We start from the raw sequence: 72,089 nt of genomic DNA on the forward strand, positions 1-72,089 counted from the left end.
TCCTCTATCGACCCTTTCTTCTCCTGCCTTCAATTTTGTCAGGCATTGGGGTCTTTTCCAATGTGTCAACTCTTCACAACAGGTGGCCAAATTATTAGAGTTTCAGGTTCAGCATCAGTCCTTCCAACGAATATTCAGGACTGATTTCCTTTAGGATGGACTGGTTGGATCTCTTTGCTATCCAAGGAACTCTCAGGAATCTTCTCCAACCCACAGTTCAAAAGCATCAGTTCTTTGGCGCTCAGCTTTCTTTATAGTTCAACTCTCACATTCATACATAACTACTGGAAAAACCATAGCCTTGACTACACAGACCTTTGTTGGCAGAGTAATGTCTCTGCTTTTTAATGTGCTGTCTAGGTTGCTCAGAGCTTGTCTTTTAAGGAACAAGCATCTTTTAATTTCAAGGCTGCAGTTACCATCTGCAGTGATTTTGGAGCCCAGAAAAATAAGACTGTTACTGTTTCCATTGTTTCCCCATCCATTCGCCATGAAGTGATGGGACCAGATGCCATGATCTTCATTTTCTGAATGTTGAGCTTTAAGCCAACTTTTTCACCCTCATCTTTCACTTTCATCAAGAGCCTCTTTAGTTCTTCTTCGCTTTCTGCCATAAAGGTGGTGTAGTCTGCATATCTGAGGTTATTGATATTTCTCCCAGCAATCTTATTCTAGTGTGTGCTTCATCCAGCCTGGCATTTCTCATGATGTACTCTGCATATAAGTTAAATAAACAGGGTGACAATATACAGCCTTGAAATACTTCTTTCCTGATTTCGAACCAATTTTTGTTCCATGTCCAGTTCTAACTGTTCCTTCTTGACCTGCATAGAGATTTCTCAGGAGGCAGGTCAGGTGGTCTGGTATTCCCACCTCTTAAAGAATTTTACCACAGTTTTTTGTGATCCACACAGTCAAAGGCTTTGGTTGTCAATAAAGCAAAAATAGATGTTTTCTGGAACTCTTGCCTTTTCGATGATCCGTCGGATGTTGTCAGTTTGATCTCTGGTTCCTCTGGCTTTTCTAAATCCAGCTTGAACATCTGGAGGTTCATGGTTCATGTACTGTTGAATCCTGGCTTGGAGAATTTTGAGCATTACTTTACTAGCGTGTGCGATGAGTGCAGCTGTGTTGCAGCTTGAACATTCTTTGGCATTGTTTCTTTGGGATTGGAATGAAACATGAAAATGAAAACTGAAAAATGAAATCTTTTCCAGTCCTGTATCCACTGCTGAGTTTTCCAAATTTGCTGGCATATTGAGTGCAGCACTTTCACAGCATCATCTTTCAGGATTTGAAAAGCTCCACTGGAATTCTATCACCTCCGCTAGCTTTGTTTGTAGTGATGCTTTCTGAGGCCCACTTGACTTCGCATTCCAGGATGTCTGCTCTAGGTGAGTGATCACACCATCGTGATTATCTGGGTCATGAAGATCTTTTTTGTATAGTTCTTCCATGTATTGTTGCCACCTCTTCTTAATATCTTCTGCTTCTGTTAGGTCTGTACCATTTCTGTCCTTTATTGAGCCCATCTTTGTATGAAATGTTCCCTTTGGTATCTCTAACTTTCTTGAAGAGATCTTTAGTCTTTCCCATTCTATTCTTCTTTGCCTTTAGCTTCTCTTCTTTTCTTGGCTATTTGTAAGGACTCCTCAGACAACCATTTTGCCTTTTTGCATTTCTTTTTCTTGGGGATCATCTTGATCATTGCCCCCACTAAAAGATCATGAACCTCCATCCATAGTTCTTCAGGCACGCTATCTATCAGACCCACCATTATGTGGCTTAATTGAATAGTTTACACACAGTATATGTTAAAAGTGTAAGGAAAAATATAACCTTATGAAAACAATGGCAGTGTTTTATTAAAATAAGTACTAAGTTATTTATTAAAAAATAACTTGCTTCATCTAGATTTTTTTTTCCTTAATTCCAGTTAATCTCCACCTTCTAAAAGATTATATTATTTTCTTTCTGAAGGGTTAAGATAACAATTGTGAACAGGTCACTTAATAAAAATGGTTTTATCAATTCAATAAAAAGAAAAATAGAAAAAGAGGAAAGATGAAAGTAGGTAACAATATATGTGACAGGTATAGCTATGATTTCATTAAATTATGATATAAAATTTCAAATTATATAACTTCTTAAAATACTTTAAAACTTTAAAAATCAGTAAAATCCCTGTATTATTGCAGCAAAATATTTAATGGGCATAAACTGTGTGAAAAATAAAGAAATACAGATGTAAAGAAGAGATGATCATCTACCCAGAGCAAAAAGATAATCATTTAGCCAAGTGTGAGAAAGTTGCTGAATTCAAGAACTACAGATCTGTAAAGTTTCCGGCTCACCATTACAATCAATAGAAAATGTAATTTAAAATATCCTACAGTAGTCATAAAAATATATAGTACATAGTTATAAAGTAGAGAGTAAATATTCAAACTAAATGGGAAAATACAGATATAAGTATAAAACCCAAATAAAATGTAGAAATATAGCATGTTCATGCATGGAGATAGTCAATATTACAAGTAATTATCCTCAAATTAATTTCTGCTATCAATGTGTCTCTATCAAATCTTAATTTTTATTTTACAGATGATGACAAAGGGAAGCTAAAATTCATACAGGAAAGTGTATGCAAAAATAGCAAACATTTTTTGACAGAGAAAAATCATAGAAAAAAATGTAGTGTGAAATGTTAATAATTGAAATGCCGTGGTATTTATGTATAAATGGATGATATATGCATACATAGGCTTTCCAGGAAGCACAGTGGTAAAGAATCCGCCTGCCAATACAGAAGACTCAGGAGATAAGGGTTGATCCCTGGGTTGGGAAGAACCCCTGGAGGAGAAAACAGCAAGCCGCTCCAGTATTCTTGCCTGGGAAATCCCATGGATAGAGGAGCCTGGTGGGCTACAATCCCTGGGGTCTCCAATATTCGGACCTGCCTTAGAGACTAGGCACACATACACGTGCATATGCAGAAATGTATTACCTTAGACATCTCTGCTTAGAAAGAATAGATATTCCATGATTTTTAAATGATTGTATTCATTTACTTTGGCTCTGCTGGATCTTTGTTGCTACATGGACTTTTTCTCCAGTTCGGCGAGCAAGGGCTACTCTCACTGCTGTGTGCGGGCTTCTCAATGCAGTGGCTTTTCTACTTGTGGAGCACAGGCTCTAGCGTGCGCAGCACAGGGGCCCATTAGTTGCAGCTCCCGAGCTGTCAGCAGTTGTGGTGCATGGGCTTAGCTGCTCTGCAGCATGTGGGATCTTCCTGGAAGAGGAATCGAACTCATCTCCTGTATTGGCAGGCAATTTTTTTTTTTTTCTTACCACTGAGCCCCTCATTTTGCTATGTATTTGTCAGGTAAGTTCATATTCTGAATACAAAGAGCAATACTATAAAGTATTAGCGGAAAATATAATATCTATTAGACATAGGGTAGGAGGATTTTTTTTTTAAGTAAGATTTAAAAAGCAAAACTTTTAACAATTTAGCTACATTAAAATTTCAAACAAATACTGTATATGAAAAAGCACCATAACCAAAGTTAAAAGTTTAGCTAATATACATAGGAGAAAACAAACTTGAATACAAAATTTATTTATAGCTAAGTTAAAGACAAGCAAACAAAAATATTTAAGGAATAAAACCAAAACAAGTTGCTTATAAAAGTTGCAAATATATGTACGAAAAAGTTGCTCAATCCAACTAAGGCAACAATGAGCATGCAAATTAAAATATCTATTAAATAATATCTCTAACCCATTATGTTGGCAAAAATCAAAAAGCTTAAGTATATAAACTATAGATAAATATATAAAGATACAGCCATACACTGCTAGTGGCTGTAACACTTTAAGCAGTCACTTTGAATGGAAATCTAACAATATTTAAACATTTTATATATGCATACTATATGATAATTCCTTTTAATTTTTCCTACTCCAGAGAAACATTCACATATATACCAACTGAAACATTTACAGGATATTAATTTTAGACAATCCAAATTACTACTAGAAGAGAAAAGTTTAATTAAAGTGTGTTTTATACAATGGAATAATACATAGCAGTTAAGAGCAAAAGGTAGATACATGTACCTCAGGTGGCACAGTGGTAAAGAACCTGCTTGGTGATGCAAGAGACCCAGAGACACAGGTTCGATCCCTGGGTTGGGAAGATTCCCTGGAGGAGGAAATGGCAGCCTACTCCAGTATTCTTCCCTGGAAATTCCATGGACAGCTTGGTGGGCTACAGTCCACGGGATGGCAAAGAGTCAGACGTGACAGAACAACCGAGCACAGATACAAACATAAATAAAACTTCAAGATATTGCTGCAAATAAAAGGCAGGTTGAGAATAATTCATAAAAAATAACACTTCTGAAAAATACAAACACCCCCAAACAATCTTATGTTTTATGTGTATCTGTATATGTGTATGTGTGTATATGTGCATGTATTAAAAAGTAGGTAATAAAAATAATAGTCGAGGTTAGTGATCTGAAGTCATATGTGCTTTATCTGTAGTACTTTATTTTTACAGCAGTAGTTATTCACATGTTACTCATATATGAAAAACAGAAAGAGATAGTATACAAACATAGAAATATGCATATTTTTACCAAATGTATATATGCTTGTCACAGATACTTGAAAAATGCAAATTATGTCAATCGCACCTGTTTTATAATATCTATTTCTCATAAAGATTACAAACATTAACTATATGTTGGTAAAAGTTCTGTCAATAGGTACTTTCAAACTGTCTTGGTATGAGTATATCTTGCTGCATCTTCTTTGGAAGACAGCCCTCAGGGTTACTTACTCTTCACTGTATACCCACAGTTATAGTTTTAGAGTTTTTGGTTTCTCCTTTTTACTATGTGCATGTGTCAATGTTAACAGAAAATATAAGAATTAGAAATCAACAGTTAAGTGATTGACAAAAATTTGAATAAAGCAAGAGTAAACATATATTGCATAGGGAGGGATAATACCTTTAATCTGAAGATGATATAACTAAATCTTTAAAACCCGAAGAATCTATTAGTATTGTGAATGATTAAGGATATCTCTAGAGTGACATGGTGACAAAAATACTTTGCTTGAATCAAGCTGTAGTCAAGCTCCTGATCCTCCTCCTGGTGCCCATCTGTGCACTTCATTATAAAATCCAATCTTAGCAAGAACTCTGCTAATTTAGTTTAAGCAGAATTCTTGCCCTGGATACCTGATCACCAGTAATATCTGATCAACTTCTTCATTCTCTACCACTCCCTAGGTGATGTCTGGGAGGTAGGTTTAGCTAGAATCTCTCATTACCCCTCAGGTTTCCTCTTAGTAGTTATGGAAAATGCATCTGAAATACCATTTCAGACTTCAGAACTTTCAGAGGTCAACTAGAGGGATCTGAAAGAAGACCTGCAGACCTTGGAGATACTGAGATAGTAAGTTTCAGACTGAACTATTTGTGTGACCTCATTCTTAGCCACAAGGTCTGGGGTATACTTTATTTCTATAAGTCTCTGTATATTGATGCTATTATTAATGATGACAACTTACTTCATGAATTGCTAAGAAGTAAAAGATAGATGATATGAAAGCTAAACAAAGGTGGCAACTTTAATATCCTGCAATTCTCTGAATAGTGAACAAAGTCTACATCAACTCAAATTGTACAGAGAAAAGTTAATCACCATAAAATTAACGTCAAGCCTACTCATTTGCTCTGTTTTAGCCAGCGCTCCAGACTTTTTGCCAGTGCTGCACAAGTGTCAACAATATGGCAATGAGGAGATGTAACAATCAATACAAAAAGTAAACAAGTAAGTCTGAATGGAATTAAAGTGAATCATAAACTATCTTTTCTGGTCAACAGTACATCAATGAGACAGTGAGGTGGTGTGTGTGAGTGGATGTGTGTGTATGCACCTGTATGCACAAACACCCATGTGTTCGTGTACATGCATATATGTAAGTGTAGAATAGGCTGGTGAAAATCCAAACATTAAGAATAGTTAAATAACAGTTATTGCCAATTGTCAAGACTTATTTTTGAAGGTTGCATAAGCTCTATTAGATATAGGGCATTTTTCTTTCTTCATTTGGTCCTGTATTTGGTATTTTCTTCCTTAATTATGTGTTATTTCTAAAATAAAAATTACAATATGAATCTGTTAGGTGCTATTTCTTAAAGAATTAAAATTATGAAAATTAAGCCAATCAGAGTTCCAGGCAATGTTCCTGCCCTCATGGACCTTAGTAGTGTATTCAGAGCCTCAAAGAAAGAATGACCTCTGTGCACACAGATCCACACATCCATATCCACACACACTGTGGCTTTGTGGTTATGTAAACAAAACACATTTTTTCAAGATGAATTAAAATAATGAGAAACTCTTTTGAGATTAAGAACACATCAACAAAAATAGCAATGAAACACATATGCTCTTCCTTACAAAGTAGGAAAGACGTGTGTTATAGTTCTCATTAGTGTAAATTTAAATGAAATAATTTTAAAAAACACTATTTACATTAAATAAACATCTTCAAGTAAATGTGAATATATACAGTTTTCCACTTTGTGTGTGTTTGTATGTGTGCAAAATAAGGGGTAAGAAAAGACAGGAACCAACAAAACATTGTGCAGTGCCCCTATTCCAAGCACAGTAGGTGTGTTTAGAACAGTTCTGTATAATAACACGCATTACCTGCATTTTACAGATGAAGGAACACTTACATTGTAAAGACACTGTCAGTTTTACATTCCTAAAAATTTAATTTGAAAATATATTAAGTATTTCTTGTTAGCGTATAAAATCTGTTAATTGCAATACTGAAGTTGAAGAGTGATTTGAATTTGAAAGAAAATTACACATTTCTGCCTGATTTCACTCAGTGCTCTATTAAAACTTTCACAAGTAGAAGAGATCTGAGAAGCCAAACTGAGTGCTAGGAGGAATAATTATTGGAAGGATTAGTGAAAGTAGTGTCCCAACTTTAAAAAAAATCTATGTCCTAGCAAAACGTTCATATCTAGAATACATTGGTAGTTATCTCAAGGTTTTACCTAGCCAAAATCATGAACCTGGAAGTTTTCAAGTACTTTAGTGTGATCACTCAAAAAGTTCTAAAAGAATATGCTTTTTGATTGACCTACCAGATCCAACTACTTATGTGAAGTCAGTATCAAACTAAGACATTATGAGCACTTGGATTTTTACCCTTTTCCATGTTCACCCAATAGAAAGGATTGGCTTTAAGAAAAGGGTCACTGGTTTTGACCATGGATGGAGATGCAAAAATGTTGTCTCCTTAGAGTGTTATCCTGGCACCAGCTGAGGATAATGGCAACAAATAAACAATATGACAATGCAGAAAATAAGAGAGATAAACAAAGCAAAGTAGAAATAAGAGGCCACAACAAATAGTTCTCTGTAGCACAGGCTTCAAAAGGAGAAAGGTCAGAGAAAGTTGTGCTAATACTGAATGTGACATAAAAATTGTAAGTGGAGGCTGATTATGGTAAAAACAAAAAAGTTTTTTAATGGTATCTTGGAGGAAAAATTAATTGGATTAAAAAGTAAATAAATAAATGAGTGTTAAAATATTTGCCTTTACTGTAAATGAAGTATCTGGAATTAAATAAACCAGATCTTTGGGAGAATGTCTTAGAGGGCATAAAAATGACTTATAAACATTTAAAGTTAATGTCCTTATTTTAAAATAGAGATATAGGGAACAGTTTCCAATTAACATATGGTTGCCTTTGTAAGAAAGTGGGTGAGTGCAAATTATCTGATGGTGATTGAAAAGCTCCATCTATGAAGTAGTTTAAGAAAGCCCCTTACCAAGCTGTATTTGCTGTTAATTTGTTTACTAAATTTTTCTTTATTTGGCCAAAAGTTTGTTGGGATTTTTCTATAAAATGTTACAGAAAAACCCAAACAAAATTTTTGGCCAACCCAATAGCTACTCTAAAGAAAATGCTATGTAACCACTTTCAAAATTATAAAATAACAATGATTGAAATATAAATTAATGAGCTTTCATTTGTGACTCAGAATACAAAACTACTTAACTTCTAGAATAAGAAGATAATTTAATAAATATAGTAAAACTCTGGGTATTCTGCTGAGTGAGCTATGCTAAAAGACATTGCCATCACTTAAAAATGACAACAATTTTCTAAACACCTGTGCAATAAACATTTTAAAGATTTCTAGCTTATATTATTAGGTGAGAGAAAAACGAAGAAATAATCAGGAAGGACATAGAACTGCACAGGAGAATGGAAAATAATGTGCTTTGAAAACAAACAGATCTGTGGAAATTTGGATTTAAAACTTTTGTCTCTGCCACATGTGACTTGAAGGTGCATGGCATCTGAACTTCATTTCCCCATCTTGTATTCAGGCATAGCCACTCCAGTTCAAGGCATCGCTTCCTTAAAACAGTACTCTAAATGAATTAATACCATTTCACTGTGCCTGTATCTCATAACTTGGAGTTATGAGTAGTAGTATGGAGAAAAGATCTTCTATTATAATGCATTTTATTTATTTACTCATTTACTTTTTAAAAATTTTTATTCTTGAAATGACTCTTTGCAATCTCTTATCAAGACATATTTCATTTTTTCTAATGATGCATTTTAGAGACAACATTGGGACTCTATAGAAAACCCTTCAAGAAAAGAAGAAAGCCTATTTTGACAATGGATATAGCAAGAGAAATTTAAGTAGATGGATTCAAATCATCTTTTGATGCTAAACTGATAACTTTCTTTATGAAGTTTTCTCAGATCTTATTGGTTTGGTTTATTTGATTCAAAGTAAATAATGTTTGCTAAGCTGAGTTGAATCGACATTTGAAATTGTTGCACTGACACTTGAAAATTTTCTGTCCACTGAAACGCAAGTCTAGGTCCAATTTGGGAATTCTCATTCCCCCACTCTGATTTTCTCCAAACTTTACTGTTGCATATTTGTCACTGATGTCCCAGAAGGTATATGTAGGCATATCTTCCTGTGTATCAGTGGGACTTCAGTGGCCCATGTGCCCTGTTCTGATGTAATTTTCAAAATTTAAATAAAGGCTTGTGAGAAAGAGCATGGACGTCCCTAGAAAGATGAGCATCACTGAACTGCAGTTCTATTTCACTCCTGAGGGGGAGAACTATTAATTACTGTTATGGAACAGATTTTCCAGATTATAAACCCTTGTCTGCTTCCGTTAGAGGTTTATTTACTGTGAAGTTAATAAAGCTTAAGCTTCAGGGCTCCTCAGTTAGCATGGTGTCTTCTAAGGCCCTGCACTTAATTTTGTTTTTTTGTGATTTTTACTTAAAAAAAATAAAATAAAATAAAACAGATTGTAAAAGATTGTAGTTTTATAACACATGGATCTTCCTGAAATACCAAATAAATGGTGCTTTTTCTGCAAAAGATTTCAGAAGCTGCTATGGCTAAAAATAACAATGCTAACTATTTATAACTATAATTTTATTATCATTTCTCTATCTATTACTAAGGCCCTTTCTTTTTGCTAACCACTATGTAGATATTTTATAAACATTATGCCTAATTCTCAGAGTAATTGTGCTGTGTATGAAACTAAAGAAGATAGACAAAGACTGACAGACTGGCCGTGATTCAATCCATGGTCTGCCTTACTTTAAAATATTTTCTAGGCATTCACACCACATCATTCATAGGTGTGGTAAAAATGGCTACTTAAAAAAAAAATCACTTTCATGTCACTAGGCACTAACTAAAAATCAACAAAATAGCACAGTGAGTTGACATATAGCTTTTAAACTGTTTATTTAATTATAGGTCGTGTTATGTCAAATCACTTCTGACTTTAAAACACCAAAAAATCCATTTACAAGTTGGGTAATAGTCTGTCAAGTCTACATGCTGGGAACATTAGTGGAAGATGAATTAGCCAATCAACAAGGTAGTTATACGCTAGTAGCATAAGATCTTAAAGGGTGAGTGTTAATTCAAATAATGTTAAATGGTATTCATGGGATAAGTGAACTAAGCCTAACACTATAAAAATAACCCAAGTATGGAATGGTTCAAAAATGCTTCCTCAAGGATATTTATGGAGACACTACAGTTTTATTTCTCAGTTGAGGTGTTTTTTCATTAAAGACATTGCATTGAATGTGTATTGGAACATTTTGTGAATCTGGCCAATAGGAATGATTTTCCACCCATTTTTGACAGATAAAAGCCCCTGAGTGTAAACTGATCTCATTCTTTCAGACTCAGAGAGCTCAGTAGGCTGTTAGACTACTCTGAGTAGTCCCATATATCTGGAATAAATGCACATTTTTTAAGCTGAAGACATATATAAAACTAGCATGCAAATTAATTATGTTGCAATGGACATCTAAATGCCAAAATGGCTCTTGCAAACTCATATCCTTTGAGTAGCCCTTTTTTTCCCAGTAGGAAGCTCCGTAAAATCTGAATTATGAATAAAGAGTGAACTAAACATGGTATCAGAAAATGAGCAGCATTAGATGATTCTAAAACCTAGACATAAATTTTCTGGTACTTGATGGTTCATAAATCTTTTTGTTGAATTAGTGAAAGAATGAAAGACATTAAGATAACTTTTCCCTGCTATTTGTTTTTAATTGTTTTGTTTTCTTAATATAGATTCCCCCCAAATCAGGTTATGAACAGATAATAAGACTCCTTTCCCTGAATGGTAATTGCAAGGTCTTTGTCCACACATGCTTCTCTGATTCTTTTCTTGTACCTTTAAGATTCACTGACCCCCTTTTATGACCACTGCATCCCTTCTTTCTGTGGGCTTCCCAGGTGACTCAGTGGTAAAGAATCTGCCTACCAGTGCAGGAGACACAAGAGAAGTGCGTTCTGTCCCTGGGTCAGATGCTTGGAGGAGAAAATGGCAACCCACTCCAGTATTCTTGCTTGGAGTATCCCATTGACAGAGAAGCCTGGCAGGTCACAAAGAGCAGGACATAATTGAGATATGACTAAGCACATGCTTTCTATACACATCTCCCAAATCAGTTCCTCCTTTGACCCAAGGCTGGTCCTGGTACATATTCTATTTCTCAGTGAATGGAAGCTCTGTTCACGTTCAATTGCAAACCTGAGACTCAGGTTTGCTCTTTCTCTGTCATCTTCTAAATTAATTCATTCCAAGGTTGTCTATTGTTGCCTCATAAATATTTCAAGTATATTCATTCCTTTCCATCTCTACCATCATCCAAATCAAGCTATTGTCTTATCTAAATTACTATACTGGCCTGCTAATTAAAGCCCCTTATATACTCTGCCTTTCTCTATTGACTTCCTCAGAGTCACTAGAGGGTCTTACTTTATCCCAAAGAAATAGTAAAGCCTGACATCTACTTTCCCAAACTCTGATGGCTTCAGTTGCTTTAGGAGACATACATTCAGCATAGCCTCTGATGTTTTGTATGGGTTGGTTCCTACTTGACTCTCTCATTGCAGGTTATGCTTCACTCCTCCTTTCTGTCAATATCTCACTTCTCCTCTTCCTTCAGCTGCCCTCCCTTGTCATAGGGTCATTACATTCTGTAGTAGTCACCCTGCCACTCACACACTTGTAACTAATTACTTATTAAAAAGGCATTCCTGGGTTGTAAAATGGGCAAAATAGTTTAAAATAGGTTTACATTACAGAGGTACAGAGAAAAAAATTACAATTATAGATTTTTCAAAGTGGATAAGAAAAGAGAGGCCAGTGACTTAGAGGCAGGAATAATTCTGTCTAAAGTTTTGTCAAGTTGAGGAAAATGTTAAGGCTGTTTGGTCAATGAATTATTCACCTGATCAGATTGCCCCAAAAGCTTCTCATTATTCTTTCTTTCCTGGGTAATTTACTTATTTTCTTTTAAAATTGTATTTATAATGTTGTGTAGTTTCAGATATATATACACACACACACACAGATATATAATGTCTTACTCATGACATAAGTGAAATAGGTTATTTTTTCATTCAAAAGCATGATGCATTTATCAACACACTTTATTATCATAACTTCCTTTTATAAATAGATTGCACCTATTACAGATTTGATGGAGAAGGAAATGGCAACCCACTCCAATGTTCTTGCCTAGAAAATCCCAGGGACGGGGGAGCCTGGTGGGCTGCCGTTTATGGGGTCTCACAGAGTCGGACACGACTGAAGTGACTTAGTAGCAGCAGCAGCATTACAGATTTGAAGTGAGAAACCTTAGGTGAGAATAAGCACTTAAATAATTTGAGTTTGATTATTAACCCAGTCCTCCACTCTTCAATATGTCAGCATATCTGGAAGACCCAGAAGTGGCCACAGGACTAGAAAAGGTCAATCCCTATCCCAGTTCCCAAGAAGGGTAGCACTAAAGAATGTGCTAACCATCGGACAATTGCACTCATCTCCCATACTAGTAAGGTCATGCTAACAATCTTGCATGCTAGGCTTCACCATTATACGAGCCAAGAACTTCCAGATGTCCAAGCTGGGTTTAGAAAAAGAAACAGAACCAGAGATCAAATTGCCAGCATTCACTGGATCATAGAGAAAGCTAGGGAATTCCAGGAAACCATCTATGTCTGAATTCATTGACTTTGCAATGCCTTTGACTGTGTGGATCATAATAAACTATGGCAAGCTCATAAAGAGATGGGAATACCAGACTATTTTACCTGTCTCCTGAGAAACCTGTATGCAAGTCAAGAAGCAACAGTTAGAACCCTGTATGGAACAATTGATTGGTTTCAAGATTTAGAAAGGAGTATGACAGGGCTGTCTGCTGTCACCCTGTTTGTTTAAACTATATGCTGCTGAGCATGTCATGAGAAATGCCGAGCTGGATGAGTTACGAGCTGGATGAGTTACAACCTGGAAGCAAAATAGGAAAGAGAAATATCAACAGTCTCAGATATGGGGATAATACCTTTCTAAAGACAGAAAGTGAAGAAAACTAAAAAGCCTCTTGATGAGGGTGACGGAGAAGAGTGAAAGAGCCAGCTTAAGACTAAATATTTAAAAAGCTAAGATCATGGCATCCAGCCCCATTACTTCATGTCAAATAAAGGGGCAAAAGGTGGAAGTAGTGAGAGATTTCCTCTTCTTGGGCTCTAAAATCACAGCAAATGGTGACTACAGCCATGAAATCAGAAGATGATTGGTTTTTCACAGGAAAGCTATTACAAACTTAGACTGTGTTGAAAAGCAGAGACATTACTCTGCCAACAAAGGTCCATATAGTCAGACCTATGGTCTTCCCAGTGGTCATGTACAGTTTTGAGAGCTGGACTGTAAAGAAGGTAGAATGCTGAAGAATTGATGCCTTTGAACTGTGGTGCTGGAGAAGACTCCTTGGACAGCAAGGAGATCAAACCAATCAGTCTTAAAAGAAATCAACCCTGAATATTCAGAAGAACTGATGCTGAAGCTAAAGCTCAAGTATTTTGATCATCTGATTCAAACAGCTGACTCATTGGAAAAGTCCCTGATGCTGGGAAAGATTGAGGGCAGAAAGAGAAGTTGTCAGAGGATGAGATGTCTGGATGGCATCACAGATGCAATGGACATGAACTTAGGCAAACTTCGGGATATGGGAAGGGACAGGAAGGTCTGGTATGCTGCAGTCCATGGGGTCGCAGAGTAGGACATAACTGGGCGACTGAATAGCAACAACGTTATCCCAGCAAACAAAAAGTTAATTTAATGTATGGAATACCAATTGTTCTTACTTCTTTCCAGATATTATACCAAAGGTTACAGGCTGTCAATTGCTCAAAGGCCTATCGCTCCACTGGTCATCTTTGGAGTGAATTGATATCAACAGCAAGTAGAACCATGCAGGCTGATCACTAAGCATGTTTAGTCTCTGCTGTGGCTTTGATGTTAATTACCTAGAAAAGCCTTTTCTATAGAAAACTATTGTCCAATATTGAAAGGTCCAGGTCAACTTAGTTGTCACCTAATACAATTAAATATAATTAATATGTAATATTAATGTTCTTGACATTTCCCAGATTACTCAAAGAGGAAGAAAAGAGAGTGTGATCATTATTTGAAATGGTGCTTAGATGATCTAGCTAAAAAAAAAATAACAGACACATCACTGTCTCTCTGGCTTTTTGTTTTAACCTTGCTGCTGCTGTTGCTAAGTCACTTCAGTTGTGTCCGACTCTGTGCGACCCCATAGACGGCAGCCCGCCAGGCTCCCCTGTCCCTGGGATTCTCCAGGCAAGAACACTGGAGTTTTAACCTTAGATAACCCCTTTAAATACCATGAAATAAAAGAAAGCAAAACTTTACCTCATTCTGCTTCTAAGAGAGTTCAAGGATTGATTGATAGATTGTGTGTGTGTGTGTCTGTGTGTGTCTGTGTGTGTCTGTGCTTGAATGCCTGTGCTCAGTTGTGTCTGACTCTTTGCAACTCCATGGACTGTAGCCCTCCAGTGTCCCCTGTTGGGGAAGTTCCCAGGCAAGAATACAGGGGTGGGTTTTCTACTTCCTTCTCCAGGGGTCTTTCTGATCCAGGGATCAAACCCACATCTCTTGCATCTCCTGCACTGGCAGGTGGATTCTTTACCACTGTGAAAAGTGAAGTCGCTCAGTCGTGTCCGACTCTTTGCAACCCCAGGGATGGTAGCCTACCAGGCTCCGCTGTCCGTGGGATTTTCCAGGCAAGAATAGTGGAGCGGGCTGCTATTTCCTTCTCCAGCGGACCTTCCCATCCCAGGGATCGAACCCGGGTCTCCTGCATTGCAGACAGATGCTTTACCACCTGAGCCACCAGGAAAACCTATTTTCCACTGTACCACCTGAGAAATCCAGGATTGATTGTACTTTTCACTTTATGAAAGCTTTTCCTAAAAAGAAGATATGGATTCTATTTAAGGCTCTGCAAGATGAAGAACTTGAAGGAAATATGGTCATATGACCTACTTACCTTGAGTGCATCAAAAAAGTAAGATGAATTTGTAGATGGGCTGAGAGACTACTAGATGGCTAGATATATGATAAAGCAACTATAGTAAATTTCAGTTGTAGAATCTATATGGTGGCTATGTACCTGTTCATCATAAAAGTTTCTTCAAAGTTTCTGTATGTTTTAAATTTTTCATAATAAAATGTTGAAAAAGCCAAAATGACAATATAGTTACCCTTAAAGAAATCAACAACTAGAAGGGGCACAAAGGAGTTTGGGAGATCTCAGAGTATTCTATTTCTTGATTTGGGTGCTGGTTAGTGGACTGTGTACCTTTTAACAACCTAAATAACTGAATACTAGTGATATTTGTTTCTGTGTATAGCCTGTAGTGAAAAGTGAATGTGTTAGTCTCTCAGTCATGTTTGACTCTTTGTGATCCCATGGACTGTAGCCCACCAGGCTCTTCTGTCCATGGGATTCTCCAGGCAAGAATACTGGAGTGGGTAGCAATTCCCTTCCCCAAGGAATCTTCCTAACTCAAGGGATTGAACCCGGGTATCCTGCATTGCAGGTGAATTCTTAACTGTCTGAGCCACCAGAGAAGCCCAGATATTTCAATTAAAAGTTTAGAAATAAAGAATCACAGCTAGTATCATTCTGAGCCCATTGATAGCAAGTGACAGAAATCCAATCCTAAATAGCTCAAAAAAGTACTCATGTGATTTAGGATACCTAGGTACAGCTTGGTTTAGTCAAATCTGAATCATATGGAAGTGTCCAGGCTCTGTATCTCCAAGCTTTTTGATCTCTGTTTACTGGATCCGGAGCCTCAAATGTCACCGGGGCTCCTGCTCTCCCTCTCTCTCTCTCTTGCTTTCACTCTTGATCTGCAGTTCTTAGACAGTAGTCTTTTTTCTCTTTGCAGTCCAGATGGCTGTCAGTGGTCTCATATTTATATCACATAAATTTAAATATTTTGGGCTAAAGACATTGTCTACTCTGATATGTAACTAATAAGTCACAGCAAAGACCCTGATGAAATAAACTGGTTGATATATCCTCACTGAAATAATTGGTAAGGATGATGAAGTTCTTTTATTCATTCATCAGTGATCATATGCTTGCATTTGCAGGCAAGGACCTGGAGATAGGCCTGGCAAAATGACATCACAATGGGCTTACCATAAGAAAGAATCAAATCAATATCAGAGAAGAACAGGAGCACAGACAGATTTGTAATAATACTCATCAATCACTGTGATCCTGAATAAAAATCTGTAAGCAGTAGTAAGCTAAGGCAGGTGCATTAGAGAGAACAAACATATGTTTGTTGTTCAGTCTCTAAGTCGGGTCCAACTCTTTGCAACCCCATGGACTGCAGCACATCAGGCTTCCCTGTCCATCACTATCTCCCTCTTGAGTTTGCTCAAACTCATGTCCATTAAGTCAGTGATGCCATTCAACCATCTCATTCTCTGACACTCTCTTCTCTTTTTGCCGTCAATCTTTCCCAGCCTCAGGATCTTTTCCAATAAGTCAGTTCTTCTCATGGGGTGGCCAAAGTATTGGAACTTCAGCTTAAGCACCAGTCCTTCCAATGAATATTCAGAACTGATTTCCTTTAGGATTGATGGTTTGATCTTCTTGAGGTCCAAGTGACTCTCTAGAGTCTTCTCCAGCACCACAACTTGAAAACATCAATTCTTCAGTGCTCAGCTTTCTTTATGGTCCAACTTTCACATCCATATATTACTGCTGAAAAAATCATAGCTTTAATCATATGGAAATTTGTTGGCAAATTGATGTCTCTGCTTTTTAGTACACTGTTTAGATTTTTCAGCTTTTCTTCCAAGGAGCAATTGTCTGTTACGTAGCTGCAGTCACCATGTGCAGTGATTTCTGAATGCAAGAAAATGGAATCCAACACTGTTCCCACTTTTTCCTCATCTATTTGTCATGAAGTCATGTGAATGGATGTCATGATATTTGTTTTTTGAATGTTGCATTTTAAGCCAGCTTTTTCACTCTTCTCTTTTATGTTAATTAAGAGGTTCTTTAGTTCCTCTTCACTTTCTGCCACAAGGGTGATGTCATCAGCACATCTGAGGTTATTGATATTTCTCCTGGCAATCTTGACTCCAGCTTGTGCTTCACCTAGCCTGGCATTTCTCATGATGTACTCTACATATAAGTTAAATAAGCAGGATGACAGTATACAGCTTTGACATACTCCTGTCCCAGTTTTGATCCAGTCTGTTGTTCCATGTCCAGTTCTAACTTTTGGGGAGACTTCAAACCCAGCCTATAATATTATCTCACTATAGTTAGATAAAAACTAAAATGAAACAAAACTGAACTAAATAGAGTGGAGATTGTTCTCTCTCTCTCCATGTGTGCATACATGTATATATATGTGTATATATATATATACACATACATATATATATATATACCCATACATATTTAACATATATACAAATATATACATATGCACTGTGATAACTATATTTATATACATAAATACTAAAATCAAGTATATATATCAGTTCAGTTCAGTCACTCAGTGGTGTCCGACTCTTTGCGACCCCATGAATTGTAGCACACCAGGCTTCCCTGTCCATCACCAACTCTCGGAGTTCACTCAGACTCATGTCCATTGAGTCAGTGATGCCATCCAGCCATCTCATCCTGGGTCGTCCCCTTCTCTTCCTGCCCCCAATCCCTCCCAGCATCAGAGTCTTTTCTAATGAGTCAACTCTTCACATGAGGTGGCTAAGGTATTGGAGTTTCAGCTTTAGCATCAATACTTCCAAAGAACACCCAGGACTGATCTCCTTTAGAATGGACTGGTTGGATCTCCTTGCACTCCAAGGGACTCTCAAGAGTCTTCTCCAACACCACAGTTCAAAAGTATCAATTCTTTGGTGCTCAGCTTTCTTCACAGTCCAACTCTCACATCCATACATGACCACTGGAAAAACCACAGCCTTGACTAGCTGGACCTTTGTGGGTAAAGTAATGTCTCTGCTTTTGAATATGCTATCTAGATTGGTCATAACTTTCCTTCCAAAAAGTAAGCGTCTTTTAATTTCATGGCTGCAATCACCATCTGCAGTGATTTTGGAGCCCCCAAAAATAAAGTCTGACATTGTTTCCACTGTTTCCCCATCTATTTCCCATGACGTGATGGGACCAGATGCCATGATCTTAGTTTATATGTAATATCAAATATACAATAATATTTTACGTGTGTGTTTATATATATATATATATATATATATATGCACTAGTTTTTTACCCTTTATAGTATCAAAAATATTCTGCTTATGTGTGGCTGTGCAGATAATATTGGAACGTGCAGCATGTTAGATTCTCTTTCAGCTGCACATTCTGTGAGTTTTGGTGGAAGGGAGAATAAAGACCCTTGAAACTATATTCAAATCTAGAAAGGAAGTTTAAGCTGCAGAGGATTTATAAACTCCAAAATGAACAATAGATTGAACTTGAAAATACTCTAATTAGCTAGAGAGAAAATGACATAAAATTAATGTCTGTAGAAAATAAATAATGTGACTTCAAAAAGGAAGTAACACATCCTGGGATTCACAAATTAGACAAGTTTCTGCCAGTTGGAGTTAAAGAACAAAAAGTCTCTTGCCAAATCAATCTTATAATGACTCTAATGATTTATTCTTTCACTATACAAAGGAACTCAGATAACATTATCATTCCCAGAAAAAGACACATACAAGCCTGAGAAACTCCTAGTACTCTAGTACATATGATTTTTCCCTTGTTTATGATTTAGTTCTGATCTGTTGTAGATGTGTTTTACAGACATGCACATGTAAGTAATAATGTCATAACATATACATTCTTTAACAACTTCTATTGTTATTCATCTTCTAGCTGTTTCCACTGCTATATGGCATCTCAGTTTGTGGATATTCTATGCTTGAAATGTCCTGTCTGTTCTTTTTCTGTTTATTAATTAAGGTGAGTAAGATTTGTGGTTTTGTTTTTTAAATTTTGATTGGAGTAGAGTTGATTTACAAAGTTGTGTTAGTTTCAAGCATACAGTGAAGTGAATCAGTTATCTGTATTTACACACATCCACTCTTTCTTAAATTTCTTTCACATATTGGTCATTACAGACCATTGAGAAGAGTTCCCTGTGCTATAGAGTAGGGTAATTATTAGTTATCTATTTTATATATAGTTCTGTGTATATGTCAATCCCAATCTCCCAATTTATCCCTCCACTTCCTTTCCTGCTTTCCTCCCTGGTAACCATAAGTTTATTCTTTACATCCGTGACTCTATTTCTATTTTGCAAATAAGTTCATTTGTTCCCTTTTGTAGATTTCACATATAAATTATATCGTATGCTATTTTTCTCTTTCTAACTTAATTGTTATGATAGTCTGCGGGGCCATCCATGTTGGCCTTTGAATTTGTTCAGATTTGTTTGTTGGATTTGTTTCTACAACTTATATTTATGATTTCTATTTTCTCTGATTTCTTTTTTAATTTTGTCCTTTTTCACTTTTTTGTATATTGCTTGAGATTGGTAGAGGTTCTGTTTTCTTTTTTCTTTCTGATTTGGAAAAGATAGACGATTTCTTCAGTCTTCTAGTAGTACAACCTGATGACCGCTTATTAATATGATGTTACCTAAAATGTTCTCCTTCTTTAGAGATGTCTATGGAGGATCTTTCAGTTTGGTAATGTTAACAATAATCTCTCTGAATTTTGATTATCTGAAACTGGTCTATATTTCTATGTCTTCCTTGAATATTTTACCTTGACAGAAAATCATGCATTTTCAGTTATTTCTCTCAGCTCTTTTAGAATATTTCTGTTTTGTTACAGTTCTGCCCTCAGTCTAAGGACATTCTTTGTGATAGCATTCTCATTTTTTATTTTTCTTTTCATTTACCTTCAGTGTTCTGCAGCATCACTGCAATAAGGTATAAGTTCATTTGTTAGAATCAAGTTCAGGATATTGTATGTTTTTTAAATCTGATGCTTTGTTGATTTTATTGTCTAAATGTCTTGTCCTGTGTTGCTCTCTTTAATTTCTGCTGATAATCCCCATAATATTTCCTCATATATATTTGTAATTTTGAGTTGCTTACTAAAGCTTAGTGGACCTACGTATGCCACGGTAATATGATGCATTAATTGAAGGTTAGTTTCTCAATACCAGGTTTAATTGTTTTTCCTGCCAGATAGCACAGGAAAGTTACTATAAGAGATTCAGTTTTTATTATCATTTACCAGTTCAAAGTTTCCACAATAACAGAAGTAGTATAAATGTAGACACACTGTGTGTGACAGCAAGCCTGTGGTTATGATTTTTAAGAGACACTATATTTTTCCATCCAGAACTCAATTTGAGATGGGGGAAAAAAAGAAAAACTTCATATCTCATGTTTGCTTGTTTTATTATTGTTCCTAATCAAGTCTCACTAGAATTAGAGTTATAGATTATTCTTCAAACTGTGGCTCCTCTTACCAACCTGCATTCTATTGTTAACTTTTCAGAGTCTTTAAAAAGTAGCTTTTGTGTTTTGTTCAAAGTTTTAGCTGTAAGCAGAGGAACAGACATGTTGTAAAGGATTTCTTTCTTTCATTCTTTCAGCACAAGGAGTTCCTTAGCTGGCACTGTAAATTCCTGTTCCAAAACCAGATGACCACATATATTGATTACTCAAGTCTAAACAATGCATTTAATCTTAACTTTCAGTGACCAGTGACTGCTCATTTCAGTTCAGTTCAGTTGCTCAGTCGTGTCCGACTCTTCGCGACCCTATGAATCACAGCACACCAGGCCTCCCTGTCCATCACCAACTCCCAGAGTTCACTCAGACTCACGTCCATCAAGTCAGTGATGCCATTCAGCCATCTCATCCTCTGTCGTCCCCTTCTCCTCCTGCCCCCAATCCCTCCCAGCATCAGAGTCTTTTCCAATGAGTCAACTCTTCACATGAGGTGGCCAAAGTACTGGAGTTTCAGCTTGTACTAGTGCAGGCTAGATATACTTAAAGTCAACTGACATCTATGTGATACATCCTTATGCTGGTTTGGATTAACAAACTACTTTGATACCAGACTTTCTGTAATTCTAATGTTCCAAGTATTCACCAGAATTTTTTCACGTAAATATACATGCCTCCTGTTGAATGTCTCAGTTGTTGCAAAAGGGTATTTCACAGCAGCTTGAAAACACAATGGAACTGATTATAAAAGACAGAACCCCTTTTAAACCTTGATGATGAAGACTCTTTATTCACCATTTTTGCTAAACTATGAGGAAATATTTTGAAAAACATAAGTTAACGTTTTCACATTTTGCATTTCTCTCACTTAATTCTATTGAAATTTTACTAAACACATTAATTCCAAGTCACTATCATGCTTAGAGTTCAATACACTTCTCTGTAGCTTGATGAAGAGGATATAAAACTTTCACCTGTTCCATTTATTTTGAGCAACTTAATAAAAAGCTAGAGTTGTCTCCTTTGTGTTGGTTTCCTTGAGGTGTTTTTTTTTTTTTAATGTTCACCCAGTAGATTGTCTCTTTATATCTTTCTAAGAGGTTTATAAATGAGCACAGAATAGAAAGGAGATAGAGATGGCCAGAATACTAACCATGTGTAAGATCCAAAATCCCTGTTTGTCATCTAGGCAGCTTTTCTCCAGAGGTCTCTGCCAAGAATCTGCTGAGTTAGAAGTGACAGAAATAGCATCAATCTAACAAAGTGACAAAAAATAATCACACAGGTGTTACATTTGTTGCCCCACGTGATAAGGTGTGAGTGCTCAGTTGCTCAGCCATGTCTGACTCTTTGACTCTGTTCCTGGAGTTTTCCAGTCAAGAGTCCTGGAGTGGGTTGCCATTTCCTACTCCAACGATCTTTCCAATCCAGGGATCGAACCCACATCTCTTGCGTCTTCTGCATTGACAGGTGGATACTTTACCCCTGAACCACCGGAGAAGCTTCAAGTGATACATTATTGAGAGAAGTAAACAACCAGATCAATCACTTGTCTTCCTTTCACTAAGGTCACTATTATCCTACTCTGAATATTTCATATATGAAGTAGAGGCACAAAATTCCCGTTTTCAATTTATACCCTTCTTCTTAACACCAAAAAAAAAAAAAAAATGAGGGGTGATAGAAGGTTGACCTAATCTAGTTTCTGTGCATGTTTTTACATTTCCTTTATGCTGCTGTGTACTTAGGGTCAGGAAATATTAGTCAAGAGCATAAATGTCATCAATATAAATCCCATGTAAAAATTCACTATCTTTCAAAGGAGTAATTTTTTGGAATTTAAGAATAAATTTTGAGTTTAAGAAACAGACTTCTGGAGTAATCAGAATTGTAAAACATATCTTCTACACTTAGAGATTTGAAATCTCTTTAGGAAGATCCTGTTAAGTTAAAAGTGTAAATAGCAAATAACAAAATGGGAAACTCTTTAAGAGTAGCTATATATTTTTGCATTTCCACCACTAGTGTTTGAGAGTTGCAGTTGTTCTGTGTTCTTGACAAGAATTGGCCTTATTATAGTTTTAACCATTTTTTAAGTTTCAACTTTAATTTTCCCATCCTACTAAGTATGTAGTAGTATCTCTTAGTGGTACTGATTTGAATTTTTTAATGATTAATGATGACAAATATGAAACAAATTTTCATGTATTTATTTTTGATCCAAATAATCTCTTTCATTCTTTTCTATGGCCAAATAATATATACCATATATATTTATAATTATGGATCATGGTTTTCTGTCATGTCTAAGAATTCCTTGCCTATATCCAGGTCTCGCCTATATTTTCTTCTAAAATTTTAATAGTTTATTTTACATTTAGACCTCTGCTCCATTTTGAGTTGTGTGTGTGTTATTTACTCAGTTGTGTCCAATTTTTGCAACCCCATGGACTATAGCCCACCAGGCTCCTCTGTTCATGGGATTCTCTAGGCAAGAATACTGTAGTGGGTTGCCAATTCCTTCTCCAGGGGATCTTCCAGACCCAGGGATCAAACCTAGGTCTCCTGCATTTCAGGCACATTCTTTACCATCTGAACCACCAGGGAAGCCCTCATATAAATTGTAATGTTTAGGTCCCCATGGTTCCCCCTCACCTTTTGTACTGAAATGTAATTGAAAAATAACATTGTATAAGTTTAAGGTATAGAATGTGTTGACTCGATACACTTATATACTGATATATGATTACCGTTGTAGCATTAGCTCACACCTCTGTTATGTCACATAATTGCCATTTCTTTTTTTTTAAGTTTTTACTTTGTATTGCAGTATAGTTGAGAAGGCAATGGCAACCCAGTCCAGTACTCTTGCCTGGAAAATCCCATGGATAGAGGAGCCTGGTAGGCTGCAGTCCATGGGGTCGCTAAGAGTCGGGCACAACTGAGCGACTTCACTTTCACTTTTCACTTTCATGCACTGGAGAAGGCAACGGCAACCCACTCCAGTGCTCTTGCCTGGAGAGTCCCAGGGACAGAGGAGCCTAGTGGGCTACCATCTATGGGGTCGCACAAAGTCGGACACGACTGAAGTGACTTAGCAGCAGCAGTAGCGGCATAGTTGATGTGCAATGTTGTGTCACTTTAAGGTGTAGAGTACAGTGATTTAGATATACATATGCATATGTTCAAACTCATTTCCTATCTGGGTTGTTGCTATTTCTTTTTTGTGCTAGAACATTTAATATCTACTCTCTCATCAAATTTCAAGTGTAGAATACATGATTGTCTATTGTAATTGCCAAGCTGTGCATTAAATTCCTCAGAACCTATGCACTTTATCATTGTAAACTTATATTATCAGTAGTTCAGGTTCTCCCCTTAGACCCCTCCCCATACAGATGCCCAGTAGTTCCAACATCATTTATTGAAAAAAACTATCCTTTCACCTTTTGATTGCTTTTGCACCTTTGCCAAAAAGTGACCATATTTTTATGGTTCTATTTCTGGACTCTGTCTTCTATTTGAATGATCTATGTGTCCATTGCTTTGCCCATACACATTGCCACAATTATTTTATTGTAACTGAAAAGTAAATCTTAAAATCAAACAGGATGCTTCCTCCAAGTTTATTTTTCTTTAATATTACAAATCTACCATTTCCTGTCTAAACTGATCTACAAAGCTAATATTAACTCCCCTTAAATATCATCAGATAATTTTGCTATTGTGGTTATTTGTTTTGTTTCTGTAGATTTTGGGTTGGTGATATGGGTGTTAATGGCAATATAATTTAAAATTATATATATAGAAGTTCTTGTGAAAAATAAACATGGGAAAAGAATGAGCAGCATTTTGACAAAGAAATGAAATAGGTGTAGAATAGAACTACAAGCCATTAAAATGTATAATAAAACAAGAGGGAGGGGATATGTGTATACTTATGGCTGATTGAAACCAACACAACTGAAGAAACCAACACAACATTGTAAAGCAATTATCCTCTAATTTAAAATAAATTTTAAAAAAGTATATTAAAGAAAGTAGTTTGTTGCTGGAGCCGGTACAGGGCTATGACGTAAACACCAAAACAGATGAGAATTTTGAATATATCTCAATCAGTAGGAAACAGAGATGGTTGAACAAATAGACAGCTAGCTCATCATTTGGAAAAACAATAATGCTATATGTGTTGCAGTTCATGGGTTCGCAGAGAATTGGACACAACTTAGCAACTGAACAATAACAGCAACAGCAACCTCAGTAGCATCATCAAAATAAATCCAAGTAGGCAAGTGTTTGTATATAAAATACAAAACCATAAAGTTACTTGAAAACCTTTTACTTGCATATCAACATTGAGTACAACTTTTAAATTATATTGTGGCAAAACCCAAACAAAAGGGGACCCTGGCATCAGAAACAAGTACTAACAGTGACAAAAGTAATGGCACATATTGAGTGGCATGAGACTAGCTCCCTGAATACTTTGTATTAGCGTGTCATTACAATAGCTGTGAAGAGAAGAGAAGTGAAAGGGAAAGGAGAAAAGGAAAGATATACCCATTTGAATGCAGAGTTCCAAAGAATAGCAAGGAGAGATAAGAAAGCCTTCCTCAGTGATCAATGCAAAGAAATAGAGGAAATCAATAGAATGGGAAAGGCTAGAGATCTCTTCAAGAAAAATAGAGATACCAAGGGAACATTTCATGCAAAGATGGGCTCCATCAAGGACAGAAATGGTATGAATGTAACAGAAGCAGAAGATATTAAGAAGAGGTGGCAAAAATACACAGAAGAACTACATAAAAAATATCTTCACGACCCAGATAATCACGATGGTGTGATCACTCACCCAGAGCCAGACATCCTGGAATGTGAAGTCAAGTGGGCCTTAGGAAGCATCACTATGAACAAAGCTGGTGGAAGTGATGGAATTCCAGTGGAGCTATTTCAAATTGTAAAAGATGATGCTGTGAAAATGCTGCGCTCAATATGCCAGCAAATTTGGAAAACTCACCAGTGGGCACAGCACTGGAAAAGGTCAGTTTTCATTCCAATTCCAAAGAAAGGCAATGCCAAAGAATGCTCAAACAATTTCACAATTGCACTCATCTCACATAATAGCAAAGTGATGCTCAAAATTCTCCAAGCCAGGCTATGACACTATGTGAACTGCGAACTTCCAGATCTTCAAGCTGGTTTTAGAAAAGGCAGAGGAACCAGAGATCAAATTACCAATATCTGTTGGATTATCAAAAAAGCAAGAAATCCAGAAAAACCATCTACTTCTGCTTTATTAAAAACCAAAGACTTTAACTGTGTGGATCACAACAAATTGTGGAAAATCCTTCAAGAGATGGTAATAAATACCAGACCACCTGACCTACCTCTTGAGAAATCTATATGCAGGTCAAGAAGCAACAGTTAGAACTGGACATGGAACAACAGACTGGTTCCAAATTGGGAAAGGAGTACATCAAGGCTGTATATTGTTACCATGCTTATTTAACTTATACGCAGAGTACATCATGAGAAATGCTGGACTGGTTGAAGCACAAGCTAGAATCAAGATTGCCAGGAGAAATATCAATACTCTCAAATATGAAGATGACACCACCCTTATGACAGAAAGCGAGGAACTAAAGAGCCTCTTGATAAAAGTGAGAGGAGAGTGAAAAAGTTGGCTTAAAACTCAACATTCCAAAAAATGAAGATCATGGCACCTTGTCCCATTACTTCATGGCAAATAGATGGGGAAACAATGATCACAGTGAGAGACTTTACTTTTGGGGAGCTCCAAAATCAATGCAGATGGTGACTGCTGCCATGAAATTAAGACCCTTGCTCCTTAGAAGAAATGCTATGACCAACCTAGACAGCATATTAAAAAGCAGAGGAGACATTATTTTGCCAACAAAGGTCCATCTAGCCAAAGCTATGGTTTTTCCAATAGTCATGTATGGATGTGGCAGTTGGACCATAAAGAAAGCTGAGCACGAAAGAATTGATGCTTTTGAACTATGGTGTTAGAGAAGACTCTTGAGAGTCCCTTAGACTGCAAGGAGATCCAACCAGTTAATCCTAGAAGAAATCAACCCTGAATATTCATTGGAAGGACTGATGCTGAAGCTGAAACTCCAGTGCTTTGGCCACCTGATGCAAAGAGCTGACTCATTTGAAAAGGCCCTGATTCTGGGAAAGATTGAAGGCAGGAGGAGACGGGGATGACAGAGGATGAGATGATTGGATTGTATCATTGAAACAATAGACATAAACTCCAGGAGTTGGTGATAGACAGGGAGGCCTGGCATGCTGCAGTCTCTGGGGTTGCAAAGAGTTGGACACGACTGATCAATTGAACTGAATCAAGTGTCTCATTGCTGCTGTAAGAGAATACCACATAGTCAGTGGTTTAAGAGAAACAGAAATGATTTATCTTATAAAGACAGAGGCAAACAGAGTGAATAACATGTGATGACAGAGGCAGAAATTGAAACTATCCAGCTGCAAGCCAAGGAATACCTAATATGACCTGGAAAACATTAGATGCTGAGAATAGGCAAGGAAGAATTATACTGCAGATTTCAGGGGAAGAACCTGATTTGGGACATTTAGCCTCCAGAACTGTGAGGTAGACATTTCTGTTCTTTTCAGCTACTCAGTTTGTGGTAGTTTGTTATGGCAGTTCTAGGAAATGAATGCACTCATGTGAGTGTAAAGGGTTTCTTTCTAGGGTCTTTTTCAAATGATTTGAGTGAAAAAATCTATCCATTTGATTTGTAGTATAGTCACATATGGTAAAATGTAGTAAACAAGAGCATACTATTTAAATGTTTTTCAGGAAATTGTCTCTACCATTGAATGTAGTTTTGACATTGAAGCTCATAAACAAGCCCTACAGAGGGATTCTATACTCTCATGTAGAAGCATATGTTAATTATACCAATTGCCATTTATTTGCTGATGTTTACAGGGGAAAAAATAAAACAGAAAAACTCTTAAGCAATTTATTTCCATGACATTTGTTCACATAAATTGGCATTATGACTAGATTAAATTTCTCTGAACCTGTGAGCAGGAATCATTAATTCTAGCCTTTCTATTTCTAGATGAATATTATTGTTCCATTAGCTAAAAAAAAAAATTATGACATCTAGGTATTAAAAAAACTTATTTTACAGCTCTCTCTCTGTAGCTTGTGCTAATCTAAGTTGACTCAGACAGGTAAATATTTAATACAATGTCATGGTCTTACTAATACTAATGATAAATTCTGCATCTTGCAATTAAAGCCTATTTCTTGTTCTGACCTTGATTATAGAGAAAAACATCCAGTCATCCCAGAGCAGGCTTTGTACATAGTAGTCAAACAGTAAACATTCAGTAAATTGAAAAGAGTGCATCCCATATTTGAGTATCATGTATACCTGTTTCAATATGTCAACATAATTTCAAATATTACACATCTTTTTTTAAATAAAATAACACAAAGCAGCATTACAAAGGAAAATTGAAAGATTCATAACTATACCAGTGATTTACATTTTTCATGTCACTTTTACAAAGAAAATGTTACTCCTTAAGCTGATTGTATTCAATTTGGTAACAGATATCTGCTCTCTTCCTTTTTCTTCCCTACTCAGAGTCTAGGTCACTGACCTCTGGCAGCATCACTGGACACATTAGTGACTGATTTGCAATGTGATTTGATCAATGGGAAGCAGTACCGCAGGACATCAGGAGAAGAGGGAGATTAAGAGTAGCATACACTCTGGCTGAGTCCCTTCACCCAAAACTAGCACAACATTATTAATTGTCTATACCCCAATCCAAAATAAAAAGCTTCAAGTATGTGAAGAAAAATAAAAGTAGTACATACTCTGCTTCCTCTTTGCTTTGACACCTTCCTGTGGTATCTGTTGAATTCCTAAATGACTGCTGACTCCCATAAGGATACCCCTCCTCCAGGGTCTTCATGGTAACCATTTCTCATGGCTACTGTTGATTAGAACTGATTGAGACTTTCCATTTCTATAGTCATGCACTCAGTAGTCCCCTCAAGCTTGTTTTATTTGGATACGCTATTAGTCTGGTCCTTACTTTAAGTATTCAGCTCTTATTTCCATAATTCAAACTCTCAAATTCCAGCACATTTAATCAATCTTGATCTATTAAAGACTTAAATATAAGACCCCCAACCATAAAATATTCTAGAAAAATATATAGAATATATGAAAAGATGCTCAATATCACTAGTAATCAGGGAAAGAAAGAAAGTGAAGTTGCTCAGTCGTGTGCAACTCTTTGCGACCTCATGGACTGTAGCCTACCAGGCTTCTCTGTCCATGGGATTCTCCAGGCAAGAGTACTGGAGTGGTTGCTGTTTCCTTCTCCAGGGGATCTTCCCGACCCAGGGATTGAACCCAGGTCTCCCGCCTTGTAGGCAGACGCTTTACCCTCTGAATCACCAAGGAATAATCAGGGAGATGCACATCAAAGCTGCAATGAGATATCACCTCATACCTGTCAGGATCACATCAAAAGATGACAAACAAGTGTTGCAGAGAATGTGAGGAAAGGGAAGCTTTGTACACTGCTGGTGGGAATGTAACTGCTGGTGGTTCAACCACTGTGGAAATCAAATATGGTGGTTCCTCAAAAAATCAAAAGTCTAACTATAGTGAGACCTAGCAATTCCACTTCTGTGTATTGGCAAAAACTAATTTGAAGATGTACGCCCCCCTTTGTCCATTGTACCACTAGTTATAATTACCAAGATGTGGAAGCGACCTAAGTGCCTATCAATAGATAAAGATTGTATTCAATAAAGATATATACAATAGAATATTACCCAGCAACAACAACAAAAAGAATAGACTCATCATTTTTAACAGTGTGAGTGAATCCAGAAGGTAATATGCTAGGTGAAAAAAGTCACCTGGAGGAAGACAAATACTGTCATCATCTAACTTATAAACTACACAGACAGAAACAGACTCATAGATATAGAGAATAATTTGGTGGAGGGTGAAAGGGATTGGTGCACACTTCCAGTTATAACACAAGCCATGTTGATGTAATGACCAGCTTAGGCAACATAGTCAATAATATTGTAATAACTTGATATGCTGACATATAGTTACTAGACTTATCATACTGATCAGTTCAGTTCAGTCGCTCATTCGTGTCTGACTCTGCGACCCCATGAACCCCAGCACGCCAGGCCTCCCTGTCCATCACCAACTCCCGGAGTCCACCCAAATCCATGTCCATTGTGTCGGTGATGCCATCCAACCATCTCATTCTCTGTAGTCCCCTTCTCAGTTTGTGATATTTTATAAATGTGAACCACTGTGTAGAGTACTTAAAACCAATATAATGTATGTTAACAATACTCCAATAAAAAAAAATGAATGAGACACTATTACTGGTTCTAAAGTTCAAAATTTATTTAAGGGAAATACTTTATATTCTTACTATTCAACATTCAGTTAAAAATATATATTGTTCTACTCAATATATACCTTTATCTTCGGTGGAAAGAGTTTACTTGTAGGAGGTTTTATGGGATGAAAGTCATTGTATTAATAGTATAATTATTTTTCATATTACTTTGGAAGAAGCAGTCTTGATTTGATATGTAGGTGGCAAGTATTTCTAATTGAATTAAATGTTTTTTTTCCATTTTCTAATTTAACTCCAGGTATTTCTCCTAACTGAGATATTTTGTCTTTTAATTTAAAGGGCATTTGTTTGGATAATATTTTACAAAAATGGTCTTCACTATAGTTTCTGCTCAACTGTGAGACATATTTTTGAAAAGACACTTCTTAGTTAATCTATGAAAGGGTACGCTATGGAGATTGATTGAAAAAAGGTCATGAGGGAACTTTCTAGAGTGATAAAATGTTCTATATTTTAGTTGAGATGTTAGTTACACAGGTGTATACATTTGTCAACCATCTACATTTGAGATTTGCATACTTTAAGTAATTTTACTGCAATAAAATAGCAAAAATCACTTCTTATTCTCTACAAACTGATAAATATTATATTTTTAAATGAAAATAATACCATTACTATTGCCAATAGTGTGGGCATTGTGGGAGTTATTTTACATAAAATCTCCAATTTAATTATTCCTTATTGTTGGGTTATCCACCCTGCCTTCCTTAATAATATATCTGAGTTAAAAAACAGAATGCTATTATTTGAATACCTATAACCAAGTGGGACATAAGGCAAAATAATGTGTCTTTCCATTGTCATCAGGACTTTTGGCACAATTTCCTGTTTTGATGGCCATTCTCACAATAAATGACCATTAAATATCCCTATTTCTGGTTTACTATTGAATTAAAGTTGTAGCTCAGGTCTTAGCACAGTACTTTTACATAGTATTTATACATTTATACATTATATTTATATATTTTACATAAATGGAATAACAAATGGATGAATTATGTAGTCCTGTGTAATGTTCATGTCAGCCCATTGCACCTTAGGAAGTTAAAAAAAATCAAATAACCATACAAAATACGCCTCTATTAGAGGAATCTGTGTAATATTTATGCAAAAGTGCTTTGTTTTATGAGTCCCAACATTTCATAAATATAAAGGAAAGATATTAAAGTAATATGAATGACATTAAAAAATTATTTCTAGGCCTTTATTTTTAAGATACTCAAATAACTAAATGCATTAATTTCAGAAAACTACTTCAGGTGATTAGATATAATTATTTTTAATGTAAGTTCCTTGAGGGCAATAGTGATTTCTTATTCATTTTACTATTCCCTCTGCATAATATAGTATCTTAAAAAGAGTATGTAGTTGTCAGTTGAAAGAAATAAAATTAAGAATAATTGTCATTTTCAGTATTCATTATTTATAAATAATATTTCAGACTTACTTGCAAAACAGTTTTGCATAGATTATCTCATGATGCATCCATCAATTGATTAATTTAAAAAATAATTATAGAATTGCAATTACAGAGTTAAAACAAGCTTAGAGTGCAGAGTAGAAGACGGACACATAGATTATTATAATACTGTGTGATGTAGTCTGGGACATATGCAAGAAGATAACATCAAGCCTCAGGACAAAGGAAATCCTCCTGAATAAAGAGCCACTTGAACGATGAACAAAGTTAGCTTGGGAAAAAAGGAATAGGAAAGCGGAGGTGAACAAATGAACAAGAAGTGGCATATGCAAGGGCCTTTAACAAGATAAGCCACTCTTGGAATGGCAATAGGTTTTCTAAACTTAAGTGCCTTTATTTATAAAAGGGGCAGAATAATTGTACTTTCTAATTATATTTTTAATTAAATTTAATTAAGTTTAGTTCTATTTTTAATTTTAATCCTCACTATCAAGTGAGGATTAAAAGAGCTTATATATGGACCACAGCTTCCTTTAAGTGTTTGCTAAAATCAGTCAAGCAATCAATCAATGTATGCCTGGATTTTAGGATATGAAAAGAGATAATTACAAGATAATCAGTTGCCAAATAATAATAGAGTGATCTAGTAGAGCTATCATTGGTTAGAACTATGAGTGAGGGGATGGGAGAGAAAGACAACAATACATTTAATAGGCATTCAGGAGACAGAGATGATGAAGTTTGCTAATAGAATGCTTACATAAAGTGAGAGGTAGGGAGAAATGAGAATGACTTGCAAATTTTGACTTGGGCAATGCCAAAGAAAAAGGTAATCCTGAAGCCCTTCATGACCATTTCCCATTCACCTATTCCGATTTTTGTGTGCTAGACTTTCTCTGACTTTTATCATAGCAACTATAATGAAAAACTATAATATAAATTCCTGGAGAAGCTGGAGATTTCCCCCCCTCTTTTAAGCTGTTACATATGTGGTTTCCTCTTCTTCTCTTTTGCTCTTTATTTATTATCTAATCTCAATTTACTTTTCACATCTCAGCCTATTTTTTACTTAAAGAGATGTGCCAGATTCACCTTCTTTCAGTTACAGTCTCTTTTACAGGACTTTGGGTTGCTATTATCATTTATATGAGCTTCCCTGGTAGCTCAGCTGGCAAAGAATCCACCTGCAATCCAGGAGACCAGGACTCAATCCCTGGGTCAGGAAGATCCCCTGGAGAAGGGATAGGCTATCCATTCCAGAATTCTTGGTCTTCTCTGGTGGTTCAGACAGTAATCTGCCTGCCATGCAGGAGACCTAGGTTCAATCTCTGGGTTGGGAAGATCCTCTGGAGATGGGAATGGCTACCCACGCCAGTATTCTGGCCTGGAGAATTCCATGTGCAGAGAAGCCTGGTGAGCTACAAGTCCATGGTGTCACAAAGAGTCAGATGTGACTGAGTGTTTATTACATTGGGAGTCACCATGCTTTCTAGCTTGTAAATTGCATGAAGGCAGGGCACAAGTTGTTGAAACACTATCATCACTACACTGGTGTCTGGCACCTGGCAATAGCATGTGCTAATATGTTTGTGTGTGTGTGTGCACGCATGCTTAATAATATGTTTACTGACTGATTACCTGTGATAGAGAAGATTGCAAGGGGGGGAGTATAGATGGAGGTTGAAAAATTCAGATTAGAAGCCCTTGGGAAAGCTAGTGGAGATAATGGTAGAAAGTTATGTGTTCAAGTCCAGGGCTGTGATAGAGGTGGAGTATATAATTAACATAGGAAATCCTCATTTTGTCTGATACTGTAGTAACTAAAACTCATGAATACAGGAACCATGCCCTTACTTTGCATGGTAACCATGCAAAATGCAGACATGGTTCCAGTCCATACATGTTTCAGTTAATATTATACTGTAAAATTCAAAAATTATCTGTAGTTTATTCTGTAATAAAAGATATGGGTGTGGATAAGATTGTCTGAGGAGGATATAAAAAATTAAAGCTATCTATCTATCTGTTTATCACCTTATTTAATAGGAAGATCGAAGGGGAAGGGGAGGTAGATCAAAGAGAAAAAGGAAGAGGAGAGAGATCAGGAATTTTGTTTTCATGAAAGTAAAGGGTGAAAAAAGGTTTATTGGGTAATCTCAGTTTGGAAAGAATCTGGAAATATATATACATATATGTGAAAATTAGACTTCAGTGTGTGGGTGGGAAGTAAATTGAAGGAAAGCAAATATAGAGTGAGTAAATAAGTACAGAAGCTGGGTTATTAGGAAAAAGAGAAGAAAAGGTGATCTCTGAAGGACAAAGTTTTTGTAAGAATGTGTTGTGTGTTGGGTTGTTTGTGTTAAACATTGATGAGATTTGAAAGTACTTAAATGAGGATTCACTTGCCTAGGAAAGAAGGAGATAGTGAAATTAATAAGATTGTCCTAAAAAGAAATGTTCATTCAGGCCATCAAAAGAAATGGAAGCAACTTAAGTGCATATTACTATGTGAAAGAAGCCAACCTAGAAAGGCTACATACTACAAAATTCCAAATATATGACATTCTGGAAAAGGAAAAATTATAGAGACAGTAAAGAGATTGGTGGTTGCCAGGGATTGAGGGAAGGGAGAGATGAAAAGCATAACATGGAGAATTTTGAGGGCAGAGAAACCATTCTAAATAGTAGTGGGCACATACTATTATACATTTATCAAAGCGTATAAAAGTGCAACACCAAGAGTAAATTGGAATGTAAACTGTGAACTTTGGATGAGAATTATGTCAGTGTTCGTTCATCGATGATGAACTACTGTGGTGCAGGATGTTAACAGTGGGGAGGCTGTCTGGATGTGGGCTCAATGCCACACATCTCAAATCTCAAAACCTAAGAGACGATTTCTGCCATTGGAGAAAAAGAAATGAGGATTGTATGCGCGTGTATGCTAGGTCGCTTCAATTGTGTCTAACTCTGTGCGACCCCATGGACCATAGCCTGTCAAGATTCTCCAGGCAAGAATACTGGAGTGGGTTGCCACCATCCAAAGTAGGATCAGAAGGCATATAGGAAATATAGCTGTACTTTTTGGGCTTCCCAGGTGGCCCAGTGGTAAAAAATCCACCTGCCAAGACAGTAGACATGGGTTTGATCCCTGGGTTGAGAAGATCCCCTGGAGGAGGGACTGGCAGCCTGCTCTAGTATTCTTGCCTGGGAAATCCCACCGTCAGAGAAGCCTGGCGAGCTGCAGTCCATGGGGTCGCAAAAGAGTTGGACAGGACTTGGCAACTACATAACAACAACACCTATACACTTTGTACTTTCAGATCAGTTTTGCTGTGAATATAAAACTAGTTTAAAGCATAAATTCTATTTTTAGAAATGAATAGAATGAAGCTATAAAATAGAAGAGGAAATCTGCAAGCTGAGGTCACTGAAGAATCAGCCAATGAGGTTAAAAGTACACGTAATTTTTGGTAAGAGTAAGGTCATCTTTTCTACTCTGTCAGTTAAAAATGAGGGAAAAGATGAGGTGCGATGTGAGTAATCTTATAGTTTCAAAGCGTCTATGAAGACAAAACACTGGGAATTCCCTGGCTGTCTGGTGGTTGGGAGTGTGTTTCCACTGCAGGGGACAAGAGTCCACTCCTTGGGTGGGAAACTAAGATCCTGAATACCAAAAGGTGCTGCAAAAAAAAGAAAGAAGAAAACCTTGGAAATTTCCACTTTTGTATTAAGGAAGAGACAAAAATGAGGAATGAAGGAGTTGGGTATTTGAGAAAAGTAGAAATATTTTGGAAATACCACTATGAACAATTGTGTATCCAGGAAATAGAGGCCTACCGTACAGTCTTGGAATCCATTTGAAGTTCAAGGCCATGAATTTACAATAGCACCAATATGTGAATGTATATCATTTTTCTCCATTAGGAATCCAGTGCCAGCTAAGGAAGAAAGAAAGGTAATAGCAAATGAATCCACAGCTGGGAATGTAACATTTAGCATGGGCAGTGGATTCGGAAGATAAGGGAACCAAGGGCACTTTGAAAATTTTGAAGAGACAGACCTTAGGAAGATCTAAAGGACAGAATTAAAAGTAAAAACTGATAGAAAGGGAGAGAAGAGAGGATTGTGGAACTATTTGTGTTGCTGCTGTGACATCCCCCCAAATCCATTTCTTTTCCCCTTGCAACAACTCTATGGGATAGGCAGACAAACATATTGCCTGTGGTACTAAGAGAGAAAGTGAAAAACAAAGATATAATTTGCATGGCTGGATGGCATCACTGACTCAATAGACGTGAGTCTGAGTGAACTCCAGGAATTGGTGATGGACAAGGAGGCCTGGCATGCTGCAATTCACGGGGTCGCAAAGAGTCGGACACGACTGAGCGACTGAACTGAACTGAACTGAATACTCAGTATTGGGCCCTAAACATTTCAGGTCCTAGGCCCTAGACTTTCTCCTTTCCCCTGACTGAATCTCTGGCAACAGTTTATGAGCTCACACTCACCCACCATAAGCAGGTATGTTTCTCATTCTTTTCTGGAGCCTTGTAGGTGTTGTTTTCATCTTTCAGATGATGACCTGTGTGCTGATAGTGAAAACTTACTCTTCGCATGGTGTGATGCTGTGCATTCAATTCCAGCAACACTTCCTTCATCCTTTAGGTGCACATGCAGAATGTCACATTTTTCTAAAGCATGAAATTTTCATGAAGAAGAGTTTAAAATGTTATGTAATTAGTTGCATCCTAAATTCCTAATTTCAAGTGTATCTCTATAAAGCCCTTAAATAGAGAACTCAGCATATGTGAAAAATATACTTGAGGACTGACACCAAATGTGCTAGGAAACTATAAGAATAAAAGAAAGGTAGCAGTGGGAGCTGACAAGAGGAAGGAGTGGGGACCAGTAAGGGGTAGATGCTGTCCTTGAAGCTAGATCTGCGCTGTTTGATTAGTGGAGGAAACCAAAAATTTCTAGTTGGTAAAATGGCTCAGTAAGGACTGCAGAATATGTTCCATCACCTTAGGCTGCCCTGGAGATAGAAGAAGGAAGTTCTCATTTTAATGTGGCAAAGTAGGTTAGTCACTGATCTTATTACAGAGTTTAAAAGTACGTGTAAAAGTAGTGTTTTAATTTAAATCATTTATGGCCAGACTTCTTAAACTTTTCTTTAAAAAAATTCATTAGTTGCCCCACGACCTGTAGGATCTTCATTCCTTGACCAGGAATCGAACCTATGTCCCCTGCATTGAGAAGTGATTCTTAACCACTGGGCCACCAGAGAAGTCTCTGACTCCTCAAATTTTAAAATGAATAGTTAATTGCATGTGGAGATTATACTCTTGCTGTAGTTACTTGTATATATTCAGGCCTACAGGCCTTAGCTAATTTTGAGAATAATAATAACCAAAGAGATCAAATTGTCTTACAAGATGGTATTTGCTAAGACTCAGCACAAAAGGCAGAAGTCATCGTGATAGAGATAAAAATTTACACTGAAAAAACTATTTAAAAATATTTTTTAAAGATTATATGTTTCACAATTTGCTTTCATAAAATTGGTGTTAGATAATAGTCCAAAAATAACAAAGGGGCAACTATGATTTTTAATGCCTAGGTTGAGCTAGGTGTAAAGAATCTGCCTGCAAAAGCAGGAGATATAAGAAATGTGGGTTCGATTCCTGGGTCAGGAAGTTCCCCTAGAGGAGGGCATGACAATCCACTGCAATATTCTTGCTTGGAGAATTCCATGGACAAAGAGCCTGGCAGGCTACAGTTCATGGGGTCACGACTGAGCAAATGAGCACAATAATTTGGAAGAACTGAATTGAATGGAATTAAGCAAGATAGTGTACTAAAGGATTGCAAATTCTTTAGTGGTTGAATGTAACTTGTGAATTACCAAGAGAGGAATACATTTTGACAATATGCAATATTTCCCATACTTACTTTCGCATGTAATGCTTTTCCTCAAGGAACATCTCTGGGGACCAAGTCTCTGAGGAATATATTGTGAATAATGCTACCAGCATATTCATTTTTTGCTCTCCTTGATAAAAACATCTTCTGTGTTTCTTGTTCAAATGAAGCTGAATTGGGTGTAATAGGAATATGAGACTGTACAAGACTTTAAAGGCAGCATTATCATAAATTTTGGCCAGTGTGCAGAGAGTCAGCAGCAGCAGCAGAAATTCAGGTCCCAAGATGATCTTTCCCAATATTCTAGTCAAGTCCTGTTCCTGCCATCACTGAACTGAGGAGTCCACGCTTGGTTGTTTTAGCATGTTGCTGTCTCTTAATTCCTTTCTTCAGACTCCATTGAAAAATTTTCACCTCTTTTCCATTCCAGTTTCATGTCCCACAATTCTTCCTAACTTCCTTACATTCTAAAAGCATTGTTGGTGGGAGTGATTAGAGATAGTGAAGTGAAGTGAAGTGGCTCTGTCATGTCCGACTCTTTGCAACTCCATGGACTGTAGCCTACCAGGCTCCTCTGTCCATGGGATCTCCCAGGCAATAGTACTGGAGTGCATTGCCATTTCCTTCTCCAGGGGATCTTCCCAAACCAGGGATTGAACTCGGGTCTCCCGCATTGTAGACAGAAACTTTACTCTCTGAGCCACCAGGGAAGTCCTGATTAGAGGTTCAGTTCAGCTCAGACACTAAGTCGTGTCCAACTCTTTGCGACCCCATGAATTGCAGCATGCCAGGCCTCCCTGTCCATCACTAACTCCTGGAGTTCATTCAGAGTCACATCCATCAAGTCCATGATGCCATCGAGCCATCTCATCCTCTGTCGTCCCCTTCTCCTCCTGCCCCCAATCTCTCCTAGCATCAGGGTCTTTTCCAATGAGTCAACTCTTTGCATGAGGTGGCCAAAGTACTGAGGTTTCAGCTTTAGCATCATTCCTTCCAAAGAAATCCCAGGGCTGATCTCCTTCAGAATGGACTGGTTTTATCTCCTTGCAGTCCAACGGACTCTGAAGAGTCTTCTCCAACACCACAGTTCAAAAGCATCAATTCTTTGGTGCTCAGCCTTCTTCACAGTCCAACTCTCACATCCATGCATGACCACTGGAAAAACCATAGCCTTGACTAGACGGACCTTAGTTGGCAAAGTAATGTCTCTGCTTTTGAATATACTGTCTAGGTTTGTCATAACTTTTCTTCCAAGGAGTAAGCGTCCTTTAATTTAATGGCTGCAATCACCATCTGCAGTGATTTTGGAGCCCCCCCCAAATAAAGTTTGACACTGTTTCCACTCTTTCCCCATCTATTTCCCATGAGGTGATGAGACCGGATGCCATGCTCTTCATTTTCTGAATGTTGAGCTTTAAGCCAACATTTTCACTCTCCGCTTTCACTTTCATCAAGAGGCTTTTTAGTTCCTCTTCACATTCTGCCATAAGGGTGGTGTCATCTGCATATCTCAGGTTATTGATATCTCTCCCGGCAATCTTGATTCCAGCTTGTGTTTCTTCCAGTCCAGCATTTCTCATGATGTACTCTGCATAGAAGTTAAATAAGGAGGGTGACAATATACAGCCTTGACATACTCGTTTTCCTATTTGGAATCAGTCTGTTGTTCCATGTCCAGTTCTAATTGCTGCTTCCTGACCTGCATACAGATTTCTCAAGAGGCAGGTCAGGTGGTCTGGTATTCCCATCTCTCTCAGAACTTTCCACAGTTTATTGTGATCCACACAGTCAAAGGCTTTGGCATAGTCAATAAAGCAGAAATAGACTTTTTTCTGGAACTCTCTTGCTTTTTCCATGTTGGCAACAGATGTTGGCAATTTGATCTCTGGTTCCTCTGCCTTTTCTGAAACCAGCTTTAACATCAGGAAGTTCACGGTTCACCTATTGCTGAAGCCTGGCTTGGAGAATTTTGACCATTACATTACTAGCATGTGAGATGAGTGCAATTGTGTGGTAGTTTGAGCATTCTTTGGCATTGCCTTTCTTTGGAATTGGAATGAAAACTAACCTTTTCCAGTCCTATGGCCACCGCTGAGTTTTCCAAGTTTGCTAGCATATTGAGTGCAGCACTTTCACAGCATCATCTTCCAGGATTTGAAACAGCTCCATTGGAATTCCATCACCTTCACTAGCTTTGTTTGTAGCGATGCTTTCCAAGGCCCACTTGACTTCACATTCCAGGATGTCTGGCTCTAGATGAGTGATCACATCATCATGATTATCTGGGTTGTGAAGCTCTTTTTTGTACAGTTCTTCTGTGTGTTTTTGCCACCTCTTCTAAATATCTTCTGCTTCTGTTAGGTCCAGACCATTTCTGTCCTTTATAGAGCCCATCTTTGCATGAAATGTTCCCTTCGTATCTCTAATTTTCTTGAAGAGATCTCTAGTCTTTTCCATTCTGTCCTTTTCCTCTATTTCTTTGCATTGATCGCTGAAGAAGGCTTTCTTATCTCTTCTTGCTATTCTCTGGAACTCTGCATTCAGATGCTTATATCTTTCCTTTTCTCCTTTGCTTTTCACCTCTCTTCTTTTCACAGCTATTTGTAAGGCCTCCCCAGACAGCCATTTTGCTTTTTTGCATTTCTTTTCCACGGGAATGGTCTTGATCCTTGTCTCCTGTACAATGTCACGAACCTCATTCCATAGTTCATCAGGCACTCTATCTATCACATCTAGGCCCTTAAATCTATTTCTCACTTCCACTGTATAATCATAAGGGATTTGATTTAGGTCATACCTGAATGGTCTAGCAGTTTTCCCTACTTTCTTCAATTTAAGTCTGAATTTGATAATAAGGAGTTCATGCTCTGAGCCACAGTCAGCTCCTGGTCTTGTTTTTGCTGACTGTATAGAGCTTCTCCATCTTTGGCTGCAAAGAATATAATCAATCTGATTTTGGTGTTGACCATCTGGTGATGTCCATGTGTAGAGTCTTCTCTTGTGTTGTTGGAAGAGAGTGTTTGCTATGACCAGTGTATTTGCTTGACAAAACTCTATTAGTCTTTACCCTACTTCATTCCACATTCCAAGGCCAAATTTGCCTGTTACTCCAGGTGTTTTTAGACTTTCTACTTTTTGCCTTCCAGTCCCCTATAATGAAAAGGACATCTTTTTGGGGTGTTAGTTCTAAAAGGTCTTGTAGATCTTCATAGAACCGTTCAACTTCAGCTTCTTCAGCATTACTGGTTGGGGCATAGACTTGGATAACTGTGATAGTGAATGGTTTGCCTTGGAGAGAAACAGAGATCATTCTGTCGTTTTTGAGACTGCATCCAAGAACTGCATTTCAGACTCTTTTTTTGACCATGATGGCTACTCCATTTCTTTTAAGGGATTCCTGCCCATAGTAGTAGATATAATGGTCATCTGAGTTAAGTTCACCCATTCCAGTCCATTTTAGTTCACTGATTCCTAGAATGTCGACGTTCACTCTTGCCATCTCTTGTTTGACCACCTCCAATTTGCCTTGATTCATGGACCTGACATTCCAGGTTCCTATGCAACATTGCTCTTTACAGCATCAGACCTTGCTTCTATCACCAGTCACATCCACAGCTGGGTATTTTTTTGTCTTAATCTTTCATTTTGTTAGTTCTCAAAATATTTTATTATTATTATATCTGTTATAGAAATCCCTGATCAGTGATCTCTTATGTTACCACTGCTATTCCCTGTAGGTTCAAATGATGGTTAGCATTTTTTTATTAATAAAGTATTTTTTAAATTAAAGTATGTACAGTTTTAAAGACATAATGCTATTGCATACTTAACAGATTTATAGTATAGTGTAGAGACAACTTTTATACATACTTGGAAATCAAAACTAATTATGTGACTCGTGATATTTGCTTTACTGTGGTGCTCTGGAACTGAACTCACAGTTATCTCCAAGGTACGCCTATATTTATTCATTTCCTTAATTTTTCACTGATACTCTCCTCCTCTCCAATGGTTCCCAAATGGCCACAGAATAAATTGTAGACGTTGTGTTGGTATAAAGGGCTCTTTATCAGTTGATCTCCACATATTGTCCCAGGCTTATCTCTTGTCAATTTTCCCCCATCTGTCTCTAGAAGCCCAAAGACAGGTAAGCAACTAACTAGACTGACCATATTCATAGTCCAGTGCATTAGTATGTCTGACTCTTTTTGCACGTTCTGTTTTGGGAACTACCTTCTGGTTTTCGGCCTTCAGGATTCCATTTAAATGTTACTTTGTAAAGCCTATTGTGACTTCAGGGCAATATTAAACTACCCTTCTACCTCTAATCTCCTTACCGCTTCCACCCTTCCTGACCTTCAATGTGGGATAGCTCCTCTAGGCCCTCCTGCGCCCGAGCCCATGGTCCAAGTTAAGGAGCAGCAGCTGCACTTTGCTGGAGCAGCAGTGAAGAGATACCCCACGCCCAAGGTAAGAGACACCCAAGTAAGATGATAGGTTTACAAGAGGGCATCAGAGGGCAGACACACTGAAACCATACTCACAGAAAACTAGTCAATCTAATCACATTAGGACCACAGCCTTGTCTAACTCAATGATACTGAGCCATGCCCGTGGGACAACCCAAGACGGTCGGGTCATGGTGGAGAGGTCTGACAGAATGTGGTCCACTGGAGAAGGGAATGGCAAACCACTTCAGTATTCTTGCCTTGAGAACCCCATGAACAGTATGAAAAGGCAAAATGATAGGATACTGAAGGAGGAACTCCCTAGGTCAGAAGGTGCCCATATGCTACTGGAGATCAGTGGAGAAATAACTCCAGAAAGAATGAAAGGAAGAAGCCAAAGCAAAAACAATACCCAGCTGTGGATGTGACTGGTGATAGAAGCAAGGTCTGATGCTGTAAAGGGCAATATTGCATAGGAACCTGGATGTCAGGTGGATAAATCAAGGCAAATTGGAAGTGGTCAAACAAGAGATGGCAAGAGTGAACGTCGACATTCTAGGAATCAGTGAACTAAAATGGACTGGAATGGGTGAATTTAACTCAGATGACCATTATATTTACTACTGTGGGCAGGAATCCCTCAGAAGAAATGGAGTAGCTATCATGGTCAACAGAAGAGTCTGAAATGCAGTACTTGGATGTAATCTCAAAAACGACAGAATGAACTCTGTTTCTCTCCAAGGCAAACCATTCACTATCACAGTTATCCAAGTCTATGCCCCAACCAGTAACGCTGAAGAAACTGAAGTTGAACAGTTCTCTGAAGACCTACAAGACCTTTTAGAACTAACACCCCAAAAAGATGTCCTTTTCATTATAGGGGACTGGAATCCAAAAGTAGGAAGTCAAGAAACACCTGGAGTAACAGGCAACTTTGGCCTTGGAATGTGGAATGAAGCAGGGCAAAGACTAATAGAGTTTTGCCAAGAAAATGCACCGGTCATAGCAAACACCCTCTTCCAACAACACAAGAGAAGACTCTACACATGGACATCACCAGATGGTCAACACCAAAATCAGATTGATTATATTCTTTGCAGCCAAAGATGGAGAAGCTCTATACAGTCAACAAAAACAAGACCAGGAGCTGACTGTGGCTCAGAGCATGAACTCCTTATTACCAAATTCAGACTCAAATTGAAGAAAGTAGGGAAAACCACTAGACCATTCAGGTATGACCTAAATCAAATCCCTTATGATTATACAGTGGAAGTGAGAAATAGATTTAAGGGCCTAGATGTGATAGATAGAGTGCCTGATGAACTATGGAATGAGGTTCGTGACATTGTACAGGAGACAAGGATCAAGACCATTCCCGTGGAAAAGAAATGCAAAAAAGCAAAATGGCTGTCTGGGGAGGCCTTACAAATAGCTGTGAAAAGAAGAGAGGTGAAAAGCAAAGGAGAAAAGGAAAGATATAAGCATCTGAATGCAGAGTTCCAGAGAATAGCAAGAAGAGATAAGAAAGCCTTCTTCAGCGATCAATGCAAAGAAATAGAGAAAAAGAACAGAATGGAAAAGACTAGAGAGCTCTTCAAGAAAATTAGAGATACGAAGGGAACATTTCATGCAAAGATGGGCTCTATAAAGGACAGAAATGGTCTGGACCTAACAGAAGCAGAAGATATTTAGAAGAGGTGGCAAGAACACACAGAAGAACTGTACAAAAAAGATCTCAAGACCTAGAAAATCATGATGATGTGATCACTCATCTAGAGCCAGACATCCTGGAATGTGAAGTCAAGTGGGCCTTAGAAAGCATCACTACAAACAAAGCTAGTAGAGGTGATGGAATTCCAGTGGAGCTCTTTGAAATCCTGAAAGATTGTGCTGTGAAAGTGCTGCACTCAATATGCCAGCAAACTTGGAAAACTCAGCAGTGGCCACAGGACTGGAGGTCAGTTTTCATTCCAATTCCAAAGAGAGCCAATGCCAAAGAATGCTCAAACTACCACACATTTGCACTCATCTCACATGCTAGTAAAGTAATGCTCAAAATTCTCCAAGCCAGGCTTCAGCAATACGTGAACCATGAACCTCCTGGTGTTAAAGCTGGTTTTAGAAAAGGCAGAGGAACCAGAGATCAAATTGCCAACATCTGATGGATCATGGAAAAAGCAAGAGAGTTCCAGAAAAACGTCTATTTCTGCTTTATTGATTATGCCAAAGCCTTTGACTGTGTGGATCACAATAAACTGTGGAAAGTTCTGAGAGAGATGGGAATACCAGACCACCTGACCTGCCTCTTGAGAAATCTGTATGCAGGTCAGGAAGCAACAGTTAAAACTGGATATGAAACAACAGACTGATTCCAAATAGGAAAAGGAGTGCATCAAGGCTGTATATTGTCACCCTGCTTATTTAACTTCTATGCAGAGTACATCATGAGAAACGCTGGACTGGAAGAAACACAAGCTGGAATCAAGATTGCCGGGAGAGATATCAATAACCTGAGATATGCAGATGACACCACCCTTATGGCAGAATGTGAAGAGGAACTAAAAAGCCTCTTGATGAAAGTGAAAGAGGAGAGTAAAAAAGTTGGCTTAAAGCTCAACATTTAGAAAATGAAGAGCATGGCATCCGGTCTCATCACCTCATGGGAAATAGATGGGGAAAGAGTGGAAACAGTGTCAAACTTTAATTGGGGTGGCTCCAAAATCACTGCAGATGGTGGCTGCAGCTATGAAATTTAAACATGTTTACTCCTTGGAAAAAAAGTTGTGACGAACCTTGATAGCACATTCAAAAGCAGAGACATTACTTTGCCAACTAAGGTCTATCTAGTCAAGGCTATGGTTTTTCCAGTCATCATGCATGGATGTGAGAGTTGGACTGTGGAGAACGCTGAGCGCCAAAGAATTGATGCTTTTGAACTGTGGTGTTGGAGAAGACTCTTGAGAGTCGCTTGGACTGCAAGGAGATCCAACCAGTCCATTCTGAAGGAGATCAACCCTGGGATTTCTTTGGAAGGAATGATACTAAAGCTGAAATTCCAGTACTTTGGCCACCTCATGTGAAGAGTTGACTGAATGGGAAAGACTTTGATGCTGGGATGGATTGGGGGCAGGAGGAGAAGGGGACGACAGAGGATGAGATGGCTCGATGGCATCACTGACTCGATGGACGTGACTCTGGATGAAGTCCGGGAGATGGTGATGGACAGGGAGGCCTGGCGTGCTGCGATTCATGGGGTCACAAAAATTTGGACACGACTGAGCGACTGAACTGAACTGAATTGAACTTTAAGACACAAAATGAGCAAATGTTATTGGAAAAATTGAGCACTGATAAGATTTGCTTGACAGAAACCTTCAATTCATAAAAAATGCAGCATCTGCAAAGTGAATAAAGTGAAGTACAAAAATGAGTATGCCTTTAAACAAATTATGTAACGATGGATTTGTGTGGTGAAAGCGAAAGTGAAGTCGCTCAGTTGTGTCCGATTCTTTGCGATCTCATGGACTGTAGCCCACCAGGCTCCTCCATCCATGGGATTCTCCAGTCTAGAATACTGGAGTGGGTTGCCATTTCCTTCTCCAGGGGATCTTCTCAACCCAGGGATTGGACCCAGGTCTCCTGGATTGCAGGCAGATGCTTTAACCTCTGAGCCACCTTTGGTAGTGAGAGTAAATTTAGAATATCTCTTTTTGTGACACCTTTAATTTGATAATTTTGTGACCTACACAAAAATATTATTGAAATATTTCCTGAAACTCTTCCTTAAGCAGCCACGAAAGTTTTCTTTACATCATCAGGCCACATCACTTGATTTACCCATACTTCTCACAGAGTATATTCTCAATTCTTTTTCATTATACTGGAAAACTGTATCTTTATCACTAAAGTAAATACAATGTCATTCATTTGTTAATAATTTAACTCAAATGTTTTCAGAAGTATGTGCATTATTTTACGCAAGGCTAGGTGTGATGAAATGAAGAGCCCCAGAATTCTAAAATTTAACTCTCAAGTATTGGTATTTTCTGATTTCAAATTAAATAAATTATTTTTCTGAAATTGTCTACTATGTTTAATAAGTTGCTTCAGTCATCTTACTTTTGTTATTATTATTATATAAAAACCTATTTAAACTCTAGTTGAAATAATATGAGATAATTCTTCGCTTTTTGCTTGAATGTTTTGCAAAACTGCTACATGTGTTACAAATGAGGGAAATATTAAATGCAGCTAATTGAAAACAGCATGCACATTTGCATTTGAGTTACTTTTTTTTTTTAATTTTCTTCCTCATTGGAAGAATATCCCAGGTTATTATTTTTTTGCACACTCATAACCAATGTCAGGATAAAATAGTCTACAAATCATTTTCTTTCTGTGTGACATTCTCCAGGTCAAGGAAGTATTTAAAGTATCTTTAAATGTTCTTGGGAATGTTCACAGTACTCAGAGAATTGATTTATAGTCAGTGAAACCTGTTTTTTTTTTTTTATTAAAGAAAAACAGATCTGGCTTCCAGAATGGTGTAGGGAGGACCTCTGAAAATTCACTCCTCCATAAAATCAATATGTGGCAAAAACTGTCAAAATAAATTTTTTTTAAACTGAATAGTAATTAAAAAGTTACAATATTTGAACGGTGTTTACTCAAGAAAAGTCTTCTTCAGTGGTTCAGTGGTAAACAATCTACCTTCAAAGCAGGAACTGCAGGAGACAGGGGTTCTAACATCCTTGAGTCAAGAAGACCCCCTGGAGGAGGGTATAACAACCCACTCCAGTATTCTAGCCCGGAGAATCCCATGCACAGAGGAGCCCGGCAGACTATAGTCCATAGGGTCACAAAGAGAGGGACACAACTGAAGTGACTTGGCGCGCGCGCTCACACACACACACACACATTCAAGAAAAACAACTGAATCTCAATATGAGTTGTAAGCATGTGGCATTTTAACTTGCTTTGTTGGTTTCTGTGTTTCCGAGTCAAGATTCTGGAGATAGTGCTGTAGTGAGGGAGTGATTACTATACCATTTCCTTCTTCACTTTCTATGTTTGTCTTATCTCTGTTTCACCAGCCAGACATGCCTGTAACAAGAGTCTGTCACATACTTCCTCCAGTCACTCCCTCCCAAAAGGTATTCTTTTCATCTGTCTTACAATCAGAAAGTTCCACTCATTTTTTAGTTCTTGGAGTCTCAATTTGGGTCTCAATTTGTGATCCTTTAAAATCTTGTTCCATGTCTTATTTTAATGAAAATCTGGAACAGATTCTCTGAATGATGCCATTTGGATCTGATAGTCTTTTCTGAGTTATATAAATAAAAAGATGCATCATAGGCAGTGAAGGACATTCTAAAAAAGGTGTAAGTAAAAATGTTTTATAGCAGGAGAGACTAGCATGTCCAGGTAACTCTGTGAAATAGGATTTGACTTCCTTCATCATGTGGATGTCAATTTATGGATAAAGACATGACAGGAAATACTCAGGCCACCTGATGATGCTTTGCAAATTTATGAAAGTATATTTTCCACTTGCAAATGTAACACCCTCTAGGTAGAAGTGCCGATCTTACCCTATTAGAAAACCACACAGAATATTCTGTAATTTCAGCCACGATAATTCTGAATAAGGTAGGGCTACCTAAATTTAAGCCATGATTGTATATTTTGGTGTGGGTAGGTTAGAACTAAAATTCTTCTACCGGAACAATTTCTAAGAACATAGGTTTCTCCTGGATTCTATTGATTTGAACTGGTGTGTAAATTGCTCTAACTAAACCAAGTCACTGAAGGTCTAGTTCATAAAATATTGTATTGTGTTCTTGGATTTGCTTGTAAAGCGCCTAATCCTGAATTTTGGCTCTCTATGAGAAATAGGCAAGGTATAGCCATGCAAACACTGAACCATTTAACTTCAGAACACACTAGAATAAGTGCAAAGACAACCGTGTTAACCCTTTGCCACTGTCACTTGCGTTGGTTTGATTTCTTGGAGTATAGAGGAATTGATTTCTCAAATTCTTCACTGTATCTCTAAATGTTCTACTAACATGTTGCAGTGAGTATACCTTCCCAATTTATTTCTATCCAAAGGTTGATTCTATAACATTTTCTGAGTCCTTACTGTGTATTCAGCAAAGAACAGCTAGTTTGAAAATACAGTCCCTTTGCTTAACAGCAACTAATGTTAAGCCAAGTAAGCCTAATTATTAAATGACTCAGACTCATACTTGAATAAATGTCATCTGAATGAAATGAAAAGAAGTACTGCTACAAGAGCATTCTCAAGATCAGAGATCTATCAGCCTGTCTAAAAAAACTTGAATAAGTAAAACATTTTGCAAGCAAAGACTGTGCTGGCCCTTTTTTTTTAATTGATAAGGAGACATCTCCATTCCCATGTAAGCAACACATTAAATAAACAAACGATATATTTTGCCATCGTAATAGTTTCTTCAGATAAGAGAACCATAATATGATATAATAACTTCAACTCTTTCCTTAATGTATAGATTCTTTAAAGTGTTTTCTCAAATATTAATTCATAAATCTTCTAAATAAGACCAGAAATATCATAGCATCAATATTATATACTAAGGAATTTGTTCAAAAGTTGATAGTAGGGCAAAACTGAAACCACTTTTAACTTCATATTCACTGCATTATACTATAAAACTTAATTAAGATTTCATTCATGATTGAACTATCAATATATATCCTGCTCATAGGTTTTTTTGTTTTGTTTTGTTTTACCATGTCTTGCAAATAATGAAAATCTGAATAATTTAGAAATCTTAATGCCTGGACCAAAGTCATTTGGAAGTGTTTCAACATGCAGTTTGTACAAAGTACTTATCATAATGTTCTAAGCTATTGTCTTTGGATTCATCGTACCCAGAGTATTAGTAGTGGAATGTGTTTCTGGCTTAAGATATCAGAGTCTAGGTATCACCTTTATTTACTTTTCTTTACTGTGACCCTTAGTAACTCAGCTATTTTGTACCAGTTATCAGTTCCCTGAAGTTTCCATTTCCTCACTAAATAATTGAGATAAAATAGTACAACCTCAGTTCTGTGGTAAGATTGAAAAAGGATAAATCAACTAAAGTGCTTATCAGACTTCCTGGCACATAGTGTTTAATAAACATTAGCTATTAAAATGGCAGAGGCATCTGATTAATAAATGTGAATATAATCACATATCTTTGGTAATGTGGCTCCTTCCAGCACTGGCTTGAAATCAATATTGTCCAAATTATAAACCTCTGAGCAAGGACCACTGAAACCCACTGTAGTTAACTTTGTCCCTAAGCAGGGATGTATTCCCAAATGAACTGAAATGATGTTATCTTGAGAGGAGAAAACATGAAATTTGCAATCCACCTTATAACTGTCTTCTTTACCTTAATTAAATTTAGTTTGATTCAACAACTATTCCGTGGGCTTCTAAGATACCAAGCTGGGGTCTTTTAGATACACAGATAAAATCTGTCCCTGTCCTTAAGGAACTTTATAATCTAGTGCTACAGAAACATTAATAGATAAATCAAGAATTGGTTGATTATAATACTTAATATAGCAGAAAGTTAAACAAAAGGTTCCAAGAACAAAGGATAGATTACTCATGCCGATGGAGAAAAAAAGGAGGAGTGTTCCTAGAATAGATGACATTAGAGCCAGGCCATGCCATGAAGAAAACAGAAAAAAAGAGGATGGACATGCCTTTCCAGTTAGGGAAACCATAAGGTTAAAAGCAGAGAGTCAAGCAGGAAGACTCAAGAGTACCTGCACATGGTATCAATCTATAGTGCATATAACAGTACTGTGTACACTGAGAACACAGAATTTGATGTTTGTATTTTACCTTAAGAGATGCCGATAAACTGAGGCATATTTTCCTCAGTAAAATATGCTTTCATTTAAAAAAATTGCTTAACAAAATGAATTATATACTGTTATATACTGTTTTGCTATAGCTCCTATGCTTTTTGAAATTATTTGTTATTTACAAATTATGTATAAAGGACTTTCTAGCCCTTTGAACTATAACTATTTGGACATAAGCATGATGTGACAAGTCCAGAGGCATCAAAGACCATCATGCCACTTTTAAAAATTTCAAGTTCCTAGTAGGAATTGTAGCTGTTTCCTATTTTGAGGCCTAGTGCCAAAAGTAATTTTATTAGTCAAATGAAGTTAACACATTTTCATTTTTAACTAAGAGCAATTTACTTCCTGCTGGTCATTTACAGTTTCCTCTCTTAATGACTGATTTAGCAAAATCTAAAGATTGCCTAAGGCCTCTACTCAGCAGGTCATTAACAAGTTGTAAATGAGAGGGACATTCAGACCATCACTTCAATCATATGTGTGTATCTACATTAAAAAAAAACACTAAATTATATTAGATCATGAAAATTCTTGCCTGAATTACCTGTTTCATTCCCAGGGGCATGATGCCCTATAGTGAAGATAATGTGAAGGATATGTTAGTAAGGAGTGAGACTTACAATTGTGTATTTTTTGGACTTCCCTGATAGTCCAGGGGTTGACTCTGTGCTTCCACTGCAAGGGGCATGTGCTTGATCCTTGGTTTGGGAGAACTAAGATCCCACATGCTTCAGCAAAAAAGAAAAAACAAATGAGTATTTTGTTTTGTTCTGCTTTTCTTTATTCAATTATTTATCACAAAATGAGCCCCATGTAATTATTACCAGTATCAAGAGAGCAAATTGCAAATGATATCCTCAGAAGCCCATTCTTCATCTTGTCCTGTCTAAACCACTAAATCCACTCTTCCTATCCTAAGATAACCACTATTCTGACTTTTACTAAAGTGTTTCCTGTCCTTTCTTCTTCATAAAGTAGGTTGATTCATTATATACCAACTATGTGCCTAACCACTTTAAAAACACGATTTGAAGATACAGTTGGCTTTATTTAATGATCAATGAATTGAGCAGCATCCCATTTTAGCAAATAGAAAGGAGCTCTAAGGACCTGAACAAAATGAAGAGTTTTTATTGATGGAAGATATGGGAATAGCAGGGCCACCTGACCTGCCTCTTGAGAAACCTGTATGCAGGTCAAGAAGCAACAGTTAGAACTGGACATGGAACAAAAGACTGGTTCCAAATAGGAAAAGGAGTACATCAAGGCTGTATATGGTCACCCTGCTTATTTAACTTATATGCAGAGTACATCATGAGAAATGCTGGACTGGATGAAGCACAAGCTGGAATCAAGATTGCCAGGAGAAATATCAATAACCTCAGATATGCAGATGACACCACCCTTACGGCAGAAAGTGAAGAACTAAAAAGCCTCTTGATGAAAGTGAAAGAGGAGAGTGAAAAACTTGGCTTAAAACTCAGCATTCAGAAAACTAAGATCATGGCATCTGGTCCTATCACTTCATGGGAAATAGATGGGGAAACAGTGGACACAGTGAAAGACTTTATTTTAGGGGACTCAAAAAATCTCTGCCGATGGTGACTGCAGCCATGAAATTAAAAGACACTTGCTCCTTGGAAGGAAACTTACAACCAACCTAGACAGCTTATTAAAAAGCAGAAACATTACTTTGCCAACAAAGGTCCGTCTGTCAAAGCAATGGCTTTTCCAGTAGTCATGTATGGATGTGAGAGTTGGATTATAAAGAAAGCTGAGCGCCGAAGAATTGATGCTTTTGAACTGTTGTGTTGGAGAAGACTCTTGAGAGTCCCTTGGACTGCAAGGAGGTCCAACCAGTCCATCCTAAAGGAAATCAGTCCTGAATATTCATTGGAAGGACTGATGCTGAAGCTGAAATTCCAATGCTTTGACCACCTGATGCGAAGAACCAACTCATTTGAAAAGACCCTGGTTCTTGAAGGTGGGAGCAGAAGGTGACGACAGAGGATGAGTTGGTTGGATGGCATCACCAATTCAATGGACTTGAGTTTGAGTCAACTCTGTGAGCTGGTGATGGGCAGGGAACCTCGACATGCTGCAGTCTATGGGGTCAGTAAGAGTCGAACATGACTGAGAGACTGAACTGAACTGAACTATTGATGGAAGTGGGTGGGAAAAAGAAACTTCTATCAATGAGTGGATTATTTCAGTTAAGGTCACCTTCCTTTGGGGCACAGCAGAGGTCTATAATACAGATTACTTCACTAGTGCTGGCCAGGTAATTCCAAACAGACTGGTTAAGACTACATTTCTGGGAGAGGCTGAAATTGCAATTAGGTTAAGTATGAAGTCTTTGTTTATTGATATGTTCTTTTTATAACTGAACCCTTTGGACCTGTTCTCTCTTTTTAAACCACACTGTAGTTGAATAGCTCTTCATTCTGAACATGCACATAGAACCACATGTTGTTCATATTTTGGTCTGGCTTCTTTTGTTTGACATGGATTTTGTGAGACTTAACTATATTGTTACATGTTTGTTCATTTTCATAGTTGAATATTATTCCATTGTATTAAAAAATCTGTTTATCCATTTTAATATTCATGGAAAATTCAGTTAATGCAGATTATGTATATTGCTGCCATGGGACAATTCTTAGTGCATATGTGCTATGGGTTACATATCTAGGTATATAATTTTGGCTCTTAGAACATGTGCAGCTTCAAACATAGTAAACATGCCAAACTTTTCTTTTATACTAGCAATTTATGTGAGCTCCGAATGCTGTACATCCTTACCAACTTTTGGCTTTCTTTATACATTTTCTTTTTTTCCTTTCTTGTGAGTACTGTAGGTGTATCTTACTGTAGTTTTAATTTTTATTTTCCTTCTTACTAATGAGGTTGAGCATATTTTCATATCCTTAGTGATTATTTGGATACCCATTTTGTAAAGTACCCATCATGATTCTAACCCATTTTTTTTCTGTTTTATTATTTTTTTCTTAATGGAAATGTAGTAATAGTTTATATATGCAGGATACAGTGTTGTAAATATATTTTTCCATTTCTTGGCTTATTTTTCAATTTCTTCAGGAGATTTTTTAAATTTAGTTTTTAATTTCAAAGTAGTCAAATTTATCCATTTTTTCATTTATGGTAAGAGTTTCCTGTAATCTATTTAAGGAATCCTATCTTACCCAGAGGTCCTGAAAATAATCTCCAATATTATTTTATAGAATCACAATAGCTTTGGCTTTGGCATTTAGATCATTTTATTTTTGTTTTCTTATTCCATAGAAGTCTGATTTTCTGGCACTCTATATCAAAAATAGTGTTCCCTGTGGTCTGCAGTAATACTTGTCACAAATCAATTGTCCATACATATACAGGGCTATATCACATTTCTCTATTCTTCTACCTTTGTCTGTTTGTGAAACATACCATTATTCTTTTTTATATACTTCAAGAGCATCTTTGCTGTGCTTGGCCACTGGAGTTTCTATGTGTATTTTAAAATTACCTTTTCATGTTACATGCATGCCTGCACATAAAACTTGGAGAGATCTCTATTGGGATTATAGTAATGAATCTATAGAGACCAACATCTTCATAATACTATCTTTCGGTTCATGTATAAGGAATCTCCTTTCATAAGGACAGTAATCTCATACATGAGGGCTCCACTTTCACACCCTCATCTAACCCTAATTAACTCCCAAATGCTTCACCTCCTACTATAAATTGTTTTTCTTGAAATAATAGTGCTTTGTAAATTTACTTATGAGATTTATTAGGTGATCTGAATTTAAACATTTTAAAATGCCCACTAATTCCAATGAATTTCCTTTACTCAATCTTTAATCTAAAGATTAATAACAGATTTTTGAGGTCCATATATTAATAGAAATTGCCCCTTTTGAAATGTGGCATATTTACTTGCCATATACTTTTTTGAGTACTTTCTTATGATCTGTGTCAAAATATTGAAAAATGTGTAACAGATGTATCATTGAAACTTCTTTAAATAAAATACAAACAAATGCATTTAAATCACATCTAACTTTTTTATGATGCAATTGTGAATTAGGTCCTTCTTTTATTGGTAATTAGAATGTGGAGCAGATGGTGTAGACTTTGGCAAAAAGTGATAATCTCTTCAAACTAGCATGTTTTCAACTGATTATTCATAAAAAGAAGGCTCTATTCTCTTGATCAAGAGTCTGTTTTTAAAGGTTAGGAATTAAGAAATATGCTTCAACAGCAAAGACACGGTATTTCACAAACAGAGAACAGGTTCTTGATGCTATTAATCTTTGGCACTTTCTGTGAGTTGCCATTCTTATGAGACCAGCCTCATTATGTCCTTGACTTGATCATTTGAAGAAATTTCTCCATTATTGTCAGTGAATCATTGCAGCCATTTAACCAGTCATTCTAACCAATTATTAGTAAGCACAGGAAGAAACTCTCTTGTCTTCATGGGTCATTCACTGCACTATTCTTTCTTTGAGCTCTCCAGAAGTATCTTTGTAAGGATTCCCAGGAGCTTTGGTGTCCCCAAAAAGCTGACCAGGAGCCTGAACACCTCACCTTGTCAGTGAACTTAACTTTGTTCCAGATGCAAAAATAGAAGAGAATTCAGGCAATCAGAGCCCAGGGCCAGCTGCCAGTGCAGATACCCAGGGTGATGCCCAGAACAGCATAGGCTGGAAAAAAAGTAAATGAATAATCAGGTAAAACAGTAAAGAAGGCAACTTGATTTGTGTACCAGGTCAGCTGATTCTTAGGACTGATCCCACAGATATCATAACCTAACTTTTATCTCGTCACTCCCAAGACCATATCATGTTTCCTCCTGTGATATATATACTCCTGGCTATTAGAAGACCAAATTACTATAATTTCATATGTTTCTTGGTTATTCTAACTCATACAGATATCTCCACTGTACAGAAGATAAAGAGAGAATAAGGGTGATGAGTAATGTATACACAAGTATACGGAAAGTGAATATATGTGCAAGCTGATAAACAAATAGATGAGTATCAAATGGAGGGACTGAAGGTGTATTAATTGACACACTCATAGTTGGCAATTTCCCTGAGGCAAAAAGCAGTGAGTTGTCTTCATACTCAAAGCAGCTAAAATCTAGAGACTTGGCAGAAAAATGGAAAGTTCTGATCTTTAAAAGATGAACATATTAAATGAAGGGCAAAGGTGCATTCAAGAAAAGCAATCCCCTTTTCCTTGGACAGCCGTTGCCTTACTGTGATGATTTATCTAATGTCTGACAAGTGTTATAACTATTTTGTGTATACAAATGACACCATAAATTTCAAGCTATTTAAATTTTTTTCTTCAAATTTTAGAGTTAAGGTACTAGCTCACTAGTGTTTTAACTTGATATCTCCTGTTTTTCATCAAAGTACCTATAGAAAATGGGAAAAATATAAAACAGTGCAGAGAAATTGAAATATTAATCAGCAATCTACTAGATATCAAGAGAAGTTTCCACTAATAAAATAGCAAATTAAATTCTATAGAAAAACACCAAGGCGAGTTAGAACTAATGGAATTTCATGCATAGCTAGTAAGCATTTCTAACTTAGAGACCTAGAATATTCACTGTTTAAGGGAGGGAAGCCATATCCCTAATGCATTGAAAGGTCTACCTCAGAGGTGGTCAGGGAAATTTCACTTCATCTCACTTCCACCATGAAGATCTCTCTGCTCTAAGTTATTTGGGACATAGTAATCCTCAAAAATAGAATGTGACTTTGATTGGGATTGATAGTTATTGGCACACTGAATCACTGAAAATGGAATGAATTGCTGGAAAATGGAGAAAAGTTCTTAGAAGCAGTGAATGTTAGGTATTCTATATTTAATCCTTCTGCCATGATAAAATACATAGATTCTATTTACAAGCAAGTTAACTTCCAAAACTGTTTCCTAAATACCCTTGCTAATAATTACAGAGATCCAAAGTGTTTTTATAAGTATATTTATTAAAATTCTAAACTACAATAATTGCTATTGCCATTGGTTGATAATGAGAAGAGTTGACAACTCTTGTTCTCACCATGACTTTTACAGCATTCTGTACATGTGGGGTTTGATGAAATATAGGGTCTAAAGTTGACCTGATTAAATTATTTCATAATCAATCAGATTATCAGGTGGAGAAAGCAGTCCACCTAGGAATAAAATAAGATTTCTTATCTGTATCTAAATTTCCAAATTACATAAACTAAATAAGAGAACTGCTGTGGGGAAGATGACACAGACGTGAAATTAAACTTATAACCTGTACCTCAGCTTACACATGAGATACAGAGTAAGCACCCTTTTCATATCTCATAATCAAACAATGCATTTTGAACTTAAAGGTATTAATAATTACTGGTAAAAATGGAGACATTATTCCTTTAAAATTTAAAAAAGTCTATAAAATATAATTCATGTTAGTTAAAAGAATAAAAAATAGAAAACTTAAAGTAGATGATAGACAACCAACCAACACTTATGACAACTGTTATAAATGGAGTAAATTTTCCTATTAAAATTCAAAGACTGTCTGAGTGGATTCAGAATATAATCTAACATCATGTTTTTTAGAAGTGGTAAAGCTAAAGTTGAGTTAGCAAAATGGATTTAAAAATATATTTGTGCTTGTCTGTGTGCCAAATTTAGAGTGGTTTAATATGTATATTTAATTTTATATTGTACAAAGTCCACAACCTTTCAAGGTACTATTATATTTTTTAAGAATCAAAAACATTCAGGATAGTATTATTAATAATTTGCTTAGTGCAAAAATCATTAGGCCCATGTACCACAACACCAAAGTATAGTTAGGTATCTATCTATTAATATTTATGAAATTAATTGATACAAGGTCAAAATGTTGGACATGGCTAGATCCAACATGAGTTTACATGTAATAACAAGGGGGTAGGTCAAATCAGAGCACAATATCCAACATGAGAAATCTGACAGGAGAGCAGACATCCATTTTACCACATATCTGAAATAATTTTAGCAAAGTATTAAAAGAAAATATTCTCTATTTTACCAGCATCCTGAATTTAGAAGAGCATAAAACTTAGTAATTTGCTTTACTTTTACTCTTATGAGCTTTAAATAGTAATTGAATAAAAGAAGTAGATATTCTAAAAATAAAGTATTAACTGTATGGTCGTTTACTGTAGGTAGTGTTGGTGTTTTCAAATAATAAGGATAAATAAAGTTATTAAATCAAGATCAATTATTTTTAGAAGACCTGTAATTTATTAGATTTACATAAATATTTTCCACTTAAAATTAATTAGGTTTATTAGTATTCTAAAATGAATGTCAAAATTAATGTGATTTCAAATATAAATTTATATTATTGTTAAACTAAAATTAAAACTTATTTCTATTTTAAAACATTTTAGAAAAATAATTTGAGTCATTTTTGACACTACCTTCTGTGTTAATAAAAGAAAGTTTCTCAGTAACCTACTCTGGAACTGAAGTTGATTGTCCATTCACATTTGAAGCAGTCTTTCTTCAATAATGGGAGGAATGCCATTCATTTTCCTCTCTCTAAGATTGATATAAAACCTTTTTTTTTTTTTTCATTTTCTTTACTGTAACAGCTGTGCCTTCAACTCAGATAACCCTTGGGAATAGTTTTAGCATAACAAACATCCTACTATGTTATGTTACTTTCATACACTAGTTAGAACACAAGCTGAAAGATCTACTTTGTCTCAAACTTTACAGGTCAAAAATAAACTAGATTCAAAATAAACATTTTGCATTCTTATTATAAGGAAAAATGGTGGACTGAGTCATGGGAGCTGAAATGAACAGAGTACTAGGAGAAGGTCTTTTGAAACTGTTATTCATTTCTAATGCACAATGTTGCAGAGGAGTTTAGGGGAGAAAAGTTTTTAAATAGACAAAGGGAAACTTGGTTTGAGTTCTTAAGAGGGATTTAAATAAAGAACAGAGATGATGATGATAAAGCATAGTTTGTAAATATGTTTTGGGGTGTGGATCATCTTTGAAGTAACTGCATATTACTATGATAAAATTTTTATATTTAAATTTTATGCAAATATGATACCAGAAATATTTTGCTTTCTTTAAAATGTCTTTATCTCCCTCAAATTACTGCCATCAATTCTTTTAAAAATATTTTAAAATTTCTCCCACTTTATAATTCACAATAAATAATGTGATAGTCATTCTACTAACTATCCTTTGTTTATGTCTAGGAAATATGTTTATTGCTTCTAATTCATATCGTCACTATATTAATTGGAATTGTTAATTTTATATCTCTAGCTCTGCTTTGAAATTATCATCTTTTCCCCCGATAAGAAATCTTACCTGGGATTGTGTATAAAAATATTTTTCATTTTTATTATTGGGACACCTCTCATATACTCATTAAATGATAATATTTCCATTAGTTTGTTAAAATTAGGCAGTGGAAGAGGATATGTTGTAAATCATGAATCATCTTTTATTAAGGACAAGGTATAAAATAATACTTTCAGACTTTGATTCAGATTTATTTTATTTTTATTATTTTTTAAGTGGGTTTTGTTTCATTCTATTTTTGGCTGCACCATGCAGCATGTGTGATCTTAATTGCCCCACCAGGGATCAATGCACATTCCCCCTGCACTAGAAGCACAGAGTCTTAGCCACTGGACCACCAGAGAAGTCCCTGATACAGATTTAGAAATGATGCAAATTATAATCAGCAGAAAGGACAAGATAATATCATATTAAGCTTGCATATTTAGATTATAAAACATTGTTCATTCTAGATAAACATAATTCACTAGTGCTATTTTCACACATGAGCACTAATACATTTATGCATTAGTTTACACAGTAATTTATAAAATCTGTTGTAGATTTCTAAGATAGTTAAAGAAAGCCTCTGAACATGAGTTAAGGAATAATATTAATACTATTTATTGTCCATAACATCTTGAAAATAGCTGTCTAAAAAACATATATTGGCCCACTACCAGAGAATATGCAGGGGAAAATAATAGGAATAATTACCTACACATATGAAATGAAAATTTTATTGGCAAACACCATGAGATTGTATAAGAAGAATAAATGAAACTCACATTTGTGAATTCCATTAATCCATTTATCATCAGAAGGTATTGTAGATTTATGTTCTGTTCCATAATATATATATATTTGCCCTCTTTTCTTTGTTTTGTATCTTCAGTAGTCTTTGATGATTTTTCATAATATCACCCTTTTTCCTCTAAGTGGTAGTTACTTAGTCGTATCCAACTCGTTGCGACCCCATGGACTGTGGCCCACCAATCTCCTCTGGTCCATGGGATTTTCCAGGCAAGATATGGAGTGGATAGCCATTCTTTTTCCAGGGGCTCTTAATGTGGAATAGGAAGAAGACTTCTATTCACGCCTAGGTCTGGAAAGTAAAGGGAAGAATTAGCCCTGAGTCAGAGAGAGAGTCGTGAGGATACTAAAGACCTGCTGGTGGAGACCTCTGTTCCTCCATGAATTCCTTTTGCCAGTTCCTTGAGATGGCTGAATGGCATCATGGACTTGATGAACGTGAGTCTGGGTGAACTCAGGGAGATGGTGATGGACAGGGAGGCCTGGTGTGCTGCGATTCATGGGGTCGCAAAGAGTCAGACATGACTGAGCGACTGAACTGAACTGAGAATATGTGAAGTGTGTGAGTGAGAATATCCATGATTTTTTCCACTTCTTCCTGAGGATTTGGTGACTGATCTGGACTCTAATCTTAGTCATAATATGTACTAAATCCAGACACAGTTTAATTTTGTTTAAATTCACAACTTCATTCTCACCTCAAAGCTAATTGAAATATATATGACTCTAATTTTACATATTAAAATCTTTAGATTTCAGGGCATGAGTTATTTGTACAAAATAATAAAACACACTGAGATCTGATCATCTTCAAGGCAATATGTTGGTCTATTACCAGTCATCACATTGATTGAAAAATGTCCTGCAGTTAATATTTAACTCCTACTGCTCTTTTAATTAAGCAATTTAAATAAATACATTTTTACTACACTCAAAATGCCTAGGAAAATAAATTTTAATATATGTGATGCAGAATAACTGTGTATGTAACCTTACAATTAACTGTGAGAATAATTTTAATTTAAGGATTAAATTTTGAATTAATGTCAAAGTAGCTCATCTATAAAGTATGCACCAGAACTTCCAGAGTATTGATTTTGAACAGAATTTATTATGTCTTGTAATTTAACCCAGAAAGTGTACTTGCCTACTCAGAATTCTCAACAGTTCAGTGTGATTACTAGTCCTCTTATTTTGAGAAAGGAATGGCCACCCAATCTGGTATTCTTGCCTGGAAAATCCCATGGATAAAAGAGCCTGGTGGAGTACAATCCATAGGGTCTCAAAGAGTTAGACGTGACTGAAGTGACTGAGCATGCACAGTCTCATTATTTACTCCAAATAAATATTGCTTCTGATGATTTGGTCAATTATTTTAGAAAAATTTAAAGATTACACATCTAAAAGCAAATAAAATTTCTGCATTAGTTTATAAATCATTCTGAAGAGTCTGGTATTACCAGTTTAACCATTTATACACTACTAGAAATGTGCTTAATTTCATATTTATTTTATAGACTAATTGCTAAGAAAACAATGGGAAATTTGGAGTTTTGAGGACTAAAAGGAAATGTTTTGACACTTGACCTGGGATTAAAGTATATACATTGTCGAATGAAAAATTAAGGGATAGAGGAGATTCATTTGTTCATCAAAGAAATATTTTTTTAGTATGGTCTATGAATAAGAATTTTTACTAGGTCTTTGAGGATGTACATACAAACTACACAATGCCAGGCCTCAAGAAACCAGCAATGTAATGAATAGAAAATAAACCAATAATTAAAATGAGCTGTGACAATCAATTAAATTATGTAAATCCATGATTAACATAGAAAAACAACACCATAATTTAGGCAAACATTGTTGCCACAAAAACTCAAATAATTAGGTAAATATAAGATAAAATATACACCAGCCACAGGTCTTTAAAGGAAACAGAAAAATATGAATCTAGGCAGACTATGAAGTAAATCTACTAAATGAAGTTTTTATTATTTGAGAAACAAGTTATAATAAACCGTGTACTGTGCTAAGTCACTTCAGTCATGTCTGACTCTTTGAAACCCCAGGGACTGTAGCCCACCAGGCTCCTCTGTCCATGGGATTCTCCAGGCACAAATACTGGAATGGACTGCATTGTATGCATTGCTTGACTTTGTATGTCATTACACATATAAATAAATCATTGAACTCTTAGAAAAGATTAACAGTTTTAACATATCTTCCTTTTCTACTGAGTAGAAAAATAAATGAGATAACTGAATTAAGTAATTATTAAAGATTATATAATTATATTTCCAAATTTTCACCTTGCAATGAAAGAATAAAGTTTTGATTAGTGTCCATTAAGCAGTTACAGGAAATGATATATGATTGACCTTTTGGAGAAATTCAGTAAACTCTGAAAATCAGAAACTGTGAAACAAAGCTTTTGGGAAACAAATGAAGATGGACAGTCAAATACTGAAAATCATGAGTTATAAAAGCAGTAAAACAGCAACATGGCTAAATCATTCCAAGGGACAGGTCTTTGCAAAATATGAAGTTGTCAAATAATGCTTTTTGACTTTTGGTCAAAAGAAAGGGAGATAACATGAGTACATATAAGTTGAAGGCAGAATAGATATTAGATATTATAAGAAAATAATTCTAAAACAAAATAACATCAGAACATTATGTCTCTATGAGAAAAAAAGGCTAGAAGAGTCACAAAGAGGAAATACAGTTTATCTAGTACAACTGAAAGAAAACTTTAAAGCAATTACATCCAAATTCTATGAAAAAAGCATTTTCTTTCCCACTGAATGTTTGCTCAACTGCTGAAACTCGGGACTCTTACTGCAACCAAAATAGAACAATATGGTGGCAAAGTTTCCTAAAAATTAGACTTGTGTTTCTGGAGTTTTGGAGGAAGTATGAATTTTGAGGCTGAAGACAATATCTTGTGTGAGATTTCTGAAGGTAGGGGCTTTTAACTGTAGCCAGCAAAATGTTGGAAAAGATTTTTGGGATAGTCTACCTGAGTTGAGGGAAGCAGACTCCCATGTCCAATCTCTGCAGTTTTTGAAGAATAAAAAGGATCTCATAAATGTGTATGGAGCCTAGGGTAAGCATAAGATCTGTTGGTGCCCAGAGAGGCCACACCCCATGCAGAAGAAACAGATGCTGATCAAGGCCAAAAGTGAGATGAGTTGTTCTAACTCAGGTGTTTCCATGTGACTGGGAGTGAAGCTAAAATCTACCTCAAGAAATCATACACATTGTGAACTCAGAAATCACACACCAGTGAAAGTCACTAGCAATGGAAAGAACCTGATAGAAATTGAACAAATCAGCATGAGCCTAGAGACATCCCCTACCACTGGAGGTTAGTCCATATTCATAAGAAAACCACTGGTCTCCACTTTTCCCCTTTCCGGTCCCATGCTCAAAGGGCTGTGGCCAGGCAGTGAAAGAGCAGACCACTGTCTCTTCTTCCTTCCAGTTTTAAGCCCAATGGCTGCTCCCTTCCCCCTAAAAGGAAAAAAAAAAAAAATGAGAAATGCTCAATGCCAGAGGGAGGAAAATTGCTGAATGAAATAAGATACTGGAATCTCAAAATATACTGAATACTGAATTCAATTTTAATATACAAAAGTAGGGAACTTAAGGGAAGTAGTAATTGAAAGAGAAGAATTAAACCCACTGAAGATAGAAGACATAAAACTAAAAGTCATTTTGTGAATTAATGAATGAATTGTAACTCCTCAATAAGCAGGTTATGTATAGGTAGCATAAATGTATAGCTATATGTTCATGGATGATATTTTGGCAAGTTACAAACTGAATTTTTAACTGGCTGGTTATCTCTAGGAAGTAAGATTTTAAAAAGGTGATATTATAAAAGGAAATATATTTTCAAGTTGTAAGACTGGGTTTTAAAGAAAAATTTTATACAAAATATAATGTGTGTGCATGCAATCACTCAGTCATGCCTGATTCTTTACAACTCCATGGACTGATGGACTGTAGCCCGCCAGGGCCCTCTGTCCATGGGATTTTTCAGGCAAGAAATCTGGAGTGGGTTGCCATTTCCTCCTCCAGGAATCTTCCCAACCCTAGGATTGAACCCATGTCTCCTGTATTAGCAGGCAAATCAAATATAATAAAATATATTAATTTTACAATTGTAGATTAATTGAAAACAACTTCATAAATTCAGTTTCATAACATTCAGAAAGAACATATGCCTGTGAAAGGAATGGAATAAGTTTTGTCCTGCTTTTCAGAAACAGTCAGGATTCTTTACATTTAAGTAAGCTCTCGTGTAGCAGAAGGGATAATTTCACAAATTAAAACTGGTAGAATACTAGCTAATACTTAAGCTAATACTTAAAAAGCTAACAGCTTCTAAGGACAAGGATTTTGCTTATTATTGACTTGTCATGAGTGGCTACTTCTCAATTATATGTGATAATGTGACACAAAAATTGCTTGGGTAATTTAAAGCCACAAATAATACACTAATATCATTTTCAACAGTATTTTCAACCTCATTCTGTATAAAATCTTAGCAATACTACTAGCAATTACAAATGCTGAATCAGATTTTGCAGCATCTCTGTTGTTTTCCTCCAACTCATTGATGGACCTCTTGACATGAAGGGAAATAATTGAAAAGTGGTCATCAGCAGGAAATAAACAAGGGAAAAGGAAAGGGGGAGACTATGAATCCAGTGCCATTTTAGTCAGGCTATGAAACCTGAAGGTTGAATATAAAATGTTAATTACCCTGCACTTATGTGACTCTATTTCTCAAACATAATAGTATGCAGATGTCAATAGCTCACTTACATTTATTACTAAGGTGGTTCTCTAATTAGCTACAGTTTCTCAGATTTCTATCGTCAATAATGGCATTAAGCTGCATGGGGATGTTTTAATGATAGCAAACTGGATAAATGGACACTACTTTTATTGTTCTCTATTTCTTCCATCAATTTGGTTATATCAATTCCAACTCATATAAAATCAACCATGGGTTGTTAAAGCTGCTTTTTGAGTAAGTGACATATTCAGTGAGGTGAAACAGTGTCTCCATAACTGTCTCTTAGCACTAGGACATTCTCTTCTAGTGGTGGCAGCGGCTCTCTCCTGTCTCTTATTCTGCTGAGTAACTAGGCTTAATGATAAAGACTAACTCACATACCCTCAGTGGTCTCTCTTCATAACCTCTCAGTGCTAGCTTTTATTGCCTGTCCTTTCTGTCTCATTCTCTTTCAGTCATGTATTAAAATATAAGTTGTTGTAGTTTCCATTTTCTTCACTTCTCCATACAAATATAGTTAGGCTTCTCCATTTAGCTCTCATTGGAGCATATAAAAAGGCTACTTTACACAAAATTCTAGCCAATTAACTCTTGCTCTCCACTAATGTGTTGGTTGCCCTCACTGCAGCCAGTTGTCATTTTCAAAGTTTATATTCTTGTCAGGATTAATGCAACAAATCTTATCTTTAGCTATTAATGGAACTAAAAATTAAAATACTGCTCTCCTATTAATTAGTTTGCTGTTTTCAAAATCTCAAGCCCAACCTGAATTCATTCCTTATCACTTCTATATGAATGATAATTATATCATTGTTTTTATTTGTATAGCTCTAGTTCAAGGGTTCCATATATTGCATCAAAATGCCCTGCTTTACCCAACTACCTTGGGCATATAAAAAAGCATGTCATTCAAAAAAATTAATGATATTTAAGGAATGCATCTTACTAGTTCTATAAATCACAAAATAAAACATTCTGATAAATTGTGGTTTCCAAGAAGAGTCATCATCTTGACACTATAGTCTTGTGAAAATTTTGTTTTGCTTCTTTTTTAATTCATTTTTTTAAATGGAGGATAATTGATTTACAGAACTTTGTTGTTTTCTGTCAAACCTGAATCAGCCATAGGTATACATATATCCCCTTGCTTTTGAACTTCCCTCCCATCTCCCTCCCCATTCCCCCCTCTATGTTTATATAGAGCCCCTGTTTGATTTTCCTGAGTCATACAGTAAATCCCCATTGGCTATATATTTTATATATGGTAATGTAAGTTTCCATGTTACTCTCATCCATCAGAGGCCAGACAGAATGAAAACCAGAATCACAGAAAACTAATCAAACTGATCACATGGACAACAGCCTTATCTAACTCAGTGAAACTATGAGCCATGCCATGTAGGGCCACCCAAGATGGACGGGTCATGGTGGAGAGTTCTGACAAAATGTGGTCCACTGGAGAAGGGAATGGCAAACCACTTCAGTATTCTTCCATTAAGAGTCCCATGAACAGTATGAAAAGGCAAAAAGATATGACACTGAAAGATAAACTCCTCAGGTAGGTAGGTGCCCACTATGCTACTGGAGAAAAGTGGCGAAATAAACTGAAGAGACACAGCCAAAGCAAAACCAACACCCAGTTGTAGATCTGACTGGTGACTGAAGTAAAGTCCGATACTGTAAAGAACAATATTGCATAACAACCTAGAGTGTTATGTCCATCAGTTCAGTTCAGTCACTCAGTCTTGTCCGACTCTTTGCGACCCCATGAATCGCAGCACGCCAGGCCTCCCTGTCCATCACCATCTCCCAGAGTTCACTCAGACTCAAGTCCATCGAGTCAGTGATGCCATCCAGCCATCTCATCCTGTCGTCCCCTTCTCCTCCTGCCCCCAATCCCTCCCAGCATCAGAGTCTTTTCCAATGAGTCAACTCTTCGCATGAGGTGGCCAAAGTACTGGAATTTCAGCTTCAGCATCATTCCCTCCAAAGAAATCCCAGGGCTGATCTCCTTCAGAATGGACTGGTTGGATCTCCTTGCAGTCCAAGGGACTCTCAAGAGTCTTCTCCAACACCACAGTTCAACAGCATCAGTTCTTCAACGCTCAGCCTTCTTCACAGTCCAACTCTCACATCCATACATGACCACAGGAAAACCCATAGCCTTGACTAGATGGACCTTGGTCGGCAAAGTAATGTCTCTGTTTTGAATATGCTATCTAGATTCATCATAACTTTTCTTCCAAGGAGTAAGCGTCTTTTAATTTCATGGCTGCAGTCACCATCTGCAGTGATTTTGGAGCCCCCCAAAATAAAGTCTGACACTGTTTCCATTGTTTCCCCATCTATTTCCCATGAAGTGATGGGACTGGATGCCATGATCTTAGTTTTCTGAATGTTGAGCTTTAAGCCAACTTTTTCACTCTCCTCTTTCATTTTCATCAAGAGGCTTTTTAGTTCCTCTTCATTTTCTGCCATAAGGGCGGTGTCACCTGCATATCTAAGGTTATTGATATTTCTCCCAGCAATCTTGATTCCAGCTTGTGTTTCTTCCAGCCCAGCGTTTCTCATGATGTACTCTGCATAGAAGTTAAATAAGCAGGGTGACAATATACAGCCTTGATGTACTCCTTTTCCTATTTGAAACCAATTTGTTGTTTCATGTCCATGAATCAAGGCAAATTGGAAGTGGTCAAACAGAAGGTGGCAAGAGTGAACATTGACATTTTAGGAATCAGTGAGCTAAAATGGACTAAGATAGGCTAATTTAATTCAGATGACCATATTATCTACTACTGTGGGCAAGAATCCCTTAGAAGAAGTGGAGTAGCCTTCATAGTCAACAAAAGAGTCCAAAATGCACTGCTTGGATGCAATCTCAAAAACAACAGAATGTTCTCTGTTCATTTCCAAGGCAAACCATTCAATATCACATTAGTCCAAGTCTATGCTCCAAGTAGTAATGCTAAGGAAGCTGAAGTTGAAAGGGTCTATGATGAACTACAAGACTTTTTAGAACTAACACCCCAAAACGATGTCCTTTTCATTATAGGCGACTGGAATGCAAAAGTAGGAAGTCAAGAGATACCTGGAGTAACAGGCAAATTTGCCCTTAAACTACAAAATGAAGCAGGGCAAAGGCTAACAGAGTTTTGCCAAGAGAATGCACTATCATAGGAAACACCCTCTTCTAACAACACAAGAGAAGACTCTACCCATGGACATCACCAGATGGTCAATAATTAAATTAGATTGATTATATATTTTTTGCAGCCAAAGATGGAGAAGCTCTAACAGTCAGCAAAAACAAGACTTGGAGTGATTGTGACTCAGTTCATGAATTCCTTACTGCAAAATTCAGACTTGAATTGAAGAAAGTAGGATAAACCACTAGACTATTCAGGTATGACCTAAATCAAATCCTCTATAATTACACAATGAAAGAGATAAATAGATTGAAAGGATTAGATCCAATAGACACAGTCCCTGAAGAACTATGGATGGAGGTTCCAGACATTGTACAGGAGGCACTGATCAAGACCATCCCCAAGAAAAAGAAATGAAAAAAGGCAAAATGGTTGTCTGAGGAGGCCTTACAAATAGCTGTGACTAGAAGAGACGCTAAAATCAAAGAAGAAAAGAAAAGATATATCCATTTGAATGCACAGTTCCAAAGAGTAGCAAAGAGATAAGAAAGCCTTCCTCAGTGATCAATGCACAGAAGTAGAGGAAAGAAGTAGAATGGGAAAGACTAGAGATCTCTTCAAGAAAATTAGAGATACCAAAGGAACATTTCATGCTAAGATGTGCACAATAAAGGACAGAAATGGTATGGACCTAACAGGAACAGAAGATAAAAGGAGAGGTGGCAAGAATACACAGAAGAACTATGCAAAAAAGATCTTCATGACCCAGATAACCACAATGGTATGATCACTCACATAAAGCCAGACATCCTGGAATGCTAAGTCAAGTGGGCCTTAGAAAGCATCACTATGGACAAAGCTAGTGGAGGTGATAGAATTCAAGCTGTTCTATTTCAAATCCTAAAAGATGATGCTGTGAAAGTGCTGCACTCAATATGTCAGCAATTTTGGAAAACTCAGCAGTGGCCACAGGAGTGGAAAAGGTCAGTTTTCATTCCATTCCCAAAGAAAGGCAATTCCAAAAAATGTTCAAACTACTGCACAATTGCACTCATTTCACACACTAGTAAAGTAACAGGCAAAATTATCCAAGCTAGTTTTCAAATGTAGGTCAACCGTAAAATTCCAGATGTTCAAGCTGGATTTAGAAAAGGCAGAGGAACCAGAGATCAAAGTGCCAACATCTGTTGGATCATTGAAAAAGCAAGAGAGTTCCCGAAAAACATTTATTTCTGTTTTATTGACTATGCCGGTGTTTGATTGTGTGGATCACAACAAAATGAGGAAAATTCTTAGAGAGATGGGAATACCAGACCACCGGACCTGCCTCCTGAGAAATATGTATGCAGGTCAGAAAACAACAGTTAGAACTGGACATTGAGCAACAGACGAGTTCCAAATGGGGAAAGGAGTATGTGAAGGCTGTATATTGTCATCCTGCTTATTTAGTACACCATGCAAAATGCCAGGCTGGATGAAGTACAAGCTGTAATCAATATTCTGGGAGAAATATCAATAATCTTAGATATGCAGATGACACCACCCTTATGGCAGAAAGCAAAGAAGAAGTAAAGAACCTCTTGAAGAAGGTGAAAGAGGAGAGTGAAAAAGTTGGCTTAAAACTCAACATTCAGAAAATGGAGATCATGGCATCTGGTCCCATCACTTCATGGCAAATAGATGGAGAAATAATGGAAATAGTAAGATGCTTTATATTTGGGGGGCTCCAAAATTACTGCAGATAGTGACTGCAGCCATGAAATTAAAAGATGCTTTCTCCTTAGGAGAAAGGTTATGACCAACCTAGACAGCATATTAAGCAGAGACATTACTTTATTGACATAGGTCCATGAAGTCAAAGCTATGGTTCTTCCAGTAGTCATGTATGGATGTGAGAGTTGGACTATAAAGAAAGTTGAGCACCAAAGAATTGACGCTTTTGAACTGTGGTGTTGGAGAAGACTCTTGAGAGTTCCTTGGAGCATTAAATCCCAAAGGAAATCAGTCTTGAATATTAATTGGAAGGACTGGTGCTGAAGCTGAAACTCCAAATCTTTGGCTACCAGATACAAAGAAGTGACTCACTGGAAAAGACCCTCATGCTGGGAAGGATTGAAGATAGGAGAAGGGGACAACAGAGAATGAGATGGTTGGATGGCATCACCAACTGGATGGACATGAGTTTGAGTAAACACTGGGAGTTGGTGAAGGACAGGGAAGCTGGTGTGCTACAGTCCATGGAGTCACAAAGAGTTTGACACGACTGAGCAACTGAACTGAACTGATGTTCCTCTTTCCATACATCTCACACTCTCCTCCCCTCTCAACATGTCCATAAATTCATTCTCTGTGTCTGTTTCTCCATTGTTGCCCTATAAAATTCTTCAGTACCATTTTTCTAGATTCCATATATATGCATTAGAATACGCATTTATCTTTCTCTTTCTGACTTACTTCCTCTGTATAATAGTTTCTAGGTTCATCTACCTCATTAGAACTGAGTCAAAGTTGTTCCTTTTTATGGCTGAGTAATATTCCATTGTGTATATGCTCCACAACTTCTTTACCCATTCATCTGTTGATGGATATCTAGATTGCTTCCATGTTCTAGCTATTGCAATGAACAATGGAATAGATGTGTCTTTTTCAATTTAGGTTTCCTCTGGGTATATGCTTAAGAGTGGGATTTCTGGGTCATATGGTGGTTTTCTTCATATTCTTTTAAGGAATCTCCATATTGTCTTCCATAATGGCTATAATTTACATTCCCACCAACAGTGTGACAGGATTCCCTTTTCTCCACACCCTGTCCAGCATTTATTGTTTGTAGACTTTTTGATGATAGTCACTCTGACTGGTATGAGGTGATATCTCATTGTAGTTTTGATTTTCATTTCTCTGATAATGAGCAATGTTGAGTATCTTTTCATGTGTTCATTAGCCATCTGTAAGTTTCTTTGGAGAAATGTCTGTTTAGGTCTTTTTCCCACTTTTTGATTGAGTTGTTTGAGTTGTATGAGCTGCTTGTATATTTTGGAAAATTAATCCTTTGTCAGTTGTTTCATTTGCTATTATTTTCTCCCATTCTGAGGGTTGTCTTTTCACCTTGCTTATAGTTTCCCTTGCTGTGCAAAAGCTTTTAAGTATAATCAGGTCCCACTTGTTTATTTTTGTTTTTATGTCCATTACTCTCAGAGGTGGGTCATAGAGGATCTTGCTTTATGTCATCAAGTGTTCTGCCTATATTTTCCTCTCAGAGTTTTATAATTTCTGGTCTTACATTTAGGTCTTTAATCTATTTTGAGTTTATCTTTCTGTATGGTGTTAGGAAGTGTTCTAATTTCATTCTTTTACATGTAGCTATCCAGTTTTCCCAGCACCATTTATTGAAGAGGTGGTCTTTACCCCATTGTATATTCTTGTTTCCTTTGTCAAAAAAGGTACTCATAGGTGCATGGATTTATTTCATAGCTTTCTATCTTGTTCTATTGGTCTATATTTCTGTCTTTGTGCCAGCACCATACTGTCTTGATGACTGTAGCTTTGTAGTATAATCTGAAGTCAGGAAGGTTGATTCCTCTAGCTCCATTCTTCTTTCTCAAGAATGCTTTGGCTATTCGGGATCTTTTGTGTTTCCATATGAATTGTGAAATTTTTTGTTCTAGTTCTGTGAAAAATGCCATTGGTAATTTGATAGGGAACACATTGAATCTGTAGATTGCTTTTAATAGTATAGTCATTTTCACAATATTGATTCTTCCTACCCAGGAACAAGGAATATCCCTCCTTCTGTTTATGTCATCTTTGATTTCATTCATTAGTGTTTTTAATTATATGTGTACAGAGGCGTGTTTTTTTTTTTTTTTGTCTCCTTTGGTAAGCTTATTCCTAAATATTTATTTATTTTTGTTGCAATGGTGAATGGGATTGATTACTTAATTTCTCTTTCTGATTTTTCATTGTTAGCATATAGAAATGCAAGTGATCCTGCAACTTTGCTAAATCCACTGATTAGTTCTAGTAATTTCCTGATACTATCTTTAGGGTTTTCTATATACAGAATCATGTCATCTGCAAACAGTGAGAGCTTTACTTCTTTTCCTGTCTGGATTCCATTTGTTTCTTTTTCTTCTCTGATTGCTGTAGCTAGGATTTCCAGAACTATGTTGAATAATAGTGCAAAACTGGACACCCTTATCTTGTTTCTGATATTAGGGGGAATGCTTTCAGTTTTTCACTATTGAGAATAATGTTTGCTGTAGGCTTATCATATATGGCCTTAACTGTGTTGAGGTATATTACTTCTATGCCCATTTGTTGAAGAGTTTTAGTCATAAATAGGTGCTGAATTTTCTCAAAGGCTTTTTCTACGTCTACTGAGATTATCGTATGGTTTTTATCTTTCCGTTTGTTTATATGGTGTATCACATTGATTGATTTGCATATATTGAAGAATCCTTGCATTCATGGAATACAGCCAACTTTATCATGGTGTATGAACTTTTTGATGTGTTGCTCAATTCTGTTTGCTAAAGTGTTGTTGAGGATTTTTGCATCTATGTTCATCAGTGATATTGGCCTGTAGTTTTCTTTTGTGTGTGTGTTGTCTTTGTCTGGTTTTGGTATCAGGGTGATGGTGGTTTTGTAGAATGAGTTTAGAAGTGTTCCTTCCTCTGCAATTTTTTGAGAGTTTTATACGGATAGGTGTTAGCTCTTCTTAAATGTTTGATAGAATTCTTCTGTGAAGCCATCTTGTCCAGCGCTTTTTTTTGGGGGGGGTGATTTTTGATCACAGCTTCAATTTCAGTGCTTGTAATTGGGCTGTTCATAATTTCTATTTCTTCCTAGTTCAGTTCGGAAGCTTGAACTTTTTCTAAGCGTCTGTCCATTTCCTGCCGGTTATCCATTTTATTGCCATATAGTTATCCGTAATAGTCTCCTATAATCCTTTGTATTTCTACATTGTCTGTTGTAATCTCTCCTTTTCCATTTCTAATTTTGTTGATTTGATTCTTCTTTTTTTTGTTCTTGGTGAGTAGGGCTAAAGGTTTGTCAATTTTGTTTATCTTCTCAAAGAACCAGCTTTTAATTTTATTAATCTTTACTGTTGTTTCTTTCTTTTTCAAATATTTCGGCTCTGAACTCTATGATTTTTTTTCCTTCTACTAATTCTGGGTTTTTATTGTTTTTGTTTTTGTTCTTCTTATTCCAGTTGTTTTAGGTGTAAAGTGAGGTTGTCTATTTGATGTTTTTCTTGTTTCTTGAGGTAGGATTGTATTGCTATAAAAGTCCCTCTATGAACTGCTTTTGCTGCATCCCAT

Source organism: Capricornis sumatraensis, chromosome 5 (genome assembly GCF_032405125.1).
Source record: "Capricornis sumatraensis isolate serow.1 chromosome 5, serow.2, whole genome shotgun sequence".
NCBI classification, from domain to species: Eukaryota; Metazoa; Chordata; class Mammalia; order Artiodactyla; family Bovidae; genus Capricornis; species Capricornis sumatraensis.